Source organism: Quercus suber, unplaced genomic scaffold (assembly GCF_002906115.3).
Source record: "Quercus suber isolate HL8 unplaced genomic scaffold, Cork oak 2.0 scaffold_425, whole genome shotgun sequence".
NCBI classification, from domain to species: domain Eukaryota; kingdom Viridiplantae; phylum Streptophyta; class Magnoliopsida; order Fagales; family Fagaceae; genus Quercus; species Quercus suber.
Window position 1 is genome coordinate 17,739 of NW_027069876.1, and position 64,141 is coordinate 81,879.

A 64,141-nucleotide genomic window follows, 5' to 3' on the forward strand; every position below is an offset into this window, starting at 1 on the left:
TTTAAGTGACCAGAACAAAATGATAGGAATTAGAAACTTGACTTTTATAGAGTGCTGCAAGAAGCTCAAATACCCTATATACATAACATTCCTTCTCCTCGTCATGGTCTTTGGATTCAAATGTACAAATATTGACATATGCCCGAACTAAGTTGTCTAGATTTTCCAAGAAAATGAACTAGTTCAGCTGGGGCGTTGATCGCGACTATGTAATGAACACCAGAATCTTCTATCTCATAACAATTATCAAAATCAACTTCATGGTGAAATATACTTCAACGTTTAAAAGTAGGCACACACATTTTATAAATGGAAATAGTAATATCTTCAAAAAAAAAAAATCTTCGAGAACAAGGCAACCAAATAAAAGTTTAACAAAATGATCAAGTTCATAAAATTTTGGTACAGATAGAAGTTTCTTTAGGACTGGGAGTTGAAATGATGAAGGAGAATTAATCCGAACTCTGTGTAAATTCAGAAAAACTGATGTATTGCAAGAGAAAACTTGATGAGGCAACTTCAAATAACAATTCCATTTGAAATCAATTACTACACAAGTTGAGATTAAATCCTTTGACTTTTCGTGAAGCTAGGTTTTTTAATCAATCCCTTAGCATGTCTACAACAGCAACGACAAAAATCACATGTGAGGTGACAACACTGTTGGTACAATGCTTTGTGTAGAATGTTGATAGAAAACACTTTGAACGTGAAGAAAATCTAAGCAAAGCTTGAGCTTGGAAGTGAAGCAAGTAACCAAATTCACTGAAAGTAACAGAAAAGAAATGAAGAACACAAAGAGAGAGAAAGAACTGAAAGTGAGGGGAAGAGAGAATTCTAGAAGAAAATGCTTGCTTAATCAATAAAAAGTACAAGATGAATCTATATATACAATGAGATTGGATCTAATATCTGTATAATTACAGTTCTTTAAATCATGGAACTAATCCCACAAATCAAGGAATCAGTTGAGCATAACAACTGATTTTCCCGCCTAAAGACAACTAACTCTAAGGCTCCAAGAGTGACAACATGGCATAGGGTCATTAATCAAAACGGCGTCGTATGAAGACCCTCTATTCTGATCTTTGAAATAAGCTAGCCATTAGTGTAGAATTGGGGAGCAGCTTTAGCTTAACAGTGGACTGAGGTTTAGCCTTAGTCTTAACATCCCCCCTCAAACACGAGGCTAAATCAGCCAAGAGTTTGCCACGAAAAAACAAAAAAAAGAGGCCTAGGTAAAGGCTTAGTGAGAATATCAGCATAATTATCCTTTCCAGAAATGAATTTACCCCTAAATCACACCTGACAACCTTCTCTCGAACAAAGTGATAATCAACTTCAATGTGCTTGGTCTTGGAATGAAAAACTAAATTGGAAGCTAAGGCAATGGCAGAGATATTGTCACACCAAAAACTGGAATGGATGAAGGAACAAATGAAGTTCCTTGAACAAGGTACGAAGCTAGGACAATTCAGCAACTGTTGAGGCCAAAGCATGATATTCTGCCTCAGTAGAAGAACAAGAAACTGTGTACTATTTCTTAGAGGACCATGAAATTGGGTTAGAACCAAGGAAGACCAACAACCCAGTTGTAGAATTCCTATTAGAAAGGTCCCCAGCCCAATATGCATCTGAAAAGGCTGAAAGAGTAAGGGACCTAGAGATAGATGGATACCAAAGTGTAAAGTACCTCTAACATAGCGCAGAACACACTTAGCAACCTCCAAATGGGTAGTTGTGGGATGTTGCATAAACTGACATAACTAATGTACACTAAAGGCCAAATCAAGACAAGTGAAAGTCAAGTATTGCAAAGCCCTAACCATACTTCTGTACTCAGATGGATCAGATAAACGGGTGCCATGATATGGGGTAAGTCTGTTGGAAGAGTAGGAAGGAGTCTTAGTACGCTTTGCATTCTCCATGTGAAATTTATGGAGAATATCAGAGGCATACTTAGACTGACATAATGTAGACCAAACTTAGTAGGCACAATCTGGAGCCCAAGAAAATAAGAAAGAGCACCAAGATCCTTCAATTCAAAAGAATGACTAAGAGCTGCAACCAGATGTGAAATCTGAGAAGGATCATTCCTTGTAATAATAATATCATCCACATAGACAAGGAGATAGATGGTGGTGAGAGAATTGTGATAAATGAAGAGGAATGAATCTGCTACAGAGGCAATGAAGCCTAGATGAAGAAGCTGAGAAGTAAAACGCGCAAACCAAGCTCTAAAAGCCTATTTGAGGCCATAGAGAGACTTATGCAACCTGCAAACATGTTGGGGAAATCTAGAATCAACATAACCTTGTGGCTATTGCATATACACTTCCTTTCTAAGAATGCTAAGAAGAAAAGCATTTGAAATATCCAATTGTCTAAGAGGCCTTCTGAAACTCACTGCTATAGCCAAAGTCAATCTGATAATGCTGGTTTAACTACTGGACTAAAAGTCTCAATATAATCAATCCTAGCTTGTTGATGAAACCCTTTGGCAACCAATCTTGCTTTATATCTAGCAATGGTGCCATCACTATTTAACTTCAGCTTGTAGAGCCATTTACATCCAACCAAATTCACACCAGATTTAGCAAGAACCAAAGACCAAGTCTGTTGTCTCCATAATGCAGCAAATTCATCATCCATGGCTTTAATCTATTGAGGGTATTATAAGGCTATTTTGTAGGATGAAGGTTCAATGTATGTGTAGTCAAGCATGGCCTTGTAACATAGCTTAGGTTTGGTAATACATTCTTGGATATTGTTGTCATGGGATGTGTATTGGTGATAGGAGGTATGGTAGTGATAGTAATATCTATGGATATAGGAGTATGGGTGTTGGAATGGTCTATGATAAGGTAGTGGATGGAGGACTTGACCAATTGAGCTAATTAAAACCCACTAGATACTAATCTATTCACAGTAGCAATGCACATGTTTAGAATTTTTATATTTTTAAGTTTAAGGTATACACTATGTGTACTAATTTTTAAGAAATTTATATTTAACAATTTATCTTTATAACCTTTTTTTTTTAATAGAATCTTTACGACCTTTAATTTGTCTTATTTTAAAAGTTAAAACCATTTTTGAATTAAATAATATAATTATTTTTTTAAAGAATTATTTTATTTTATTATTAATTTTTTGGAAGTATAGAAAAATGGACACTAAAAGTTATATACTTATATTTCAATTATACATGATTTATTTATTTATTTATTTTGTTGTTGATTGTTGTTGAGAAAATCAACATATACAGTAAAGTTATCTACGTGTAGGATCTATGTGACAATTAATAAATTTTTTAGGGTAAATTCTACTAAACCCCCCTGAGGTTTGTGCTAATACCAATTAAGTCCAAGACTTTTAAAAAACGACCAACTTGGTATTTAAAAGACAATTTTATCCCTAACTTCGTTTAGCACTATTCACTCTTCTCTTTCTCATCTCAGACCCTTTCTTCTATTCACTGTGATTACACTAACATGACCATGGATTTGAGCACAAATCACATTACACAACTACACCATCTCATAGAACACAAACATATACACATAGCCATACAAATTCCAAAACTTGAAACCCCTAAAAATCATCCCAGATTACCAATCATACACAGATTCATATGCACACACTAACAAAATCACCATATTAGAGCCATTTTGAGACATCTCAGACCCTCTCTTCTATTCACTGTGATTACACTAACATGACCATGGATTTGAGCACAAATCGCATTACACAGCTGCATCATCTCATAGAACACAAACATACACACATAGCCATACAAATTCCAAAACTTGAAACCCCCAAAAATCATCCAAGATTACCAATTATACACAAATTCATATGCACACACTAACAAAATCACCATATTAGAGCCATTTTGAGACAAACCCTAAATAAAAAAAATACTCACAAATCTACAAATGACCATACCCAAACCCCCTTTCAAACCCAAATAAAAAATCACCAAATCCTTATATCACATAAGAAAACCCAATCCATAAATTGACCAAGTCCTAAACCAATAAAGAACCAAACCAAAAGAGGAAAAAAAAAATTAGAACAGAGAAAGAGGATAGAGATCGATGGCCACTAGTGGTGGCGTTGCCGATAGTGGTAGCAGAGCTTGTGGGTCTTTGTCAAACGTTCCCTTGACTTTTAACACACAAACCCAAACCCAAACAAAGACCTAAACCCATAAATAAAGACCCAAACTTAGAAACAAAGACCCAAACATGTTTGGCACTAGATCAAAGTTGTTGGCATGGAACAATAGCAATGGTGGTGATGTGAAGCTCGAAAATCCCTAGCCAAATGTCTCCATGACACTGATTAAAGAAGAGAGTGGAAGATGGTAGTGAAAAAAATGGGTTTTGGCCATGAAAGAGAGAGTTTTCAGCCGCCGTGAGTTTGAGTGAGAGAAAGGGAGCCGCCATTGGTGTAGGTGAGAGAGAGAGGGAGATAGAGGTCTGAGAGAGAAAGGAGAAGGGTTTGGGCTAGTTAAGGACAAATTTGTCTTTTAAGTATAAGTTGGTTATTTTTGAAAAGTTTTGAACCTAGTCAGTATTAACCCAAACTTCAAGAGTTTAGTGGAATTTACCTAATTTTTTTATGAGAGATGCTATGTCTATAACAATTTTACAACAAATCACAAGTGATTAATTGTTATTGGTTCAAATTTGAAACTAACATTAACATTACTTTTTCCCTCCAACAATAACAACCAGTAACAACTTGCCACTTAAGATTTGTTGTAAAAATATTGTAGACATATCATTTCTCATTTTTTATATTAATTTATTTGTAATATTGATATAATGAACTTGATGTTAATTATATTAAAAAAAAAAAAAAAAAACCAACGAAAATGTGTTATTCCAAACTGAAAGAACACCCGTCCTGTTTCCATTTTTCCATTACTGTTCCTTCTGATCCGAAAGAAACTACAAAACAAAGCAACTGCTTTGCTTCCTTTGCTCTCTCTCCTCCAATGGCGAAGAAGCCAGCCTCATCCATCTTGGACACCCTGAAGCGCTACATCAAGAAGCCATGGGAGTTCACTGGCCCACAATCCCACCCAGAATACAGAAACTCTATTCTCCCCGCCACCCAGTACCGTGTGGAGAGCCCTGCCTCCACCAAGGTCCAGCCTTGGGTCCCCACTTCAAACCCGGAGACCGTCTTCGACATCAAGTACTATACTCGCGACCAGCGTCGCAACCGCCCTCCGATTCGCCGGACTGTGCTCAAGAAAGCTGATGTGGAGAAGTTGATGAAAGAGACCACCTTCGATGTCAAAGACCTTCCCAGACCCTATCTCGCCGTTGCGGTGGAGGAGGACTTGGATACTCACGGTGGAGGGTACCAGAAATAGGTCAGAGCTCTTTGCTTGTGATCTTCTTTTTTGTTTGTTTTGTGGGTTTTGGTGATCATGGTTGTTTGTGATTTGGGGTTTTGAGAAATGGGTATTTCATGATTTTGTGTTTTGGCGTTTTTGGATGTGAAATTGGGGATTTGGGATGATGGGTTTTTACTTTTTAGGGGCTTTGTTTTGTTTAGTGCTTAGGAATTGTTTTGAATGATTTGATAAGATGATGGGTTAGGGTGTGGATGGATTTGGTGATTTGGGTGTTTTGTATTTGGGATTTAGAGTAATGGGTAGTAACTGATGTGTGTGAAAACAAATGTAGGCATCACTACTATCAGTATAGGTTTGCATCAAGGATTAGTCTGTATATCTTTGCACTAGTGACGGATGTGCTCGCTAACTTGATCAACCTTAAGGGTCCATTTGGTTGGACGAGTGGAAAAGTGGGAGGATAGAAAATGTGGAGGGGATAGAAAAGTGGGAGGATAGAAGATATTAGTTTTCTCCTATTCGTGTTTGGTTGGAGGATGGAAAAGTGGAGAGATAGAAATTTATTTGTTTGGTTGAGAAGAAAAATGAGAGGATGGAATTACACATGGAATTAATGTCATATTAAAAATATGGCAAGATGCCTTAGACTATGAAGACCTTTGGTTAAGTGGGACTAAAACAGAGTGTATGGGATGTAACTTTTGTGTAATCATAGATAACTTTTTAAGTTAAAAAGGGAAAATTTTATTTTATTTTTTTTGATAGGTAACGTAAAATTTTATTAAATAAAAGAAAATAGCCAACCCGATTACATTAGGAATGTACTATGGGGGCACAAATCAGGAATCAAAATTACAGCGATCAAGTAAAACAGTAAGGGAAGAACAAGAAAGATGACAAAAAACCACACTCCAATCAAGGAGAGTGTGCAAAAAACAAGACTTAATCTCTAGCATAGAACGTTGACATCCCTCAAAACTTCTAGCTTTCCTTTCATGCCAAATACACCATATCAAGCAATGAGGCACAAGTCTCCAAAAATCTATGTTGCGATGTTGTCCAAACTTACCTTGCCAAGATTCAAACAACTCAATAACCTTGTGAGGCATAACCCAGTGGATTCCAAACAAACAGAACACCAACAACCACAACTCACAAGCTATGGGGTAATGAAGCAGAAGATGATCCGATGACTTCCCACAACTCTTACACATATAGCACCAATCAAGAACTAGCACATGTCTTTTGTGAAGGTTATTTGTTGTTAAAATCTTACCTAAGGAATAGACCATGAAAAGAAAGCTACCCTTGGAGGAACCTTCGATTGCTATATCATTCTCCAAGGGAAGCATAAGAGAGTAGGAGGGTAGAAAGAAAGATAGAATCCTATAACCTCAAAACCTCTACTCCTTGCTAGCTTCCAACAAACCTTATCAGGACCCAACCCCCATACAGTTGAAGAGTAGACCATATCCATAAATAGATCAAAAGATTCTTAGGGGAAAATTTTATTAGACTTTATTAGGCCAGTTATACTCTATGGTATTGAATTTTAGGTGATTAAGAAATAGCATATTCATAAATTCAGTTGAAAACGGAATGCTAGAAGTTTTGAGGGATGTGAACACTCTATTCTCAAGATTAAGTCTTTTTTTCTTTCACTCTTTGCTCGAGTGGAGCTTAGTTTAACAAACATATTCCTTTTCTTCTCTTCCTATTTTGATTGATCATTGTAATTTGGGATCTTAATTATTTTACACCCATAGTACATTTCCTGTGTACTTGGGTCTGTTTTGATTGCAATAAAGTGTTTATTACTTATTTAAAAAAAAAGCATATTAATAAATTGAGTATAACTAAAATGAAAATGTTATATTGGATAAATGGAAATATAAGGAAAGATAGGATTTAAAATGAGGAATTTCACTTAAAAATAGTGGTGAACCCTATTGATGAAAAGATGATGGAGAGTCGCCTAAGATTGTTTGATCACGTTCAAAAGAAAGCAATTATGCACTAATGAGAAAGATTGAGTTGATTCAAGTTGAGGGAACAAAAAAAGGTAGAGAAAGACCAAAAGTAATTATTTGGAAGTAGTATTATGGGAGTATCAGAGAGTATGACTTTGGATAGAATAGAATAGAAGAAAAGAATTCATATTGCCAACCTTGGGTAGTTTGTTGAAAATTCATAACTGACCTTAAAATTTGGGAACTAAGGTTTTGTTGTTGTTGTTGTAGAGTAATGGGTTTCGAGATTATATGTGTTTGGGGTTGTGGATTTGGGGGTTGGGAGGGCTTATATTTGATTTGGGGTTTGGGAAGGCTTGTATTTGATTTGTGAGTTATTTTTGTTAGTGGTGATGTCATAATGTATAATTGGTTAGTTGTTGTAGATGGGAAATGTGTATTTTGAGTGTAAGAGTTGTGGATTTATACTGTTTTGGGATTGTCATGGTTGAAGAGTATAATGCTGGTGTTTTGAGATTCAAGTTTATCTTTTAAGAATTCATGTATGTGTGTGTTATATGTTATATGTTGTGGGTAGCTCAAGTTTTTGTGTCCATTGTTCCTCTGAAGTGGGTAAGAGTTTGACAGCAAATAGTTGGCATTGTTTTGGGTAGTTTTGATGCAAGTGATGTAGCGTGTCATACTAAATTTATATAAAAAGAGAAACTATGAGTGTAATCAATAAGTGGTTGTGGACATTTCAGTTTGGAGAGGGAGATCATGCATGTAAAGTCTTAGAACCTGTGACATTCCTATATAAGAATCTATTTCATTTCTATTAAGCTGCCAATGGACTTTAGGCCCAATCACATTTCTACCCACCTTAAGTATGGGGGCTGGTTGAGGATGAGGTAAAATCCCCTTAGGTGCATGAGTATTTAATTAGTAATATCAATGTGCTTTAGACTTTCAATTTAGTCACGTTCTGATTCTGTGTCTCTCATTAATTTGGCTCTTGAGTGGAGAATTGCTTATATAAGCACATTGTAAAAATATATGTATGCATGTATGTAGGTATATATAATTTTAGAAAAATGTTTAAAAAAGTGTCATTGTCTTGTTAAATCTAACAATTGTTTGCCTTTGGAAAAATCCATTATTTCTTATTCGATATATTTTTTTTCTATCTTTTAAATTTTAGATTGTAATTTCTAGGAGATCATTTTGTATTCCCCCCTTGTTTCCCCCTTGCACTTGTTTAAATAAAGGAAGTCTTTAGTTATCAAAGTACAATTCATCAAATCCTTACCATGATTTAGCCACGAACAAAGAATAAGTGCTCTTTAGGGTAGCTTAATTTGTGCAGTAACTATAGATGGTGCCAGTTGAGCTAGAGCTCATTGGCAAATAATCTATGGCTTAAATGAGACTTCCTCCTCTTATAAGAATGGGTGGAAGGTGAGGCTTGGGTCTAAAACCTATTGGATGCTTGTGCAACTTACCATATATATATATATATATATATAAAGCCGTAGCCTGTTTGCTTTTTACCTATGTAAGTTGATAATGTGAACATGCATTGGTGGACCATTTTGACAAAATTGCCCTTATATCATGCCATAATACAGTCAACTAGTATGAAGGAAGTTTTTTGGGTCTTCTATAAGGACCTGGAGAATGTGTAGCATTCAGCAATGAGATTATAATTTAAAAAAGCACCTCTAAAGGCTAAAGATAACAGCATTGTTGGGAAAGGCAAGGGACAGAAGCAAAGCTTGTTGCCCTTCTGACTGCTGTGATGTGGGGCATAACCTCAAGGCTAAGGTGTAAATATCTTCCATCTCAATAAGTTCTTTAAGTTTGTATACTTTAATCTTTATGGTTTACACCATGAATGATATATCTACCAATCTAAGGTCAAAAAACATAGCAATAAAGAGCAAAAACTTGGTGGGAAAACTGAGGAAAGCCGTGTGGTAGCTTGCTTTTATATCTGGATTTCCTCCAATAGTCCAATGGATGATATGAATTATGCCAAAATGATTTTATGAGTAACTGTAATTGTGTTATACAAAGAGTAAAATAATCTGCAGCGTGTATTTTAAATGTCCCTTTGGATGTACAGTTCCAAGTTTTGTTTTTGTTTTTTATTTGGTTGGGTGGGGGTCTTCAGTTTTGACCATATTTAGTAACATCCTAAGTTGACCCTATATTACCAGTTACCGGTTCTGGTGATGGCTTTCAATTTTCTGTAAGGCTGTTTGGCTGTGTTCTGGCTGGATTTATATCTTCAAAGCCTATTAATAACAAAAGGGGGCTGTTCAAATTCCTTGGGAAATACAGATGTGCCATGCTTTTCTGTTATCCTTCATCCTTGTTTGTTTCATAGGTTTTGTATTCTTGTTATACAATCTGAGATACTCAAATTGAATAACAAGAATACAGACTGAGATACCCAGATTTTATAACAAGAATACTATCTGGGTATCTTGTCTGTTTTCTTTTGTCTTATTTAAAATCTTCTTTTTCATTGGAAAGTCGCACGTACATCCAATGGGACTTGAACCTATGACCTTACTCTCACCTTGTTCTTAAGGGCCTCATCTGGGTTTTTCAGAGTATGTATTTATATCTGTTCCCTGTTGCAACGGGAATAGATTATTTCTGTTCTTTTATGTATTCTTTGCTGCAGTCACTTTAAATGACTCTAATTATGTTTTGGCATATCAACAGAGGCTTGGATTGTGGTGAAATGGTTGTGCTCCGGTCTTCCGTCTGTTTCTCCCTGTCTTGCTCCTTGACTGAGGTTATTCCAGAGTAGAGATTTGCATAGACTGTCCATTAAAGAGGATATGTCTTTGAATTAATAAATTTGTTTACCTTGCCTGCAATTGGGTTTTATTTCCTTTTTCTTCTTGCATTCAGATGTTTGTACAAAATCCAAATACAACCGCAGGTTCGGTGCTGGATGACTTAGATGATTATGAAATCTCAAACTTCTAGTTTTGTTTTGTTTTACATGTGATGATCTAGTGAAATTCTTCAGTGTCATTGTCTTTTCACCACTGCAACTAAATAAACATTCCCTGCCAGAATTTGGAAAGGACGGGGGGGTAAGTCTCATGTTTCTTGTTTTCTTTCTGTTTTTGCCTCTCCCTAATCAAGATGATCAACTTTTCTTATGTAGGGCGCTGTTCTGTATTTGTCGGTATAGCAAACTCTGCTTATGTACCCATATCATTTCGTTGATTGAGACATTTTGTGATAGGAAAAGACAATGTTTGAAACAGGTAGTCATGATATTCTGGAGGGAAGTCTCATGAATATATTTGGGAAGAGGTACCAATGTACCATACCATGAAGTACTTAGGGTGTATGATTGGAAAGGAGGTAGATGAGGGAGAGGAGAGGGGAACGGGTGCCCAGAATATTATAGTTCATGTTCAATATATTAAACCCCCTCTTTCCATCTCTTCTCCCCCCATCTCACTCCATCTAAACACAGGGCTCAACTAGAAAAATCTTGACTGATCCGAAATTTTGAATTCTAAGACCTCCCAAGTTAACCAAAACTGAAAGGACTTTTGGAGAGTGTTGTACCTGAGGTGTGATGACAAATGAGATCATTTCATTAAAGGTTCAAATAAATATGTTCCTAGTTTTGAGCAGTTATTTAGAAGGCGGTAGTGGCTTACTAGCTCTAATGCCAATTACAAGAAATGAAATCATATGGTTTTGTTGAAGAGGAACTCCTTAAAGTGAAGCTTCCTTTTCTTCCTAGTGTTCTGCTCATTGCCATGTCTGTTTCCCGCAAGTTCATTGTTTCGAGTTCTGTTTCCATGTGCTTCCAACCCTTAAGAGATCATGCTTGAAGATATGAGATCTAACTAGCTTCGAAATGGCTGTCTGATAAGCGTGTACAAGAGTTTAGACAATGATGATGTAGGAAGTTTTCAAGCCCAGTTCTAGTCTGTGAAAGGTCCCTCTAAAATTGCCCCTTCTAGTCTTTAATTCATGGTTTAGTTTAGAGGTGTCTAGTTAGGGTAATTGTTAATAAACAATTTTTAAAAAGTTTTAACACCGCATTTATGAGAAATATAAAAAGTCATAAAAGAAATTAATTATTTTTTTTCCCATAAAAAGTTTTTAAAAATATATTTTGAACAATACTCTTAGGGCATCTATTAACATTTTCCTTAATTTGATGCTAAAAGTGAAAGCAAGGAAGGGTCCAGAACATCTGAATCTACAAAGCCCAGATCCAAGGATGCTTGTCTGACATTGGGATGGGCCTTAACTTGTTACAAAAATAAGCCCAAAGGGACAGATTTTGGGTAGAATAGTTTAGCTCTTCTTCTAAAAAAGCGTACAGAATGAGAAAAACAATTTGCACAATCTGTAACCTCATCACTATGCTTGTGAGGTATTTGCCATTTAGAGGGTTTTAAGGGTCATCACTCATCACTATGCATGTAGTATACGTTGAAAGATATTAAATTATTAATTAATCTATATAATAATAATAATAATAGGTTAAGGTGAGAGAAACTCAAATTAGAATTTCAAATTAGAGTTTCAATTTTAGACCATGTGTCATAAATTATTTATTCTTAAAGAGTTTTATTTCTTTATTTTTAGAATCAAATGTGGGATCACATTATAAATATTAATCCAAGTGAGTTATTAAGTACAAAAATCAAATAGTCTAGAATAAATGAATTATAAAAAAAAAAAAAAAAATAGTAATCTTCAAAGTGACAGTCTATATTTATGACTTTGAATTACTACAAATATTTTATGAAGGGGTTGCATGTATAATAAAGTTTTGGGATATAATTTATTAATAAGGCCTAGAGTGCAATTATATTTATATAGTGGTATTAAATATAATTAATGGTAACTTTGGACTTGTCAAGAGTTGACAGAAAAGCCCAAGGCCCATTGGAGCTAGTGTCTTATTGGTCCTTTTGGTCCCACTCCAAGCCACACATTAAAGCCCAATTGGAAAGGCCCAATAGGCCGGCCCAATTAGATAATCAGTTATATATATAAAGGGAGAGACATACAGAATTTTTATTAGAAAAAAAGTGAGACACCATTGTAAAGTGGTGTGTATGTGCGAGTGAAACCACTCAATTATTCTCCCTTAGAAATTGATTGAGAGACCACACTTCTTGGGCGTAAAGTGGAATTGGAGTGAAGATTGAAAGTGTTCCCAAGGACTTATAATCTTTTGTTTTGAATTTCACCGCACCAAGGTACGCTAATTCTGAAATTTACATAATGCAAGTTATCAATCATGAATGAAATAGATCTTTGTTTATTGCTTCCGCTATGTGTTTTGTATGAGATACAAAACCAGATTTAACCAACAAAAGAAGCTTGGGAAAGGAGTGTAATGGTGGTTTCTATCAAGTGTTGGTGTTTCCTCTCTACTGGGCCATTTTGTTCAGGAGTGTATGGACATGAAATTTGATGAGTAATCCCATGAGATGCAAGATAAGAAGTGAATTCTTTTGAAGTATATTCACCCCCACCATCAGACCTTAAAGTCTTAATGGTGGTGGAGAATTGATTCTCTACCATAGCCTTAAAAGTGAGAAATTTAGAATAAACCTCAGATTTGTTCTTTAGCAAATATAACCAAGTAAAACGAGTAAAATGATCAACAAAGAGCACATAATATTTGTATCCATTAATAGAATTTTGAGGTGCAGGACCCCACAAATCAGTATGTACAAGCTCAAAAATGTGCAACAAATTTAGAAACAAGAAAGGGAAGCTTATGCGTCATGCCATGAAGGCAATGTGTACAAGTATTCACAAGAGGCATACACTTATTAAAAGACAAAGATTTATTGGGAAAAAGTAAACTAAGAACATGCTGATTTGGATGTCCAAGCCTGATGTACCACAGAAGCCAGCTAGGATTGTTTGTGAAAACTAAATTGCAAATTTTAGGAGAAAGAAGCAACTTAGGCGCTTTGTGAGGGTAAATTGGATACACCCCATCTTCACTTTTGTCCTTGTAGAGCACTTTCCTCGTGGCTAAAGCTTGGATAGACAAGATGTTTTCATCAAAATAACTTCGACAATTGTTATCTTGACATATTTTGTGGACAAATGCAAGATTAGAAGCAATGGAAGGAACTCTTAGAACATTTTTAAGATGAATGATAGAATTTTGTGAAGGAATAAGAGAATTGCCTATGTGTGAGATTGGTAGGTTTTGCCATTTCCCAATGTGAGATGCTTCTGTCCATTATAAGGCTTTGGAAAAGAGATATGATTAAGGCTAGAGGTGACATGATCACTGGCTACACTGTCTGCAAGCCAAGGTTGATCTTGTGCAATCATGGAATTGGATGAAATTGCCATTGCTGCCAATTTTGTTGGTCGATGTTTACCTTAATAGGCATAGTCCATCCTTTGACAGCAATCTATAGCTATGTGACCAACTTTATTGCAAATTTGACAAATAGGTCTCTTTGATCTTATGCCTGGTGCTTGATTTGGTGAAAACTAATTTGAAGTAGGACCCCTGCCTCTACCTCTGTTGAAATTTCATTTGCCTCTACCTCTATTGGAAGATTGATTGTAGGAATTATAGCTAATGTTATTTCCTGGCTTAGGTGCAGTGTTAACTGCCATAGAAAAGGTGGAATCTTTAATTTCCATGCCTCCATTCAATGATTCTTCCTTAGCATTTAGCATAGTAGCTAATTCATCAAAACGCAACTTTGTGCTCCTAGTTCTATTGCTGACCTGAAGGCACTAAATTCTCTAGAAAGACCTTTAATTGCAACATGTAGTAGTTCCTAATCATCAAGTAGGACACCAACAGCCATTAATTTGTCCCTAATGACCTTGATTTTCTGCAAATAGACATCTACAGAATCAGAACCCTTTCTAACATTATGCAATTTTCCCTTAAGATTCATAATATGAGATATTGAGATGGAAGAAAATCTATTTTCCAATACTCTCCACACTTCTAAAGCTAAAGAACAACCAATAGTCAAAGCAAGAATTGAAGGTGTTAAAGTGGAGCTGATGAAGATAAGCAATGCCTTCTTTTTGGATTTCCAAGTGAGGTAATCTGGACTGAGAATGGCTGTGATTGAACCTGAGAAATCCTTAAGAAACTTCCCTAGAGCAAGTTGATCTTCATCAAGAAGTTCAATCATTGAGTAAGTCTCTAACACCATTGAAATCTGGTGTTGCCAAACTATATAGTTGGAATTGTCAAGCTTGACTGTCATCATATTCGACATATTTGACAAAAACAACAGTGGCTGATTAACCAAATTCATTTGAGAGGTTGATGATGATGGAGCCATTGTAAAGAATGAAGTTGTTGAAGCTGTAGCTGCCATTGTTGCATTTGTGCTAGCTGAAGCTGTGCTAGCAGGGAACGTAGGCTGCTCTAATACCATGAAGAAAATCTAAGCAAAGCTTGACCTTGGAAGTGAAGCAAGTAAACTAGATTCACTGAAAGCAACAAGAAAAGAAACGAAGAACAGAGAGAGAAAGAACTAAGAGTGAGGGGAAGAGAGAATTCTAGAAGAAAATACTTGCTTAATCAATACAAAGTACAAGATGAATCTATATATACAACGAGATTGGATCTAATAACTATATAATTACAGTTCCTTAAATCATAGAACTAATCCCCACTAATCACGGAATCAGTTGAGCATAACAACTGATTTTCCCGCCTAAAAATAACTAACTCTAAGGCTCCAAGAGTGACAGCGTGGCATAGGGTCATTAATCAAAACGGTGTCGTATGAAGACCCTCTGTTTTGATCTTTGAAATAAACTAGCTGTTGGTGTAGAATTGGGAAGCAGCTTTAGCTTGATAATGGACTGAGGTTTAGCCTAGTCTTAACAAAACGGAGTCAATCTTTTCATTGTGGATGTCGAGTTTTGGGACGTGAGTCCAAAGATATAGTTGGAATGAAAGAAAGGATGCGGTGAGAAGACATTCTGGTAGATCACTAATCATCTCGTTATTTTCTGAAGAAAGTTTCTAGCATTTTGATTTTTATTTTGCCATCTTGAGAGTACAATGTTTTGTTAAGATTTTGGAGAAAGATGTAACGAGCAAAAATATTGATTTATTCTCACTTTTATATGCAGCCCAAAGGCTACAAGCCACTTTCCCAAGTCCAAACTTATTTTAAGATTCAGATTTTCTAGAGCTCTGAGGGTAGTTTACAAGATAGAATTTCTTTAAATTCCCACTTTTCTTTTAAAAATAAATGGTTACGATCTTGCCACATCATCATTCTAATAATCCATTTTAAATCAATCTTTCAAAAGAAAAGAAAAGAAAAAGAAAAAATATTCCTATCCACGTTAGAGATCAAAACAACTTGTAACTCTAACCACATCTCCAGATTCCGAAACCAAACATGACATTAAAGTTTCTATCATTAAAACAACTAATTGCTCTATATTATATCCCATGCTATCACCATGTATCTCATTAGATGCACACATATTGTTTAATAACCACTGTGTCTTGTTGAAATATGAAATTTTCAACAATATAAAAAAAAAAAAAAAAAAATGGGTTACTTAAAAAATGTCCTAGCAAAATTTATCAAAGAATGTAAATTTTGGGCAAGTTTGTAGGACCAGAAAAATACCATGCAAAATTAACAAAGTTAATTATAAAAACAAATAGTGAAAACAAAAATATAAGGATAATATATATAAAAATAAATTAGAGGAATATTAAACAAACGCCACACTCACATCACACGCAAAAGAGGTGGGGTTGTTTAACTTAACGCCACACTCACGGTATTGCACGACTTTTAGCAGTTTCAGACTGCCCGTTAACTAGTCAGTTGAGAAAAAAAAATGGTTGGAACAGTTTCTTCAACTACTCTATAAATTAAAGAAGCTTCAGCGTAAAAGAAGAGGAGGGAAAAAAAAACACAGTAAGCAAGGGAAAAAAAGGGTAGGACGCACAAAAGGAAAACACATAGTAAAACGCAAAGAAAAAGAAAGAAAGAGAGACACGGACAGAGCCATGGACGGAGCTGTTACTGGTTCCCCCCCCCCCCCAAATTTTTTTTAAAAAAATTATTATATTAATAGGTATTAATTTTAGCAATTTTGTTTAATAAAATTACACTTTGTCCTCCTTATTAATGTCATTAATTCTTTTGAGAGTAATGTTATAGCCACAAACATTTTTACAACATTCATACAAACTATTGAGGTAGTAAATTTTTATTGGTTCGTACACTTGCATCACTTTTTACTTATCAATAACCACTCACCACATTAGCAATTTGTAAAAAATTTGTAGTTTTAGCATTTTTCACCTTTTAAAGTACATAAAAAATTAATAGGTTAAATCTAAAATAAAATATACANCATTGAAGCGTATTATTTTAAACTGTTAGAATCAATAATTCCAAATTGTTTAATTGGTGGAATTACTAAGAATAATATATAATGGTGGAGTCAAAGATTCCATTAACTTGTTTAAATAGTGGAGAGTCAAAGACTCCAATTTTTAAATTTGTAGAGTTAGGGATCCATATAATGGTAGAATCAAGGATTCGTCAGAGACTTTATTTGTTTATTTGATTTGTAGAATCAAGGATTCTAACATTGAATTTGGTAGAACCAAAAACTCTATGAAACCTAACCCTATTTGTTTTACAAAACAAAAAGTTAGTATTGAGGAAGAGGGAGAGAGAGATTTAGAGAAGAAATGGATCCATAAAATCCCATATACAAACCTATTACTGGTACTACATGCTCCTCCTCTTCACTTGCTCTCTCCTTTTTTCTTTCTTTTTCCTTAAAGATGCTTTGTCCAGGGACGGAGCTAGGACTTGGTGTTAGGGGAGGCGACTCTCTGCTAGCTGTCTGCGGCAGCTCTGGCCTTTGAGTCTACTGCTTATTACTAAGGATTTTTGTTTAAAATTTTTTTAAAATGGCCAAGTTGTTTGTTCTGGTAAAATAGATTGATTGGGCTTAATTTTTTTAATTTTATTATTGGTAATTTTTGTCGGCTTGTATATTTTATTTTGATTTAACCTAATTAATTTTTTATGTACTTTAAAAGGTGAAAAATGCTAAAACTACAAATTTTTACAAATTGCTAATGTGTGAGTGGTTATTGATAAGTAAAAAGTGATGCAAGTGTACGAACCAATAAAATTTACTACCTCAATAGTTTGTATGAATGTTGTAAAAATGTTTGTGGCTATAACATTACTCTCAAAAGAATTAATGACATTAATAAGGAGGACAAAGTGTAATTTTATTAACAAAATTGCTAAAATTAATACCTATTAATATAATAATTCTTTTTTTTTTTTTAGATGCAAAATTACTTATTTAATTTTTCTTGTTTAGTAACATTTATTTTTTATTTGGTAATATAGAATGACTAATCCACTTATTTAAAAAGAAAGAAAAAATCACCACCCACAAACAGTACAAAAATTTAGAGAGACTTCTAGAGATGCTCTAAAGGAGCTAAAAATAAAGGCAAAATATGGTAATACCAACTCGCAAAATGTAAAATCATGCAGATCTAATAACACCAAGTCAACCAATAACTCTCTACCCTTGATATAAAGAATACAAGACTTAAGCACAACATCAGTCATTAAAGTATCACCAATAGGTGCAGAAATCGATAACTCAAAATCAGGTAGTTCAGGGCTATCAATAACTTTTCCATCTTTGGCAACCAATTTTCTGCTGCCAATGGGTCAGGCTCCCCATTAAAAGTTTGAGGGTTTTGCTTATGGAAATCTCCAAAAGAACAACCCCCCTACCTACACTCACCACCCTCGACCAATCTAGCAATCCTAGCATAGATCCTGTCTGCCACCTCATCAATCTCACCACCATCAGGAATGACAAATCTCTCATGCTCTTGGCATTGCCTAAGGTCATGCTCTAAAGTTGCAACCTCATCTAAATGCCTTACTTTATGTGCTTTCTTTTAGGAGCTATAGTGCACAAAGGTACTTATAGCTATACCCACGAAACAAAGTGAGTAAATCACAAGGCAACATAGAAGTTAGCATAGACAAGCTAGATAAGAACAAAGGAATAACATGTGGAAACTAAAACAAAGGTACAAAATAAAGAATTCATCAAACCCCTAATGCTCTGACATAGATCAAAATCAATTCCTATTTTCAAACTCTACAGTAATCATAACCAAAGCTCTGATACCATAACTGTCATGCCCCGAACCCAAAAGGGTCCAAAGTATGAGAAAAACATCTCAAAGGTGCCTGTAGATTTTTCATAGGCCAAAAACGTATTGACCCCTTGTGATGAATTAATTGATTAATTAGCCAAGTTTATTAATTAATCAAATTAACATGCAAACACATGGTAGCACAAACAAATCACCAACTAAACTAAGTATACAACGGAAAATAAATTGACACGGTGGTTTCTGTACGAATGGGGAAAACCTACTCGGCAAAAACCCCATCGGGTGATTTTAAGGTCACCACTCCCCAGAATCTACTATTATCACAATAAGCGGTTACAAGTAAAGAAATCCTAGTACCTTATACCAACCCACAGTTGTGATAGGCCACAAACCAATTGACCCCTTATGATTCAAATTAATTGATTAATTAGTCAAGTTATTAATTAATCAAATTAATATGCAAACGCATGGTAACACAAACAAATCACCAATAAACTAATAATGCAGCGAAAAATAAATAACGCGGTGATTTGTTTACGAATGGGGAAAGCCTGACGGTAAAAACCCCAGCGGGTGATTTTTAGGTCACCACTCTTGAAATTCCACTATTATCACAACAAGCGGTTATAAGTAAAGGAATCCAAAGTACCTTACCAACCTATAGTTGAACCCTTATCCCAATACCCAATTGGACTTGTTCTGTAGTGACAATTTTCCCTTTTGATGCATGGCTCCCAAGTATTTGACTAACCAATGCGCGGATCCCAGTACGCGACTTGAATCACCAACTAGAAAGAGTTGTTAGCTATAAAGTTCTTCAGTTCATCCACACGATGAAGATCAAAAAGATGCTTGGTCATAAAACCCATAGGTGCACATACACAGCAACTTCTTCAGAAAAGATGAACTAGGGCAAAACTTTGTCTCCAGTCACAAATTGCTTGAATAGACTTAGCTCAATGCCTGTGCAACTTGTGTATATTTTGACGGCCCTTAAAATAATCCTTTTATATGTCTAGGGTTAGGAGAAAAGAAGGCCCAAACACATAAACACGGATTAGAGTCAGAACAGAACTTAAATTTCGTTTTTCATAAACCTCGACAGATACTCTATCTGTCGAGCTGCTGTCGAACCACGGGGCTGAACAGCTCTATAGGTCTCGATAGATGCTAGCTGTCGAGATTTAATGACAGACACTTTTTAGTTTGAATCTTGGACAGACTTGAAGGTTTCAACACTTGATCTTGAAACATGGTTTCTTGAAGTATTTCAACACATCCTAGATCTACCCAAATATAAGTAAAGTGTGTTTTGTCAAAGGATTAGCCAATTACATAAAAGCATGACATATGTTCTTAACATGTAAAACACATATGTCCTAACAATCTCCCCATTTGGTAATCCGTGACAAAACCACAACAAACAAATGAACATATGAGAGAAGTCATAAATCACTCAACTCATATTCACTTGTTGAATACAATAAAATTTATCCTAACACAAACTCTTAAAAAACTTTGCAAGAAGAGAGTTTATGACAAGTAGACTTTGACAACCTGTATTTCTAAAACATTTTAAACAAAACTCATCAAGGCATCTTAGTGTGAAACAAAAATAATAGATTGCATACAAGTATAAGAAACACATGTATAAAGAGAGAAAAGAAACAACACATGTAAAGATAAGTGAAAGAAACATACATCCACATATAAAGAAGATAAGTACAATGTATGTGTAAAAATGGTCACAAGACCCAATGTACAAGATCAATGTATCTATATCAGAAAGAAAAGAAAGATACATCATATCCTCACTACATCACTCATATCAACAATACTCCCCCTAACAAAAAGGTCCTACACTAACTCTCCCCCTAAGAATGACTACTCTCATATGCCAAAACTACTCCCCCTTTTTGTCACAAGGGACAAAGGGTAAGAGTGTCAAATAAACATCTCATCGGTAGAGCTAGCATCTCCATCATCATCATCCGAAGCATCATCGTCATCGCCATCATCATCATCATCCTCAGCTACAGAATCAGAAGCTACGTGAGGTGGTGGAGGAGAAGCCTCAGAAGCAAAACCACCCATGGTCACCTACCACCTAGCAATACGCCCAACACGAACATTCACCTGATACAACTCAGTAGAGAGTGTATCAAGGCGAGCATCCATGCGCTAAAGCTGCGCCATAATGTCCTCTAGAGTCACTCCACTCTGAGAAGAGGAGGGAGCAGATGTGGATGGAGCAGAAGGAGTGGGAGGAGCAACTGAATCCGACTTTCGAGACCTAAACTGCACTTCACTATGTTTAACGGTAGCGGTGTCTATGGCACACATGACAGAGAAGTGACCAGAAAAGGGAAAAGGAATAGAAAAATGGTGTAGAATTTGAGTGATACCTGAAGGGAAAATGAACTTATCACGGGTAGTCGTATCCCTAAACACATCTATGATGGAAAGAATAAAATGTGAAGGAAAATCTATAGTGAGGTGCTCTAACAAATGAAGTAAAAATCGAGCACGAGGCTTTATGATAGAGTTATAGTGAGAGAGTGGGTGCAAAACAAAAGTCATCACCATGTTCATGAATCTAGGACCTTTAGCAAAAGGTCAACATGGTGTAAACTAAACTCACCCCAAACAGATGGGCGCTCATAGAAAGCAGACATCATCTCGTCTTTGGACACAATCTTCAGACGCTTACAACCGGGGTAGTCAGGATGTTCTACCCTCGAAATTTGAAGCATATCCACAACAAGCTACAGTGTGATAGCAAAACGCGTACCTCGAACGCGAGTATGAAGGAGAGGTACCGAAGAATCAATCCTGTGCATGTTAGAGTAAAACTCCTGAATAAGCACGAGAGGACAAGTAACCGGGGCGTCACACAATGACTCCCATCCTCGACTATGAATGACATCGGGATGGTCAATGTCGTTGAAGTCCGCCAAAATGACTCAGCGTTCCGAATGAACACCTCGTCGAGAAAAGTTCTCCAAGTAGTCCTTTCGGGCATCCTCATCACAGAACCAAATGTGAGAAGGAGTAGGATCAAAAGAAGATGATGCCTTGGAACAAAAAGGGTTCTAGGACGAAGCAGACTTACATTTAAGTGCCATAGACACGACTAACGTAAACAATAAAGAAAAAGGGAGAGAAAGAGACAATTAGAAAAGTCCCAAAACATTTCAAATATATCAAGTATATTGAAAAGAGAGTACGTATGCATGAAAATGCATGAGCATGTGACATGCAAGGTAAAAAGCATCATGGGCTCAGCCCAATCCAATCTTGCCAACACACAAACATATTACACACATCTAAATGCATGAAAATACCATTATAATGCAAATGTGATGCAATGTATGAGATTTTAAACACATTGAAATGAAAACCAATCCCAAAATTTCAACAATAACTCATCAATTTTGAAAAACCCCAAAAATTTTCAAAACCCCCAAAACCTAGGTTTCAAAACATGAAATGCATGAAGAATGAAGAGATAGGAGATCTTACCAAGTGATTTGAAGCAAATAAAGGCCGAAAATCACGTGAATTGAAGGTTTTGAGTGAGAAAAGAGAGTTTGGGAAAGGAACAGCCACAGATAGATCGAGAGAGATCGAGAAAAGTGAAGTCCAAATCGCACAAAATGTATATATAGATCCTCACTAATTCTCGATAGATAGAGGTGTCAAAAGGTGTCGAGATAGGTATCGAGACAGGTGTCGAGAAAACATAACGTCGAAGAATGAGTCTATCAAGAGGTATCAAGGAGGAGTTCATCAAACATGAGTAAGAAATCTCGATCGATCCACTAGCTGTCAAGGAAGCTTTCAAGATTGCGATAAGAAACAGCTTAGAAACTCGACAGATAGTCCAAGTGTCGAGAGGTATCGAAGAGGTGTCGAGATTGCTTAAAAACAGTTTTTCAAGAAGGAAAAAACACAGACATGAATGCAATCCAACATGCAACTCAACCAATGATCCAATCAACATACTAGGCTCTTAAAAACAACTCTCAACAAGAATTTTAAGCACATGAATCCTCAAAAACACACACATACACTAAACAAGTCTAACCAATTTTTATATTTCAAAAACAAGTCAAGACAATTTAGTGAGTATACAATAGCATATGTAAAACCTTGTAATGGCCAAATCACATTGTAACTGTACATGTATCAAGAGTAGCAAAGAATATTGCGTGTTGTGTGTGAAAAACATCGCAAGATTGCATAAGTGTATACATGTTATGACAATTTGAGATATGAGAAAATCACTTTAACTCACACACAATCATAATTGTTTGATGGGGACTATCACCTTTGAAGTACATCCTATAACTCCCACATCTCCTAGAATACACGCTTGCAATCATATTTAAAAGCATTTTTTATCTTTTTGCTTTTTATTTTCTTTGCATATTTTTCTTTTATTTAGCATATCATGCATGGGTATATAAGAGAGAGAAAAGAAATAACCATTGATATTTGACATTCCAATTTTGCTATGCCAAAGCACACAAATGTCATTGACACTGCACTTTTGCTATGTCGAAGCATGCAGTTGTCATATTATAATTGGTGGGCAATAGTTGTGAGATGGTTATTTATGCATTTCTCTTAGGATTTTTTAGTCCTACCCATCAAAAAGATTGATACGAGTGTTAAGTTCAAGAGATAACTTAATCTTATTCATCGCAAACAAGAACCACAAAACTCACTTGCTTAGTTGTGCATAGAGATGCTCATCTAAGCGACAAAAGATACAAAGTTTAGAAAACTTTGTTTCAATGGCCATCCAAGGTACACAAGTACCAATGTACACAAAACACACACTGTTTCTGTATTTTTCAATTTTTCAATTATTTTATTTTATTTTTATGAAAGACAAAAATAAAAAAAACTGAAAATAAATAAACAAAAACATGTTAAATAAGGCAAAGCATAAAACTAAACTGACTTAAATGAAAAGCAAAACACACAAGTAATGCAACACACAAAAACAAGAAGATAGAACAAAATGATATAATCACTTAGAGTCCTTTTTCTTCCACATCTTGGAAGAACATTTTATTTGATTAAACCCTTGAACCAGCAGTGAGGGGGAAGAATTGAAACCGTCCAAGTTCGAAAGGAACATGAGGGCTTTGAGAAGATCTCCAAGAGGAGTAAGAGAGGATTAAAGCTGATTCTAGCTTCCAAATGCTATCATGTCATTGCTCTGTTAAGTGACTAACCACTTGTAGCAATTTAGTCGAGTATGACCGGCAGCTCCACAATGATGACAGAGATGCTGCTTCTTCTGTTTAGACTTTTGAGAGTTAGCCTTTTTAGCCTTAGGGTTTTTAACATCTTTCTTATCCTGCTTAAGGCGTGCTCCTAAGATAGATTTACCCTTGTCTAAGTTCTCACTAGCTAATTCATTTTTAACATCAGTGCTCTCAATTTCAGTATTATTAGCAGGAGGAACAAACACAGTAGTACTAGTAAAAGTAATATTAGAGGAAGAAAGACCATACCCTAAACCTGTTCGATCCGAAGCAGATTTTTGAATACTGAGCATCTCATCAAGCTTTGCACTTAAAGTCCTCTCCAATTGAGCTCTGACTTAAAATAGCTCCGCTTCAAGCTTCTTGGTCTTCTCAGTCAAGAAATTGTTCTCAAACCTCAGTGCTCCAATAATCTGATTAGTTTCATCAAACTTTGTGGAAAACTTTTCACGATTAAGTTCCACGTCACTGAGTTTCTTGGTGACCAGCCTATACAATCTCTCATGCTTCTTAGAAAGCTTGTATAGTTTCTCATAGGCTATATGGATATCATCTTGATCATCCATCTTCTCACACTTAGAATCCACCAATTCTTCTTCTTCTTCCACATCTTCAACAATCCCTTCAGTAGGATTGACTGTGGCAGTGAAGGCATTCAAGATTCCATCATCCTCATCGTCAGAATCATCCTCAAGCTTAGTGTCACTCAAGGTCGCAGCAAGTGCCTTACTCTTCCCAATGCTCTTGAGATATGTGGGGCATTCTTGCTTCATGTGACTGAATCAATGACACCCAAAGCACTTTGGTCCTGCAGGAACAGTGTATTGACCGTCATCCTTAGCATCCTTTTTTCCTTTGTCTTGGCCCTTAGACTGAGAAGAACTTGATTGTCTACGGTCCTCATCGAAGTTCCTCCTATTGGCATTCTTCATAAACTTCTTGAACTACTTTGTAATGTAGGACTTCATCCTCAAGCTTAGTGTCACTCAAGGTTGCAGCAAGTGCCTTACTCTTCCCAATGCTCTTGAGATATGTGGGACATTCTTGCTTCATGTGACCGAATCAATGACACCCAAAGCACTTTGGTCCTACAGGAACAGTGTATTGACCGTCATCCTTAGCATCCTTTTTTCCTTTGTCTTGGCCCTTAGACTGAGAAGAACTTGATTGTCTGCGGTCCTTGTCGAAGTTCCTCCTATTGGCATTCTTCATAAACTTCTTGAACTACTTTGTAATGTAGGACTTCATCTTGGAATCTTCATCATCGGAAGACTCATCTATGTCACTGTTTTTTGCCTTCAAGGCCATGCTCTTGCCTTTACTCGACTTGCTAATCCTCGATAACCCTAGCTCGTAGGTCTGTAAGTTTCCAACCAGCTCAGTCAAAGGAATCTTGTCAATATCCTTTGATTCCTCTATAGTCGTAATCTTTGCATGGAATCTCTCGGGTAGAGATCTGAGCACTTTCCTCACAATCTTGGGTTCAGGAATGGTTTCTCCAAGATTGAAGGCTGAGTTCATTATGTCTTTGAGCTTGGCATAGAACTCATCGAATAACTCATCCTCCTCCATTTTTATCTCTTCAAAACTTCTAGTGAGCCTCTGAAGCTTTGAATCTCTAACAGCCTTTGTACCCTGATAGGTTTTCTGGAAGATGGTCCATGCTACCTTTATAGTTTCAGTAGAGGATATCTTCTTGAACTCCTCATTGGTGACTGCGCTAAATAAGGCATTCAACGCTCTACTGTTGAAGTTTGCCGCCTTGATCTTGGCTTCATCCCAATCGGCCAGAGCTTCTTTTGACTTGGTCCAGCCAATCTCGAAGCTTGCCACACCTTCTCATCTAAAGACTGCAAGAAAGCTCTCATGCGTACTCTACAGTATGCATAGTTAGTACTATCAAATAAAGGAGGTACCATTAACGACTGTCCTCTATCTATGACAAACAGGGGTCAATGGATCAACACAGCAAAGATTTAACCTAATCAGAGTGTGTCTGCTCTGATACCACTTAATAGGCCACAAACCAGTTGACCCCTTGTGATTCAAATTAATTGATAAATTAGCGAAGTTATTAATTAATCAAATTAACATGCAAACGTGTGGTAGCACAAACAAATCACTAATAAACTAATAATGCAGCGAAAAATAAATAACACGGTGATTTGTTTACGAATGGGGAAAACCTGACGGCGAAAATTTCACCAGGTGATTTTCAGGTCACCACTCCTGAAATTAGACTATTATCACAACAAGCAGTTACAAGTAAAGGAATCCTAAATACCTTACCAACCTACAGTTGAAACCTTATCCCAATACCCAATTGAACTTGTTCTGTAGTGACAATTTTCCCTTTTGATGCACAACTCCCAAGTACATGACTAACCAATGTGCGGATCCCAGTACGTGACTTTAATCACCAACTAGAAAGAGTTGTTAGCTGCAAAGTTCTTCAGTTCATCCACACGATGAAGATCAAGAAATGCTTTGTCACAAAACCCAAAGGTGCACCTACATAGCAACTTCTTCAGAAGAGATGAACTAGGAAAGAACTTTGTCTTTGGTCACAAATTGCTTGAACAAACTTAGCTCAATGCTTGTGCAACTTGTGTATATTTTGACGGCCCTTAAAACAATCGTTTTATATGTCTAGGGTTAGGAGAAAAGAAGGTCCAAACACATAAACACGAATTAGAGTCAAAATAGAACTTAAATTCTGTTTTTCATAAACCTTGACAGATACCTTATCTGTCGAGCTACTATTGAGCCTCGAGGCTGAACAGCTCTACAAGTCTCGATAGATGCTAGTTGTCGAGCTAGCTGTCGAGATTTAATGACAGACACATTTCAGCTTGAATCTTGGGCAGACTTGAAGGCTTCAAAACTTATAGAAACATGGTTTCTTGAAGTATTTCAACACATCCTAGATCTACCCAAATACAAGTAAAGTGCGTTTTGTCTAATTACGTAAAAGCATGACATATGTTCTTAACATGTGAACCACATATGTCGTAACAAGTTGAACCCTTACCCTAATACCTAATTGGACTTGTTATGTAGTGACAATCTCTTCTTTGAATGCACAGCTCCCAGTACGTGATTGACCAATTGCGCGGATCTCAATACGTGACTTCAATCACCAACTAGAGAAGGTTGTTGGCTACAAAGTTTTTCAGTTCATCACACGATGAAGTTCGAGAAGATGCTTGGTCACAAAACCCTACGGTGTATAAACACAGCAGCTTCTTCACAAGAAAGATGAACTAGGAAAAATTCTGTCTCCGGTCACAATTTACTTGAAGAAACTTTGCTCAAAATTTGTGCAACTGGCGTCTACTTTGGCAGCCCTTAAAATAATCATTTTATATGTCTAGGGTTGTGAAAAAAGAAAGCTCAAACATACAATCACAAATTGGATGAAAAACAATCCTGGAAAACTGAGTTTCATAAATCTCGACAGATACCTATCTGTTGAGCTGCTGTCGAGCCACAGGATTTAGACAGCTCTAAGTCTCGATAGATGGCTAGCTGTCGAGCTTTAATAAATAGCACTTTCTGCACTTAAATCTTGGACAAACTTGCATGGCTTTAACACTTGAACTTAAAACAAGGTTTCTTGAAGCATCAAACACATCCTAGTTCTACCCAAATACAAGTAAAGTTACGTTTTGTCAAAGGATTAGCCAATTACATAACATAGTAACATATGTTTCTAACATGTGAAACACATATGTCCTAACAATTTTTTTCTTTTTTGACAATTCAATCCAATTAAAACATATCAAGTACCAACATCTAGCTAGAATTATCATAATAATTCCATTAAAGATACTCCCAAAGTAAATCAGAACTCTAAGCAATAATTACATGGACCATTAGCCACAAAAGAATAGAGGTCTAAATAAATACGATTACATATCATTTAACTTGTCCCATCAATGAAAATAAAGTCATAATCACTATTAGATACAAAATAATGAGTCAAGCGTACTCTAGGATATACATCATCTAAATATCTCCACCACAAAAGTCTAGCCTCCATCAGTAGTTAATTTAACAACTGCTAGCCACAAAAACATGTCTGAAAACGATCATTGCCTACTCTAAAAAATTTTGTAATATAATAGGATGAGACAGAGCCCAATAAGTAGCATAATTAATGAAGGTGAGGAAACTATATACTATAAGTTGTGAGCGATAAAAATATAATTCCAAAGACATAAAGTCTAACATAAGGTAATTTATTACAATTATACCACACTACCACATAGACCGGTCAGGGGATCCACCCATTCACAACTAGCATAGTATTGTCCTCTCTGGTATGCAGTCTCTTGGCCCCATTGTTAGCAGTCTCACCCATACCCTCAAGATTTTGTCTCTGCCCCCATGGATAGCAGGGAGAACGTATCAAATAGTACCTCTTTTGCATGTGGTCTTTTAGCCCCATGGGCAGCAGTCTCACCCACACACAATCAAGGAACCTCTTCCCCCCATGGGCAGCAAGGAAGAACGCGTCATCCAAAGTGAAAAGGCACTAACCTAGATCTGACACCGTTGTCACAAAGACTACGAAAATCAAATCGGATGATCACTAGGAAATCACACATGGTATAGGGTTAAAACCACATAAAGTTCACAGGTTATATGTACTTTGAAACACATAGTTTATATTCAGGTAGTTTCAAAAAAAACCTTAAATAATCAAAACTTCCATTAAGTTTATAAGGTTTTCAACTTCATTCATTGTCAACAAGATTTTCTATCAATTTCCCAAATAATACAGGACAAGATAAGCATCTTTAAATTTTCTAGTAAATCATAAAATCCATGAATTCGTTATCAAAGATTAAATCAAAGACGCTCATATTTTCCATGTCAACAATTCATGCATTTCCCCAAATGCAATACTAAATATGATGCACTTTCATATATAATCATGTAGTAGGGTCACAATACAACACTTTTTAAGAAAACATAGTTCTATAAATAATTTTCCAAAATATGATTGACCCAAAAAGAAAAACATCATTTTTGCAACATGGTTATTTTTCAAAAATCTCATTAAAAAACTACCTACCTTGGAACCCACAAAAAGCATAATTCTCCAAGCTTCAAAGGAGATTAGCTAGAACCTAAAAAATATCAAGCAAACTTATCACAATAAACATAAAGCTTGAAATTGTATCTTGCTACAAATTAGGAATTGCCAAATAAGCAACTGATTAGGCAAGTTTAGTATTTAACCTCATCAATTATGTATTCCACTTCCAAAGTTTCTCAACAAATTAGTTCACAATGCATAGGCTCCAATTTATAAAATTAACTCATTCAAGGTATTATCTCTAACATCAAATCCTTAACACCCTCTAAGTACTTCCCACAAGATTTACACCACATCAACAAGAGACCCATGATACCAAAAATCATAATATCCTCCAAGACAAATGTAAGGTTGAATTTATTCAACCATGTGTTGGTTTTATTCTGTGCCAAATTTGCTTGTATTTTAGTAATTAGATACCCTGTATTTAGGTGGAAATCATGTAAGGGTTGTATGTGAGAAAGTGTGAAAAATTCAAGTGTGCGCATTCAAAGAGGTTCTCGCGACTGGATCTCGCGAGTGACTTGCGATTGGCAACTCGCAAAAATGCCACACGTGTGAAGCATGCAAGAAGCTAAAGGGTCACAACAGCTGGAGCACTACAGGACAAAAAAGGACAGTCTAGCTAGTCAGTTATTTCGTGACTCAAACTCGCGACTCATCCCAGTCGCGAGTAACTTGCTAGAACATCCTGTTTTGTAGAAAAATGACTTTTCACATTCCTCACATACCCTACTATAAATACCCTTATACCCACGAAATGTAGAGAGCTTCCAGAGAGAATTTTGAGAGAGAAACCATAGAGAAAACCAAGATTGACTCATTCACAATCTTAGACATTTGATTCTCCAAATTCCTCTACTCTCACCCTCTCCATTGACATAACCTTGAGAGGTTAATTAGCCAAATCCTTATCTCACCATACCCATATCTGTGAGGAGGTTATTTGGTGCTTGGGAAGAAGTTTAAAGATGACCAATTCATTTGGTTGATGCAATGGGCTTATTGCAGGACCCGGAAAGCTAAAAAAGGCACGGTTAAGTTTAATCCTGTTGGAGCAAGAAGCTTGGAGGGCTTAGGTGCATTGGATAGATTAAGCTTAGAGGGCGGCGGAGAGTTTTTTCACCGAATTCTTCAGTTTCCTCTTCGATAACACATGCCGGTGTTATCTTTGTGTTTGCATCTCTCTAACCCTTACTCTTGCCTTTTAATTGCTTTTGTGTTGTGATTAATTATGGTTTAGAGTTGTTTATTTATTTGGGTATTGCTTGTACTTATCATTCCGCACATCTATTGTTTGAGTATAAGCTTGCTTTGGTGTTTTTATAATTGGGGGTCTAAACAGTCACTAGTGTTTTACACACTAAGTGAACTTTCAACAAACAATTTGAATACTTAACTAGCTCCAAATAATTAATAAAAATTATATTCACCATTTATTTCACATTAAAAAGCCAAAACCCCCAAATCTTCACCACTTAGATAATCACCATTGAAAAAACTGTAAACCCACTCACCAAATAATTCCACCAATACAAACCCATACATATTAACACATGAATATCACTTCCAAAGCTCATAAATCACATGGGTATTATTATCAAAGCTTAGATAAAAAGAACATCAAGCAAAAGTATAAAACCCCACCAAAAAGATTAGAAACTTTTATCTCAAATAAAAAATGTGAAGGTGCTTAGAGGTTCTTAAGGATTTTCCGGTGATCCTGCCAGAAAAATGATGGTGGAGATGGTGGTTTGGAGTGGAACCAAATGGGAGAGTGAGGGAGTTTGAGAGAGAAGTGTGTGTGTGTTGTGTTTGAGAGAAAATGAAAAATGAAGAGAACATAGAAGTGATGGCCGGTCAAGAGAGTAGAGATATTTGTGAGATGAGTGGTAGCGATTAAATAGGGTAGGTGGGAGCACGTGGGATCCATTAAAAAATCTGAATCTTTTTTTTTTTTTTTTTTTTTAAAGTGGGATGTTACATGATACATCCACGATATTTCACAAAAAATTCTAGGTGTGAAGTTGTTACTATTTCTAATTTGAACCCACCATTTAAATTACTTTTCTGCCCACAAATTACAAGTAACAACTTGTCACTTAGGATTTATTATAAAAATATTGTAGATATAGCATTAATCTCTTCTTCTTTTTCTTGATTTGAATTGATTAAAAATTATTATTTTATTTATTGGCAAATACAGTATTTGGGTTTAACTTTTTTCTCGAAAAACAAACTATTAATCACATACATACTTAATTACACTCTCTCACCAAGCTCAAATACATTACTTAACCTAAAGTACCACTACAAAAGGGCAGTATTTGGGTTTACCTTTTTCTTTTTTCTTTTTTCTTTTTTCTTTTTTTTTTTTTTTTTTTTTGAGAAAGAAAACATCCATCTTATTATGAAAGATCGGCTAAATCAACCAAAACAAAAGGTAAGATGTGGGTGAAACATCCTCTATCCACACAGTACACTCCGACATTGTTATAGCTAGTATAACTAAACTATGAACAACACTATTGTCATCTCTCCTAGTATGAGAGTAAGACAATTCTTAAAAAAAACATGAATAAAGCAGCATCATTGATCAAAGAGAGATGCTACATCTACAACATTTTCATAACAAATCATAGATGGTTAGTTGTTATTGGTTCTAATTTGAACCTACCACTGAAATTACTTTTCTGTCCCACCAATAACAACTTGTAACAACTTGCCACATAAGATTTGTTGTGAAAAAGTTGTGAAAATTTTGTTGAACATATCATTTCTCTTGATCAAAAGGCCATAGGAAGATAGCCCTTTATCCAAATTCATGAAAGCCTTCACCACTGTGTTTGAATCCCCCTCCACTATCGCTTTATCAATACCAATCTCGCTACCAAACTCCAAAGCTCTACATGCCGCCATAGCTTCAACCTCAACTGCTTGGTAAGCTTGACTTAGCTACTAAACTAAAGCTGCAATTACTTTTCTAGAGCTATTTCAGATCACCACACCTATACCAAATTTGTTGGGCTTCAAAAAAAACCGCTCCATCATAATTAATTTTGTAGACATCCAATGGTGAAGCCCATATAGTTCTCTGTTGTGGTCTACATGGACTTGGCACTAGATTAACTGCCTTATTCTCCTCTCAATGATCTTTGGCTAGCTGATTCAAACTATCCATGGGACAACAAACTTGGTTAAGGAAAATTTGGTTCCTCTGGTTCCATTTCGACCAAGCTTGGATAGTAAAAAGTTCAAGGCTCTTACAATTTTCAAGATCCACATGACAAGACCATTAAAATCTGAAAAATTTCTCTCGAGCAAAATCTCCATAATTCCACCTCTCCCCATACTTCATCCAACCCACTACAACTCCAAAGAGCATGGAGAGAATCATCCATATTGGTTGTACAATAATCAAAATTGGGTTATGATGATGTTCTTCGAACTAAATTCCTTTTTAAGTTTAACTAATACTAAAAAAAATATATATATATATATATATATATTGATTAAAATTTGAGACTTTTTCTATTTTGAAGGCTTAGGTAATTGCCTCATTTGGTTATGAAAGTTCAAAATGGGTATGAAACACCCTTGAACGTTTAGACCCCAAATTATAAATTATCAATTCAAGCTTATAATCAAACAATTAATGTGCAGAACATGAACATAAGCCAATCACAGAATTGATAACTAATCTAAGCCAAGTATAAACACATCCACAGCAGTAAATATAAGGCAAAGATAAAGGGAAAAAAGATGCAAACACACAGATAACACACGATGTGTTATCGAAGAAGAAACCGAAGCCCTCGGCGTAAAACCTCTTCACCGCCCTCCAAGCGGTCAATAATCCACTAGAAAATGTAGTTGGGATACATGAACAGCAATAGACCCTCCAATCCTAATCTACCCAGGTACCTAAGCCCTCCAATCTTCCTGCTCTAGCGAGGTTACGCCGAATCTTTTTCTTTTCTAGCTTACCGGATTCCGCTACTAGACCATAGCATCAACCAATGTACATTGGTTCCTTCCAAACTACTTCCCATAGCACTAAATGAACCTTCTCACAAACGTGGGTGTGGTGAGTAAAGGATTTGGTCAATGACCTCTCAAGGATGTAACAATGGAGAGGAAGAAAGTAGAGGAATTTATAGAGACTCTAAAATAAAGATTGTGGATAAATCAATCTTGTTTTTCTCTAGGGTTTCTCTCAAAAATTCTCTCTGGAAGCTCTCTCAATTTAGTGGGTATAAGGGTCTATATATAGTGGTGTGTGTTTGGAATATGAAGAGATAGTTTTTGCCAAATAAGGCTGGTTAGCAGCTTGGCCTCGCGGCTTGTCCAAGTCGCGAGTTCAAGTCGCGAAGTAACAGCTTGGCTAGCCTAGGACTTTTGTCCTGTAGTGCAACAGCTAGCGCGACCCTTCAGCTCCCCTGTGTGCTTCTCATGTGCCTGCAGTTGGCGGCTTGCCAGTCGCGAGTCTTAGCCGCGAAACTCTGCTTCTTTGCATAAACTTGAGCTTTTCTTCACACTCTCTTCACACACTACCCTTACATGAATCCCACCTAAATATAGGGTTACTAAGTGCTAAATTACAAGCAAATTGGCACGGAATAAAGCCAACAAGATGGTTGATAAATTTCAACCATACAGGCTATACTATAAAGCCGACTCTTTCCTTACCTCTAAGTGAGCAGAAAAATAAAATGATAGGAACTTGACTTTATAGAGTTCTGCAAGAAGCTCGAATACCCTATATATGTAACATTCCTCCTCCTCCTCCTCATTGTCTTTGGCTTCAAATTTACAAATATTAACATATGCCCAAACTAAGTTGTCTAGATTTTCAAGGAAAACAAAGTCGCTAAATGACCATCAAACTCAAAGTACTCAAGAGTTAGGGCGTTGATCTCAACTATGTAATGAACGTCAGAATCTTCTAGCTCATAACTGTTATCAAAATCAACTTCATGGTGAAATATACTTCAATGTTTAAGCGTAGGCACACAGATTTTATAAATGGAAATAGTAATTAATGATGCGAAAATCGTCAATTGATGTGTTCGTCTAGGCGGAATATGACCTTGGTACGTCAAAGATCCTTCCTAAGACCAGAAATAGGGATTTGCTCAAGTTGTCACCAGTGTGGTGCCGACCACTAAACCTCCGATGACAAAGTCAGATGGTGATAATATAAAAGTGAACAAAATAATAGTGGTATGCAGTTTAAAGTATATCTGCGTGTACCTTTGCTTGAGGCCTGGCATTGTTTATATAGGGTTTTATCCTTTTAGCCGTTGGAAGCATTCAATGGTGGCTTGAATGTCATTGCGTAACATTTCCTAGCAACTTAATGAGGCAGCATGAAAGTTCTTCCCAACAATCGTACCTTCTGCATTCATTTGTGTGTAACGGTTTCGTATTAAATGTCCGTTTTATGATGCTTTTGGTCGTCCAGCTATCTGGACTAAGAGAATTATCTAGTTCATTAGTAATATCTTCAAAAAATAAAAATAAACACAAATCTTCAAGAATAAGGCAACCAAAGAAAAGTGTAACAAAAGGATCAAGTTCATAAAAATTTTGGTACAGATAGAAGTTTCTTTAGAATTAGGAGTTGAAACGATGAAGGAGGATTAATCCAAACTCCACGTAAATTCTGAAAAGCTGATGTATTGCAAGAGAAAACTGAAAGAAAGGTGAAAAGCTTGAAAGAAAGAAGTGGAAGTTCAGAGAAAAACTGTAATGGAGAATTCTAGAAACTGTATTCAAGATGCTCAAATAAAAAATTACATGGAACTATATTTATAGAGCTCCTACAATTGAACACCTGTTATTTAACTATAACAAACTATCCTAATCTCATAACAAACTATCCTAATCATGGAATAAATATCTAGTTTGTTACAGAGAATATCTAGAAGAAACTAGAAGAAACAAAGATCACAATGAGATCACAATGACTTCAATTGTAGAACACTAAAGTAGAGCTACAGAAGAAGATCAAGCCTGAAGCATTAAATCAAAATGTCGCTGTGTTAGTAAATGAGAAATGATGTTGTCTTGAGTCATAAAGAGCACAATCTTCCCTTAACCAAACGATGTCATTTATTTATAAAGGAAATGACATCGTTTGGTAAGGTACTGTTATCTAGCTATTGCAATAGAATTTGGTAAATCTGGCAATTGATGTCTTCCTCTTTCACCCCCCTTCAAAATCAAGGGGGCGAGAGGCATCATGATTTTAGAGTGCAAGAACTAAAATCAAGCAATAGGAAGACTGTTAGTAAACACATCTACAAGCTGATCAGTCGTGACGATGAATTTGACCTGAAGATCCTTGCAAAGCACACAATCATGAATGAAGTGATAATAAACTTCAATATGCTTTGTTTTGGCGTGAAAGACAGGATTAGAAACTATGGCAAGGGCAGAGACATTATCACACCAGAGCTTGGGAGGAGAAGAAAGGAAAATGCCCAAATCCTGCAACAATTGACGAAGCCAACAAAGTTCAGCATCGGTGAAAGCCAGAGCACGATACTTAGATTCAGTTGAAGAATGAGACACAGTAAGCTGCTTCTTGGCACTCCAAGTGATAGGGTTGTACCCCAAATAGACCAAGTAACCTGTGGTTGAACGCTATCATAGGGATCACTAGCCTAATTTGAGTTAGATTAGGCTGAAAGGGACAAAGGACCAAGTTAGAGGAAGATGCCATAGTCCATAGTGCCATTAAGATACTTGAGAATACACTTAGTAGCAATGAGGTGCACATCAATGGGTTTGTCATAAACTAGCAAACTTGATGCACAGCAAAGCTGAGATCAAGGCGAGTAAATGTTAAGTAATGCAAAGAACCCACCAAGCTACGATAAGAATGGGGATCTGCTAGCAAAGAACCTTCATTAGGCACAAGTCTTATGTGAGGAGCACAAGGAGTACTGGCAGGCTTAGAAGTAAGCATATTGTGCCTTTCAAGAAGATCATGAGCATACTTGGCTTGATTCAAAAACAATCCTTTAGCAGTTCTTGCAATCTGAAAACCCAAAAAATAGTGAAGGTCACCAAGGTCCTTGAGCTCAAAAGCTTGGCTAAGTTGCTTAATAAGAGCATTAAGAGAGGAAGGGATGTTGCCAGTAAGAACAATATCATCCACATAGACAAAAAGATATACTATAATTTTGCCTTGTCTAAAAATGAAAAGAGAGGAATCAGCAAGTGAGGCATGAAATCCTAGATGAAGTAACTGTGTGGAGAATCTGTCAAACTAGGCACGAGGCCCTACTTGAGGCCATAGAGTGATTTATGGAGCTTGCAAACATAGTTAGGGTGGATGGGATCAATATACCCTAGAGGTTGAACCATGTGAACCTCCTCCTTATGCAGACTATAAAGCAATGCATTCCTGACATCAAGCTACCTCAGAGGCCAATTGAAGTGGACAGCCAAAGAGAGAATAATCCTTACTATAGGAGGCTTGATGACAGGACTAAATGTTTCCTCAAAATCCACACCATATTGCTGATGAAACCCCTTAGCAACCAGCCGAGCCTTATACCTACTAATAGAACAATCATTGTTGTGTTTGAGCTTAAACACCCATTTCCAGCCAACAACATTTTGAGAGGGTGATGGAGGAACCAAACTCCAAGTACTTTGCCTCTGTAAGGCCTCAAACTCCTCATCCATGGCAGAACACCATTGAGGAAATTGAGCTGCAATCTTGTATGTAGGGGGCTCAGTAAGGGTATAGTCAATGGAGGTAGGTTTAGTAGCATAGGCTTTTGGTTTGGAAATACCAGCCTTAGATCTAGTAACCATGGGATATGTGTTAGAGGTAGGAATGAAAACTGGTGGAACAATATTTGGTGACTATGATGCAATAGACAAAGACTCAGTAATGATGGAAGCAATGGAAGGAGAAATGGTATGTGGCATTTCTGCAGGAGGTGTAGAGCTAGTGGGTGATATCTGTGCAATAGGTGAGGATAACTGTGATACAAGAGCAGGAGTAATGGATTGTGTCAGCAGTGGATCGGAGGGTTGTGGTAACTATGGTGCAAGAACATGAGCAGTGTGTTGTGGAATCAAAGGTGTACAATGTAAGTTCTGAGCATTGGGATAGGATGTGTGAGTAGGTGGTGGAGAGGTGTGTAAGAGATAGGACAGCTAAGCAGGAAAAGTGGAAAACTAAGAATTAGCAGCTGAATTTGAGAGACCAGTGGATAAAGAAGAGACTTCAAGACCCAAGAATTCATTCTCATTAAACAATACATGCCTAGAAAGATATATTTTATGAGAATAAGGTTCATAACATATGTAAACTTTAGAATAGGTAGGGTAGCCAAGAAAGACACAATGCTTAGTATAGGGTTGTAACTTGTGAGCATTATATGGCTTAAGGAAAGGGAAGCATGTACAACCAAAGACCCGAAGGTGTGTTAGATCTAGAACATAATTGAACAAAAGCTCCCAAGGAGACCTATTATGCAAATTGGGTGTAGGAAGCCTATTGATGATATGAGTTGTAGTGGCAACTACATAAGACCAGTATGAGAAAGGTAGTTTTGAAAGAGATAGCATAGTGACTGAGCACTCAATAAGATGTCTATGTTTTCTCTCAACAACACCATTTTGCTATGGAGTATGAGGACAAGAAAACTGATGAATAATGCCTTGAGAGGAACAAAACTCAGCAAAGGCTTTAGAGGAAAATTCTCCACCACCATCTAACCTAAAGGTCTTAACTTTCAAATTAAGTTGAGATTCAACAGTGGTTTTGAAATGCTTAAAGATATTAAAAACATCTGATTTGAGTTTAAGCAAATAAACCCATGTGAATTTAGTATAGTCATCAACAGGAATAAGGTAATATCTAAATTCATTCACAGAAACAATAGGGGAAGGACCCCATACATCACCATGAATAAGAGCAAAAGGTGTTGTAGATTGAATATTAGACTTAACAAAAGGAAATTGATGCATTTTGCCACTAAGGGAATGCTTATAATGTGTTACAACATCAGAAGTGAGCTTGAAAACATCAAAATGTTCAAGAACAGAAATAGCAGAATGTAGAACATTATCACTAGGATGACCTAGTCTATGGTGCCATAGCAACAATTTATTAGACTTACTGATATTAAAAGCTGAAGGTGGAGTTGTAGGAGTTGAATTGAATGAAGGATGTGTGAATGAAGAAGGCTTGACTTGAAGCTTTAAGTAGATAGGATAGACACCATTCTCACTCAAGCCCCTATAAAGGAGTCTCCCCGTAGGAATATCCTGGATTTTGAGCTCATTAGCATCAAAATGACAAGAGCAATTATTGTGTAAACAAAACTTGTGCATAGATAAAAGATTCATAGCTACTCTAAGGACATGTAAAACATTTCTAGGTATAAACTTGTGATATTTGGCATGAATAGAAGAATTACCTATATTGTTGATTGGAAGGGCTTGACCATTACCTATAGTAACTTGTTCAGCACCCTTATACTGAGAAGGATTAGTAAGATTGTTCAAGTTAGCTGTAAGGTGATTAGAAGTACCAAAATCAGCCAACCATGGATCTTGATTGCCAATGATAGCAACATTGGAGACACTAGCCATAGCCACAAGTTTGGTTGGAGGATTTTTACCTTAATAAGAAAAATTCATACTGTGATAGCAATCCAATGCTAAATGTCCTGTTTTTCCACAAATCTGACATGCAAGACAACCAGAATTAGCTCTATAGGACTGAATTCCAAATTGAGAGTTAGGTTGGTTCTGATGTGGAGAAAAATTCTAATGAGAAGAACCACCAAGAGAAAAATTTTGGTGAGAAGAACCACCATTTTTGTTGTTATATTTGCCACCACCTCTTCCTCTATTGGAGCCATTGCGGCCTCTACCTCTACCACACCCTTGATTTTGAGTGTTGCTTCCAATAGGTCTAGAATTAGAAGCAAACTTAGCCAAAGATGGAGGAATAGACTCAAGATTCTCTACCATGTCCTATTCTTCACTCTGCAACATAATGGAGAGTTGCTCATATGTGATTGGATCACTCCTAGTGCGAATGGCTAAGTAGAAGTGAGCAAAATCTTTTGGCAAGCCTCGAAGAACAATACAAAGCATCTCTTCATTATCAACCACAACACCTACAATAAGAAGCTTGTCTCTTGCAATCTTGATCTTCTGCAAGAACACATTCACAGTATCACTTCCTTTCTTGAGGCTTTGTAGCTCAAGCTTCAAATTCAGAATGTTAGCTCTTGAAATAGAGATGAATCCTTGTTCCAAAGTATTCCAAACCTCTCAAGAGCTTGTAAAACCAACCACAAGAGAGAACACTTGTGGAGCCAGTGTGGAATTGATCAAAGAAAATAAGGCCTTATCTTTGATTTTCCAAGCTAAATAGTCAAGATTCACATTCACAGTGGAAGAACCTTGAGTATCAAAAAGAAATTGACATGGTTGTGGCACAGTGCCATCAAAATGATCAAACAGTGAATAAGCTTCAAGAATGGTGACAAGTTGATGCCTCCAGGGTATATAATTTGTGTAGTCTAACTTGATTTATATCAAGTTTGACATATTAGAGAGTAGTAGTGGAGATAGCAATGGTGGAGTGTGAGTTGTGGAAGGTGAGCTAGTCCTAGATGTGGAAGCAGTAGTGGAAGCTGTGGAAAGTGGCTTTAATACCATAAAAGAAAGGTGAAGAGCTTGAAAGAAAGAAATGAAAGTTGAGAGAAAAACTGAAATGGAGAATTCTAGAAACTGTATTCAAGATGTTCAAATGAAAAATTACATGGAACTCTATTTATAGAGCTGCTATAATTGAACACGTGATATTTAACTATAACAAACTATCCTAATATGACAGAATAAATATCTGGTTTGTTATAGAAAATATCTAGAAGAAACTAGAAGAAACAAAGATCACGATGAGATCACGATGACTTCAACTACAGAACACTGAAGCAGAGCTACGGAAGAAGTTCAAGCCTAAAGCATTAAATCAAAACGTCGTCGTGTCAGTAAATGAGAAACGGTGTCGTCTTGAGTCATAAAGGGCACGATCTTCACTTAACCAAACGATGCCGTTTATTTATGAAGGAAACGACACCGTTTGGTAAGGCACCGTTATCTAGCCGTTGCAATGGAGTTTGGTAAATCTGGCAATTGATAGTCTTCCTCTTTCAAAAACTCAGTGAGGCAACTTCAAATAACGTTTCCATTTGAAATCATTGCTACAAAAGTTGAGATTGAGTCCTTTTGACTTTCCGCGAAGCTAGGCTTTTAATCAATCTCTTAGCAAGTCTATAACAGCAACGAAAAAAATCACATGTGACGTGACAACACTTGTGGTACGGTGCTTTGTGTAGAATGTTGATCGAAAACACTTTGAACGGAGTCAATCTTTTCATTAATGTGGATGTAGACGTTAGTCCAAAGATACAGTTGGAAGGAAAGAAAGGATGTGGATGAAGAGACATTCTGGTAGATCACTGATCCTGTCGTCATTTTCCGAAGAAAGTTTCTGGCGTTTTGATTTTGATTTTGCCATCTAGAGAGTACGTGGTTTTGTTAGAATACAAAACAACTTGTAACTCTAACCACATTTCCGGATTCCCAAACCGAACGTGACGTTAAAGTTTCTATCATTAAAACAACCTATTGCTCTACATTATACCCCATGCAATCACCATGTATCTCATTAGATGCACTACACATTGTCTAATAATCACTGTGTCTTGTTGAAATAAGAAATTTTCAACAACAAAAAAAAAAAAAATTAGATGCACTACACATTGTCTAATAATCACTGTGTCTTGTTGAAATAAGAAATTTTCAACAACAAAAAAAAAAAAATGGTTACTTAAAAAATGTCCAAGCAAAATTTATCAAAGAATATAAATTTTGGGTGCTTGGAGATAGGTGGATCCCAAATCATCCTACAAATAAGGTATTACATCCTAACCATGATTTAGTGGGCGAGATGGCTGTTTCAGATTTAATTAACCAGGAGATACATGAGTGGAGGATTGAATTGATTTATTCAATTTTCCATCGGGATGATGCTGAAGCAATATGTAGAGTTCAGCTTAGCAGAAGACAAGTGGCTGATTCTATCATCTGGAGCTATAATAAAAATGGGAATTTTTCTGTTAAGTCAGCCTACAAGGTAGCAAGGAGGATACAAGGGGAGGATGGGCAGAATCATCAGATAGTAGTGCAGAAACGAAGATACGGCATACTTTGTGGAATCTCAAAATTCCTAATAAAATTAAAGTCTTCGGTTGGAGGGCTTGTACTGACATATTGCCCACAAGAGCTAATTTGGTGCGGAGAAGAGTATGAACTGATGATAAATGTCCAATCTGCCTAAGGGAGTCCAAGAATACAATCCATGCAATCTGAGAGTGTGTTGCCGTGCAAGATATTTGGGCTGGAAGTTGTCAAAAATTGCAGAAAAGATGTTCAGGTGTAGCTGACGTGATGCAGCTCATGGAGTACCTCGGTGACGGGTTGACAAGAGAGGAGTTGGAGCTGTTTTGGGTTCAGGCTTGGCTTGCATGGAACCAGCGGAACCGTGTGGTGTTTGGTGGTAATTTAATAGACCCGAGGAACTTGAATAACAGAGCAGAGGAGTATTTGACAGATTACAGACAAGCCTAGGTGCAGTTGACTGTGACACGGACGGAGCAACAGTGCAGCAAAACTTGGCAGCCTCCACCATCATCAGCTTACAAATTAAACTTTGATGTTTGCGGACCTGGACAGAACTGGAGTGGCAGCGATTATTCGGAATGAGCAAGGTCAGGTTATGGCGGCAATGACAGCATCTGGTTCGAAGGTGAGTTCTAGTGAGGAAGTAGAGCTGCTAACATGTAGAAGATCATTGGAATTTGCTATGGATGCTGGATTCACCAAGCTGATCATAGAGGGAGATAATGTAAATGTTATGCAAGCCATTTCATCGTTGCGGATTAATTGTTCTCTACTAGGCTATGTGGTGGATGACATTCGTCACTTGGTTCATTGTTTAGAGTGGGCTAGAATTAGCATTACTAGAAGGGGTGGGAATAAGGTTGCACATGCTCATGCTCAACATGCTAGGAATTCTTTAGATAATGATGTGTATTGGATGGAGGACTCTCCTCCTCCGGCTGTGGAGGCCTTGATTCAGGATATTTTGTTATTATGATTATATAGATGAATGATTCCTTTTCAAAAAAAGAAAGAAGAAAAAGGAGAGAGCAAGTGAACAGGATGAGCATGCAATATCAGTAATAGGTTTGTATATGGGATTTTATCGGTCCATTTCTTCTCTAAATCTCTCTCTCTCCCTCTTCCTCAATACTAACTTTTTGTTTGATAAAACAAATAGGGTTAAGTTTCATGAGGAGTTCCTAACTCCTTTTGTCCAATGTTTTCTTAATTGGAGTCCTTGACTCTACCAAATGAAATATATCGATAAAGTTCTTGACTCCACCTTGTGAAATACATCAATGGAGTCATTGACTCCACCTTATGAATTGATTCAATGGAGTCCTTGATTCAACCAATTGAAATTTTAGAGTCTTTGACTCTACAAAATTTTAATGTTAGATTCATTGATTACATAAATCATAGTCTTTGATTGTACCAAATTTTGATGTTAGAATCCTTGATTCTACAAATCAAATAAACAAATAAAGTCTATGGTGAATCCTTGATTCTACCATTATATGGAGTCCCTAACTCTACTAATTTAAAATTTGGAATCTTTAACTCTCCACCATTTAAACAAGTTAATGGAATCTTTGACTCCACCATTATATATTATTCTTAGTAATTCCACCAATTAAACACTTTTGAATTATTGATTCTACCAATTTAAAATAATACACTTCAATGGAGTCCTTGACTCCCAAAATTATTTTAAATACAGTGGGGGTTTTAATTCCTTCAAATCCCAATATGACTAATTCTTTGGGATTTCTAATTCCTTAATCAAAATTGGAGTTTCCAATTCCTAAAATAAAATGACCATAAATTGATGTGAGGAAATTTTCCAGTTCCCGATTTCTAAAACATGTTCATAAAAATAAAATTGCTTCAAAAGAGTTTTCTTTCCCTTAATTAAATTTGGGAACTTCAATCAAAATATCTTTGCCTGTTAAAATTCCTACAAAGAAGCAGATGACAAAAGGGGAAATTTGCATGAACTTTCAATTTCTCAAAAAGAAAATCCTTGGTTCAAAATCCATAAAAACATGGATCCTTGACTTATCTTTGAGATTAAAATAAATTATCCCACCCAAAAAAAAATTAAGTGAATACTTAATTAAATACCAAGTATTTGACTTAAATGTCCATTATTTAAATTGGACAAAATTATATTTAAAGATTTTAAATCTAAAACCTCAATTTAAGAACTACAAATTGGCTTATCCCCACTAAGGGTCCCTAGGCAACTTAAATAAGTTATTAGGTGCAGCCACAAATAAATAAAACCACATATCCCTACAAATATAAATAAACTTATGTACAAAGGCAACGTGGTTGGAATCAAATGGTCTTTCCTTGAAACAAGGGATTGTAATTAAGAGATATGTTATCTTGAATGGGTACTACTCACATCAATAAAACTCATATCCCCAAAGGCTTATGGGTGAAATTATGTTTGATGAATTTCACTGCATAACAATTTTTGTTACACATAAGGTAACAATTTTCATCAACATGTCTTAAAAAAATCTAGTTTTAATTCTAGTATTAATAAATATATTTTAACATCTTATTATAATTTTTAGTATTAATAAATATCTAGCATTAATTTTTGTATTAATAAATATCTTATTACCATGTTTTGATTAATTTTTCTATGTTTATACAAGTCCATGTAGGGTTCGACCTCGTTTTTGCAAAACTATACTTGGTACGGTTCGTGCACTTGCGAATACTTCAAAATTTCACAACACTTAGAAAATCAAACATTAAAAATTATTGTTTTAATCTTGGGGTGCGAAATAGCTATTATGCCCTTAGATAAGGTTAAATGTGGATTGCAAAATAGGGCGTCTGCGTTATGCAATTATGTGGAGAGTAAAAAAACATATAATTATGTAAAATAAATGTTCCAACATAAACACTATTACAAACACAAGAAAAATATTAATATAAAAATAACAATAAATATAAACATTAACATTAACATAAACAAATATAATAATAAAATACTTAATAAGAAAACTAGGATGTACCGCTATGATTTTATAAATTATTTTAATGTCAAATAAAATACTAGAAAATAATTATATAAATAACTTAATAAATTATATTATAAAAATGAAAAAAAAAATAAGAACATTTGCTATTAAATTTATATATATATATATATATATTGTGGGGGGAAAAAAGCCCAAAGCTACCTAACGGGCCTAGAACCGCCTGTTAAGGACTATTGCATTTTCGAGGATTAATAGGTGGTTGGGACGACCCATCTAAAGCAGGAAGCCCATAAGCAGAAGGGGAGTGTTGTCCGAAGAGGTCACCATTTGTCCGAGGATGTCTTTCTCCTCGGCTATGATGAGCCTTGATCAAACGAACGTGTGGAGGATCCGACTAATCTTCAATTGGGAAAAGGAGTCACACCTAGACGAAAACAGCAAACATATATCGCAGAACACACAAAATCAATATCGCCAAATACATTTAGCAAGGGAGAGTGAACAGAGGGCTGGGGATTTCGGTTTTGGTCAGGGGATTTCGGGGAGATAGCAGAGGGATGAGATTAGAGATAATAGAGATCTGACGCGACTGAAGGAGGTAGAGAGGGAGATAAGCGGTTGAAGCAGAGAGTGGACCTTGGAGTTGCAATATCCAGTTAAGACTTTCAAATCTATTTTTTTTATAACACTATTTTTTTTTAACATAAAATTCGGCAGCGAGTTTGAATGGAACTCGATTTTAAGAGTCGAAATTTTGATATGGGAAAAGCCATGTCAGATTGTCCACCATGGCAAAAATTTTGCATAACTTGACATCCATGAAATCGAGTTATTTTTGGAACTCAATTTTTTAAAAATCGAGTTCTAAAATAGAGACACACACCTAAATAGTTTCAAAACAGGGACATATTGCTGGATTTTTAGCAAACTAAGGGCAAAAGCCCAATTTCCCCTAGTATTGTGACCATTTCTTTCTCTATTTTATTTGCCTAGTTGAATGTTTAGTGTTTTATTTTTATATTTTATTTCAATTACTATGAGTAGCTAAATTTATAATTAAGGTTGGGATGAAACCTTGTTAAGGATTATTATTATTATTATTTATGTGATTTAATTTTTCCCACAATACTTGTTTTTTTTTGGCTTCATATCATACGAGTAGCCAATTATGTTTTTCTCATGATTTAGGATTTATCTTAATTAATTGAATGCTTGGTTTATTATTTCTTGATTTTAAAATTGGATATCTCTTATAATTTGTTTGTCAATGAATACAATTGATGATTTGATTTTATACCAAGAAAGCAAAGAAGAGCATTGTAAGGACTAGATTTGAATCACTAGCCCAAAAGATGGATGGACTTAGGCCCAAAAAGCCTAAAACAATGAATTTGTAGAGAGTGGGGTGGAAAAACTGAGCCTTAATGAATCAGACAGTTACTAAAGTGGATTCAGATCATTAGAGGATGAAAATAGACAAGTTGGTACTAAAGAAAATCGTCTTCGACTCAGTCCGAGGAGGTCAGTTCTTATATATTTCCCTCAAGTTAGGTTACAAATGCAGTTTGTGATTGCTACAATCTTTTTCTCTTCATTTCTCCCTCTCCTCTCCTCAAGGGTTTCTTACATTATATATCTTCATTTTAATGATCTTGACCCTCCATTTTTTGATCATTCAGGCCACTCCATGTGTGCTTGTCCCATTGGACACCCATTTTGGCCCTTTGTGAGTTGGGATAGCCAAGGCAGCACTGTTCAAGAGTTTTTTCCACATAAATGTGATCAGAAGGTTAGTTGCAGAGTATTCAATGTGGCGATAGCAGCTTTTCCTTAGATATTTCATAGCTCTCATTCTTCCAGTACGTTCATAATGCACGTCCCTATCAGTGGAACTTCCTGGAAGGTCACTTAGAGCAATAGGATATATATTTGATCCGTGCTTCGTTTATCCGAGGAGTTGCTACTCCTCGAACCACCTCCCCCAACCTTTCCATTCTCAACATACTCATGAGACTCTAAGCTTAATACTCTCACTACTGTTTATTTGTCCTCGGACCAACTAACGTCATTGGCCAAGGCCTAAGGCCTAATATATAATTTTGGGCCCTTATCCCTATAAGCATGCTTTAGATTTTTAAATATAAGTTTTAATGATAATATTTTCCATGATAGCAAGATTTATTTTTAGATTATCATATAATGGTTGAGAAAAATTAATGATCATAAATATATGTTGATATGAATTAATAATGCAGATTCCAAAACTTTAATTCATTTTTTTAGATTGTTTAATCGCTTTACAGCTTTTATTTTATATCTTTGCTTATATCAATTTCTTATTTAGTTTATTTAATTTCAAAACAACCAATTTTTATTGAACTAGATTAAGATTAATTTGGCTAAGGTTTAATTAATTTTCCTACATTCATACAAGTCCTTGTGGGTTTGACCTCGTTCTTGTCAAACTATACTTTGGTATGATTTGAGCATTTTCGAGTACTTTAAAATTTCACAAAGTTCATTCGGACCATTTGGACTAATTAGGTTTTCAATTGATTCTTTTTGTAAGTTGCCTTTTGTTGAGGACCAAAATTTCACAAGAAAACCCATTCCATGAAAAGTAAGGAAAGACCATGGGCTTTAATAAAAGAATACCTAATTCATGAAGCTAAGAAGGACCATGAAGGCCTAAAATCCCAAAAAGAAGAAAAAAAATGAAAGAAATAATAATAACTGTGGGGGGAAAAAGCCCAAAGCTACCTAACGGGCCCGGAACCGCCTGTTAAGGACTATTGCATTTCCGAGGATTAATAGGTGGTTGAGGCGGCCCATCTAAAGCAGAAAGCCCAGAAGTAGAAGGGGAGTGTTGTCCGAAGAGCTCACCATTTATCCGAGGATGTCTTGCTCCTCGGCTATGATGAGCCTTGATCAAACGAACGTGTGGAGGGTCCGACTAATCTTCCCAACGGTCCCAACGGCCATGACAGATCCTGGGTGGATCCAGAAATGATCAGAACTAAAAAATATCTGAAGGAAAAGCTGGTACCACCGCATTTAATGCGCTGCAACAGCTTTTCTGGCCGCATTTATGTGGAGAAGACCCCTGAACAGTGCAACCTCAGCTACCGCCACTCACAAAGAACTAAAGTAGACACACGACGTGACATGCACTCGAGTGGATGCGTGGATGAAGAACAAGTGGACGATGGAGATGATAGGAAGGGATGCTATATAAAGAAAAAGGGTCCATGATAATAGGGGATCGGAAAAAAGAGAGAGAAAAGCTTCACTGTAGCTCTGAATATTGTAATCACAGTTCATTCAATAAGACGCCTCTTCGGACATTCATTCACAGAGTTATCTAAGCTTCAGTTCATGTTATCATCACCGCATGTAACCTAGCCAACTGTTCTGTGCTTCATATCCAGCCCAGCTCTTTCAATCCATTCTCTACAAATTCATTGTTCTGGGTTCGTTGGGCCTTTAACCCATATCCTTTGGGCTTGGGCAATAAAAACAGACCCTACAATAACAATAAAGAAAAAAGAAAAGGATCTCGGTTAGGTCAAAGGACATGCAGCAAGGATCCTGGTTAGAGGACATGCGGCAAGGATCTCAATCAGGCCGGTCAGACCAGAGGATATGCAACAAGGATCTCGGTCAGGCTAGAGGATATGAAACAAGAAGAATCAACATCAAGGCCCTATGTATGTTCAGACCCACACAAAGACCATTAAAAATCTAGCAAAAATCAGGTATTATCTTTGTAACTCATGGTCCAAGCCTGTGGGATCCTGAGTGGATAGTAAAGGAGGAATGTTTTGGTCAGTAGGGGAGTGATTTCTGGTGAAAGGAGGATCTCGAAGGGTTTCCCTTGGCTCATATATTTGCTTGGAATGCATGAACTAATGGAAAACTTAGTTCCCCAATGTGCATGACACCTCCCCACAATTTCCTCTCAATTGTCATTTTCAACAAAGTTGTCACAGTACATTGAGCAGCCCACCCACTGTTTTGACTTTCCAAGAAGGAATCTTTCATTTATAGCTAATGCCAAATGCCCCTTTAAGTTATAATTGTCTAAATAAGCTAAACCTTTGCCTAATGCACATTTTTAGGTTCCAGAGGACATGGTTTTACCCAGCAGACCTGGGGCGTCCTCGCTCAGGGTACTAGACCATGTCTGCTATAAAAAGAACATTAAGGCATAGCAGAAAAGAGGATTGGGAGGGGAGAAAAATGGGAATTCAGGGGAAGAGTTCAGAGGTTCAAAACATATATTCTTAGAGCTTTAAAAGCTCAGCAAGGAAGAGAAAGAAAGAAACAAAATAAGAGAGCCAAGGTGGAAGAATTTGTCCCATATCCTTGAGATCATTCAAAATATCACTTAGCCTCTAAAGAAACATATGCCAAAATATGCACACATCAGATATCTCTCTCTCCCATAAAAATCCTCCTCACCTAACTATCTTGGAAGGCAATGACCAAGCAAAGCCACTTGGACTTGAGTTCCAAATCTCACAAGTCTTGTGCAAAAGCACTAAGTCTGTGAGAATTGGGGCCAAGATCCTCGTGGTTGAATCATTCTCATGAAATTCATTTACATATATGTATATATATTAAAATGTATATCATAATCTAAGAAACTAACAATTATTTGAAGATAATGTGTATTGTGTAGTGTGTTCTTATGTAGGACCTATAGATGTAAAGGGAAATGACATAACTCCATTGCATAATAAGTATGGAAAAGATCGTATAGTTCAGAGAATCAGCATTCTGGGTTCTTACAAGCCTAGTACCCCTGGGAACCACGACAGTACATCCGGTGTACCACGACAATACGCCCAAAGTATCAAGTGAAGGAACTCTTTTAAATATTTATACAATAAAAGATAAGCTTTAAATATTCTATTTCAATCTCTTTCTCATTGTGAATATTATGAATAATTATTTTACTTGTTTTGTAAGAGTAAAGAGCCATTTTATGATACTAAAACACTTATAATGGTATTTTATTGCTTAGGAGGAATCGCATTTTTGCCTTGAGGAGATTTATGTGACTTGCGCACAACTTTGTTCGTAATCAGCCCCCATTTAGCTGCGGTGAATCAAGCCCAATTCACCAAACAACAAGTAAAGAGCCCAGGGTCCTTGTTTCTACTTGGGCTTGTGTGTTGAGAAAAAAGCACCCTCACACCTTTTTAACTTTGGGGTTAAAATTCCCCCCCCCCCCCCCCCCCCCCCCCCCCAAATATATATATATATATATATAAAAGGAAGAGAAAGGCCTATTCATGTGCAAAAGAATTAATTCAATCTCAATAATCACAACCGATTAAAATTTTTAATTTTCACTCAATAATCACAACGGTAACAACAGAACTATTCTTGATCTTTTCTCTCAAACATCTCTAAACTCGGTTTCAATCAAAATACAAACTCAAATCACAATTTTAAAACTAATCAAATTAAAAAAAATAAATAAATAAAAAAAAAAGAAGCAATGCTAACCCATCTAAGCCTCGGTAGGGAAGAGGATATGCGGTGGTGGGAGAAAGACAAGTGAACAATCTTCATGTGTGAGAGAGAGCTCCAGCCGAAGTGCTGCTAGAAAAGAAAAGAAAAAAAGAGCTCTAGAGAAAGTGCTAGAGAAGATAGAGATAAGGGAAAGGTGTGGAGGAGAAAAAAAGAAGAAAAAAGAAAAGAAAAGAAACGTGTGGAGGAGAAAAAGAGATAAGGGAAAAATAAAATAAAGTATAAGAAATTAAAATTGAGAAATGTTACAACAATATTTTCATAATATTTTCACAATAAAACTTAAGTGGTGGGTTATTACTAACACTGATGAAAAAAAAAATTAAGTGATGTATTCAAATTAAAATTAGTAATAACTTACCATATATAATTTATTGTGAAAATATAGTAAAATGTTAATAATGTAGCATTTTTCATTAAAATTAGATGAATGAAAGAAGATTGAAAAAGAAATATTAAAGAAATAATGAAGAAATAATATTTAAATGGAATAGAGAAAATGATAGAGAGCCTGTTGAAAAGTACATTTAAAAAAGTAAGTAGGCAAAAGATAAAATAACTATTCGCTCTCCAAACAGTACAAAAATTTGGAGAGCTTGCTAGAGATGCTCTTAGGCAGGAGCTCGCCATCTGTGAAAGGGGCCTATGGCCCCACTCCTACGTCTTTAAATTTGTTTAAAATATTATATACCGATACATGAGATACTCCCAAAAAAAATGAAAATTGTTCTAAAGAACACAAAAGATAAACTGGTCACCCTTCCCATTTCTATGGCCGTTACTCTCCCAAGACACAAATCCTTCTTACATGCCTTAAGTACTACTAGTATAATTTTTTTTTTTTTAATATTATTATTGTTATTTAATGCGTGTTTCGATTTCTACTGATTATGTGTTTCATACTTTGACTATTTGCCGTTTTCTATTTGGGACATAAATTTAAATGTTGAGACTTTGAGATTTGGGTGCTTCCACGTTAATGTTTGGCTTTACCTGAACTGTTTTTTTTTTTTTTGGTGTGTGTGTGTGTGTTTTTTTACTGTTTTTAACTTTTTTGTTGCTGTTGAGAATGTGTGGTTTCACTTGGTAACATTAGAAGAAAATTAGATATATCATATAACATAATGTTGAGAGACTAAAGCTATGAAGTTATGAATTTTAGATTGTTTGTTAGTTTTTCTTTTTTAATTTTTAATTTTTTACTTGACAAAAATAATTACTATTTTTTAGTTTAAGGAATTTTGGACATATAATATTTATTTAATTTATAGATTATGAGAAAGTTAACTATAATAGTTGACTGTTCTAATTATGAATATTATAAATTAAGCTTTGCAACAAATTGAAAGATAATTTTCAAACAAACTCTGTAATTTTGTATATCAAAATATATATATATATATATTGTGTAATTTAATGAGAATTAATCTTGAATGATTCCTATTTTTAAAAATAAAATAAAAATCATTTGTGATTGATGTGTACATATAAATTCTTTTTTTTTTTTAGTAAATAATAATACTTATTAGAACACACACGAAAATAGTAATTGTGGGGGGAAAAGCCCAAAGCTACTTAATGGGCCCGGAACCCCCTGTTAAGGGCCATGGTGTTTCCGAGGACCAATAAGTGGTTGGGGCGGCCCATCTAAAGCAGGAAGCCCAGAAGCAGAAGGGGAGTGTCGTCCGAAGAGGCCACCATTTTTCCGAGGATGTCTTTCTCCTCGGCTATGATGAGCCTTGATCAAACGAACGTGTGGAAGGTCCGACTAATCTCCCCAACGATCCCAACGGTGATGATAGGTCCTGGGTGGATTCGGAAATGATCAGAACTAAAAAATATCTGAAGAAAAAGCTGGTACCACCGCATTTAATGCGATGCAACAGCTTTTCTGGCCTCATTTATGTGGAGAAGACCCCTGAACAATGCAACCTCAGCTACCGCCACTCACCAAGAACTAAAGTAGACACACGACATGACATGCACTCGAGTGGATGCGTGGATGAAGAACAAGTGGACGATGGAGATGATAGGAAGGGATGCTATATAAAGAAGAAGGGTCCCTGATAATAGGGGATCGGAAAAAAAGAAAGAGAAAGAGAGAGAAAAGCTTTACGGTAGCTCTGAATGTTGTAATCGCTATTCATTCAATAAAACACCTCTTCGGACATTCATTCATGGAGTTATCTGAGCTTTAGTTCATGTTATCATTATTGCACGTGACCTAGCCAACTGTTCTATGCTTCATAACCAGCCCAGCTCTTTCGCCCACTCTCTACAAATTCATTGTTCTGGGTTCGTTGGGCCTCCAACCCATATCCTTTGGGCTTGGGTGACAAAAACTAACCCTACAATTGGCGCCGTCTGTGGGGAGAGCTTGCGTAGGGGTGGAGACAACAGTAGGTGATGGCTGAACACGGTGAACAAGAAGCGGAGTCTAGGGTGCCTCAGCACGAGGACCCTTTCCTTAACCTAGAGCGAAGGCATGACCACGAGGGTAGCGTGCACACCGTACCCCTTGGTCAGAGCCAGTCACATGGCGGAAGCCACATGTCCCATACAGAGAAGAACCGAGATTTGCAGCGAGAGGTTGAAAAGATAAAAAGGGAATTACGCCATGCAAAGAGGAAACGGGCTCCCTCGTATGCTGATGAGGACCCTGATGATGAGCCGGACGTCACTTATCAACCCAAATCCAGGACACCGGCCAGCGAGACCTATACCTACGAGCAGGAGTCTCCCCACAAGGGGCAACGCAGAAGTCCACCACGTGGAGACGTCGGAAGCGACGCCATGAGTAAGGCTCTAAACCAGATTTCCAGGTTGCCCTTCACGTGCAGGATCGAAGAGGCCAGACTTCCTCGGCGTTTTAACCAACCAGCGTTCACCATCTACAACGGCAAAACAGACCCCGTGGAACACGTGAGTCATTTTAACCAAAGGATGGCTGTCTACTCCAGGGACGTAGCGCTAATGTGCAAAGTCTTCCCTTCCAGTCTTGGGCCAGTTGCCATGAGGTGGTTCGATGGGCTGAGCCCAAATTCCATCAGCTCATTCAAAGAGCTCACCCAAGCATTTGGTTCACGATTTGTTACATGCCGAAGAGTGGCCCGACCCCTGTCCTCTCTGCTGTCTTTGACCATGAAGGAAGGAGAATCCCTGAAGGTGTACTCGGATAGATATTGGGAAATGTTTAACGACATGGAAGGCAATTTTGACGCAATGGCCCTGGAAACGTTTAAGCTCGGCCTCCTTACCGATCATGGTTTAAGGACATCCCTGTCTGGTAAACCTATTACTAGCATTCGCCAGCTAATGGACCGCATTGAGAAGTACAAAAGAGTTGAAGAAGACCAACAACAAGGGAAAGGCAAGGAGAAGGTTATCCCTCTAGAAAGGAGGAATTTCAGGTCGGATTGATACGCCAGCAACAAGCCGAGTAGAGATTTTACTGCGCAGTCAGGAGCAGCCAATCCCCAGACCGTCAACACCGTATTCAGAGACCCAGTCCACCAAGTTTTGGCAAAGGTCAAGAACGAGCCGTTCTTCAAATGGCCGAACAAGATGGCAGGGAATCCTGGCAGACATAATCACAATCTCTACTGCCAATACCACCAGGATCATGGGCACACGACTGAGGACTGTAGGGACTTGTGGATTCACCTGGAACAACTAGTCAGCAAGGGGAAATTGCGACACCTCCTACATCACACCAGTAGCCGAGGATGTCCGATGAGCGCGGACTCCCGGAGGGATGACACTCTGAAACCCTCTCTAGGAACTATCAACGTTATCTTTGTGGCCCCAGGAAGAACAGGATCCTGGCCGTCCAAGGTCTTGTCTGTGGATCAGCTACCCGCGGGGGAATCTGGCCAAGGTCCGAAAAGATGCAAACTTGATGATCAGCTGGTTTTAGGCTTCTCGGACGCCGACAAGGTGGATACTGTCCAGCCTCATGATGATGTGTTGGTCGTCACCCTTAGAATTGGGGGGTACGATGTGAAACGGGTGATGGTTGACCAAGGAAGCGCTGCGAAAATAATGTCCCCTGATCTTTACAGGGGACTGAACCTCAAACCTAGTGACCTAATGCCATATCATTCTTCACTGATCAGTTTTGAGGGAAGAGTTGTTACCCCGAAGGGCCAAATACGACTGCCTGTGCAGACTGGCTCAGAGGTGGTGGAAGTGGATTTCATAGTCGTAGACGTTTTTTCACCCTACACGGCGATTGTAGCCAGGCCTTGGCTTCATGCGCTGGGGGCGGTTTCTTCCACCTTGCATCAAAAAATCAAGTATCCTTCCGAAGGCCGAGTTTGCGAAATCCGGGGGGATCAATCCGTAGCAAGACAATGCTTAGTGGCGGCCATTCAACACGAGCCAAGAGCTGAGTCATCGACCAGGGGTTTATAGCAACCAAAGCACCGGTCATCGCCCATTGAAGATCCGGGCCAGGGCGCGGGGTGCGAAGATTTGACGAAAGTCATCATTGGGGATAACCCCGGGAAATTCTTTCAACTCGGATCCCAATTGCCGTTACAGGAAAAAGAAGAGTTAATGTAGCTTCTTAAGGAAAACCTCGACGTATTCGCCTGGGATGCTTATGAAGCCCCGGGGGTGGATCCGGAATTTATATGCCACCATTTGAGAGTAAACCCCATGATCACCCCTAAGAAGCAGCCTCCTCGGCGTCCGTCTAAGGAACACGCTGAGGCAGTCAGAGAAGAAGTGGTAAAGCTCAAACAGGCTGGGGCTATTAAAGAGGTCTTCTACTCAGAGTGGTTGGCGAATACTGTGGTGGTGAAGAAAAAGAGCGGAAAATGGCGAGTATGTGTAGATTTCACCGACTTAAACAAGGCATGCCCTAAAGATCCATTCCCCATGCCTAAAATCGATCGGCTAGTAGATGCCACCGTCGGACACCCCCGAATGAGCTTCTTGGATGCATTCCAAGGCTATCATCAGATACCCTTAGCCCTGGAAGACTAGGAAAAGACTGCTTTTGTGACCCCCACGGGTAACTACCACTACAAGGTGATGCCATTCGGCTTAAAAAATGCGGGGTCTACTTACCAAAGGATGATGACGAAAATGTTTGAACCACAGCTAGGAAGAAATATCGAGATTTACATAGACGACATGGTGGTAAAGAGCAAAGTGGTGTCCAAGCACATAAAGGACCTGGAAAGCACCTTTGAAGTTCTCAGGAAGTACAGGCTACACTTGAACGCTGCCAAGTGCTCGTTTGGCGTGGGGTCAGGCAAGTTTCTAGGGTATATGGTGACTCACAGGGGAATTGAGGTCAACCCTGACCAGATAAGGGCCATTAATGAGTTACAACCTCCTCGGAACCCCAAGGAGGTTCAGAAGCTGACAGGGATGACGGCAGCCCTAAATTGATTTATCTCTCGATCGGCGGATAGGTGCCGGCCTTTCTTTTCCTTGATTAACAAGTGGAAAGGGTTCGAGTGGACAGAGGAGTGTGCTATGGCCTTCCAACAGTTGAAAGACTATCTAGCTCGACCACCAATCATGTCCAGCCCTGAGCCCGACGAGGTCTTGTTTGCGTATATTGCGGTAGCCACCCATGCTGTAAGCTTGGTCCTAATCCGAGCAGATGGTGGTGTGCAAAAACCCATTTATTGTGTGAGCAAGTCACTTCATGAAGCCGAGGTCCGTTATTTACCGTTGGAAAAGGCTATTTTAACAGTGGTGCATGGCACGCGAAAGCTCCCACATTATTTCCAAGCCCATACCGTCATTGTCCTCACCCAGCTTCCGCTCGGGGCTATACTCCGAAGTGCAGACTACACTGGGAGAATTGCAAAATGGGGGACGATCCTAGGTGCTTTTGACATCAAGTATATGCCACGTACCTCGGTCAAGGGCCAGGTGCTTGCTGATTTGGTAGTCGAGTTCACGGAGCCCCGACTAGAAGAAGTGAAGCTGACATCGGACATGGATGAAAAATCGGTTGGCATGATTTCTCAGTAAGAGCCCTCCCTTTGGGAGGCGTACGTGGATGGTGCTGCAAACCAGAGAGGCTCCGGAGTGGGGCTAGTGCTGATATCCCCCGAAGGAATTGTTATCGAAAAAGCATTAAGGTTGGGCTTCTCGGCGACGAATAACGAGGCGGAATACGAAGCCCTACTGATGGGGATGAGTATGGTCCAAAGGATGGGAGGAAAGGCAGTAAAAGTATTCTCGGACTCAAGGCTGGTTGTGGGTCAAGTCCAGGGAGAGTTTGAGGCAAAGGACGAAAGAATGCAGGGGTACCTGAGCCGGGCTAAGCGTCTGCAGTTAGAGTTCGAGTCTTTCAGCCTACTGCATATTCCTAGGAGTGGCAACTCGCACGCCAACTCCCTGGCCACTCTAGCCACCTCTTCGGCGCAAGATTTGTCGAGAGTTATCCTCGTTGAGGACCTACATGAGCCTATCGAAGCGGGAAAAGGAATAATCCAAGTACATCAGGTCAAGGCTGGACCCAGTTGGATGGACCCGCTAGTTAAGTTTCTGAAGGAAGATATCCTACCTGAAGAAAAGGGAGAAGCTGATAAAATTCGGAGGAAGGCAGCCAGGTTCTGGTTGTCCGAGGATCAGAAACTATATAAACGTTCCTACTCAGGGCCGTACTTGTTGTGCGTGCATCCTGAAAAGGCTGAGCTATTATTAGAAGAACTGCACGAAGGAATCTGTGGAAGCCACACTGGAGGAAGATCCTTGGCTCACCGAGCCATCACTCAGGGTTATTGGTGGCCGAACATGCAAAAGGAAGCCCTGGATTATGCCAAGAAATACGATCAGTGTCAGCGATTTGCTCCGCATATACATCAGCTAGGGGGGACTCTCAACCCACTATCCGGCCCATGACCTTTCGCCCAATTGGGCTTGGATTTTGTGGGACCATTCCCTAAGGCTGCAAGAAATAAGAAATATCTGCTAGTCGGCACTGATTACTTCACCAAATGGGTCGAAGCAGAGCCTCTTGCAAATATCCGAGACGTAGACGCGCAAACGTTTGTGTGGAAGAATATAGTTACTCGATTCGGAGTCCCATATGCTCTTATCTCGGACAATGGCCTGCAGTTTAATAGCAATGCATTTAGGAGCTATTGTAGCGAGCTGGGGATCATAAATAGGTACTCCACCCCTGCTTATTCCCAGGGCAATGGTCAGGTCGAAGCTGTCAATAAGGTCATTGTGAATGGCTTAAAAAAGAGATTAAAGGACGCGAAGGGTAAATGGGTAGAAGAATTACCACATGTGCTTTGGGCTTACAGGACCACTCCACACAGGTCTACTTGAGAGACCCCCTTCTCAATGACATACGGGGCTGAAGCTGTCATACCTTTGGAAACTGGATTCCCGACATTGAGAACTAGCTCGTTTAGTCCGGCGAGTAACGACGAGCTGCTAGGGAAGAGCTTGGATCTCATTGATGAAAGGAGGGAAAATGCAATGGTCCGATTAGCACATTACCAACAAAAGCTTAGATAGGGCTACGATGCCAACGTAAGGCTCAGGCCTCTGGAACTTGGCGATCTCGTACTAAGAAAGGTGGTTGGCACTGCAAAGAACCCAGCTGGGGAAAGCTAGGGCCTAATTGGGAAGGACCATATCGTATTACTTCAGGAGATGGGATTGGGGCATACTTCTTTGAAGACCTAGATAATCACGTGATACCACGCCCGTGGAATGTAAATAACCTCAAAAGGTATTATTATTAATCAAACTCTTCTTTTAATCAGCATATCGAAATGTCACGATTCTTTTAAGTGTTTGAACTTAAATCTATTCATGCCTGTAGTTCTCGGACCAGATGATTTGGGTTAGTTAACACTATGTTACGATTCCTTTAAGTGTTTAAACTTAAATCCATTCATGCATGTAGTCCTCGGACCAGATGATTTGGGTTAGTTAACACTATGTTACGATTCCTTTAAGTGTTTAAACTTAAATCCATTCATGCCTGTAGTCCTCGGACCAGATGATTTGGGTTAGTTAACACTATGTTACGATTCCTTTAAGTGTTTAAACTTAAATCCATTCATACCTGTAGTCCTCGGACAAGATGATTTGGGTTAGTTAACACCATGTTACGATTCTTTTAAGTATTTAAACTTAAATCCATTCATGCCTGTAGTCCTCGGACCAGATGATTTGGGTTAGTTAACACTATGTTACGATTCCTTTAAGTGTTTAAACTTAAATCCATTCATGCTTGTAGTCCTCGGACCAGATGATTTGGGTTAGTTAACACTATGTTACGATTCTTTTAAGTGTTTAAACTTAAATCCATTCATGCCTGTAGTCCTCGGACCAGATGATTTGGGTTAGTTAACACTATGTTACGATTCTTTTAAGTGTTTAAACTTAAATCCATTCATGTCTGTAGTCCTCGGACCAGATGATTTGGGTTAATTAACACTATGTTACGATTCCTTTAAGTGTTTAAACTTAGATCCATTCATGCCTGTAGTCCTCGGACCAGATGATTTGGGTTAGTTAACACTATGTTACGATTCTTTTAAGTGTTTAAATTTAAATCCATTCATGCCTGTAGTCTTCGGACCAGATGATTTGGGTTAGTTAACACTATGTTACGATTCCTTTAAGTGTTTAAACTTAAATCCATTCATGCCTGTAGTCCTCAGACCAGATGATTTGGGTTAGTTAACACTATGTTACGATTCTTTTAAGTGTTTAAACTTAAATCTATTCATGCCTGTAGTCCTCGGACCAGATGATTTGAGTTAGTTAACACTATGTTACGATTCTTTTAAGTGTTTAAACTTAAATCCATTCGTGCCTGTAGTCCTCGGACCAGATGATTTGGGTTAGTTAACACTATGTTACGATTCCTTTAAGTGTTTAAACTTAAATCCATTCATGCCTGTAGTCCTTGGACCAGATGATTTGGGTTAGTTAACACTATGTTACGATTCTTTTAAGTGTTTAAACTTAAATTCATTCATGCCTGTAGTCCTCGGACCAGATGATTTGGGTTAGTTAACACTATGTTACGATTCCTTTAAGTGTTTAAACTTAAATCCATTCATAACTGTAGTCCTCGGACCAGATGATTTGGGTTAGTTAACACTATGTTACGATTTTTTTAAGTGTTTAAACTTAAATCCATTCATGCCTGTAGTCCTCGGACCATATGATTTGGGTTAGTTAACACTATGTTACGATTCCTTTAAGTGTTTAAATTTAAATCCATTCATGCCTGTAGTTCTCAGACCAGATGATTTGGGTTAGTTAACACTATGTTACGATTCGTTTAAATGTTTAAACTTAAATCCATTCATGCCTGTAGTCCTCGGACCAGATGATTTGGATTAGTTAACACTATGTTACGATTCTTTTAAGTGTTTAAACTTAAATCCATTTATGCCTGTAGTCCTCGGACTAGATGATTTGGGTTAGTTAACACTATGTTACGATTCTTTTAAGTGTTTAAACTTAAATCCATTCATGCCTGTAGTCCTCAGACCAGATGATTTGGGTTAGTTAACACTATGTTACGATTCCTTCAAGTGTTTAAACTTAAATCCATTCATGCTTGTAGTCCTCAGACCAGATGATTTGGGTTAGTTAACACTATGTTACGATTCCTTTAAGTGTTCAAACTTAAATCCATTCATGCATGCAGTCCTCGGACCAGATGATATAGGACTAGTTAAGCGCTGTTACAATTGCATTGAATTCTTAAAGTCTTTTAATTAAACATGCTATCACAGCTCTCGTACGTTCTGCCCCTTTTTCTAACACCAATCTTAGTCATGCGAGTCGTTAACATGATATCAGGATCACAATAAGGTTGAGGCACAGAGCCTTAATAGTAATAGTGAGTCACATTACTCAGCAAAACAAATAAATACAAAGGGAAAACTGCTTCATTAATCAGGAAAATAGCCTACAAATCTCTTACAAAAAGAAAAAACACAAAGAAGAAGAAGGCCCTATGTGTCTACTCTTGAGCTGAAGGAACCACAGGGTCGGCAACCTGGCCTGTCTGAACAGCAGCTCCTGGGGCTTGGCTCTGGGACTCAGCAGGAGTCTCCTCTTCGTCCAACCCTCGACCTTTGTCCTCGGCCGGTTCAACTGGCAGACCAGCCTCTCGGGGTGCATCAAGGGCGGATGGGGAAGCTACACTGACTAAGCTCTATTCCGTGGCCTCCAAAAGCTAGGGAGCAGGAGGAGAGTCAGTCTCTGGGAGCTCTCGGATTTCTGGATGGTAGTATATGGTCCCAGGTAGCCTCAAGGGAGAGTCCGAAGGGACCCCAGCAACGTCTAGCGCCTTTTGCCAGGTTACGTCACAGTAATTGCGAGCAACCAGAGCGAATTGCTCCATAAGCTGCTTACCAATCTCGTCCACCCCTAGCTGATATGCCACTTTCCTTTCAGCTTCAACTGACTCCTTGGCAAGTTGAACTGCCTGCTCAGCTGCTCGAGCGCCCTCCCGGGCTTTTTGGAGTTCAGCCTTGAGACCCTTCACCAGTTCCCTTTCAGTCGCCAAGTCGGTTTCTAACGCGCACAATTGTTTGCGCTGCTCCTCGGCCTGGGTCTCGGCACTTCGAAGGCCAGCCTTATGGTTGTCCCTTTCCCGGGTCACGGACTTAAGCTGCTCGGATGCGCGAGCATAATCTTCCTTCAGCAGACCAAGGGCCTTCTCCGCCTCGAATTGGGACTGGGCTGCTACTTGGGCCTCGAGGGAGGACTTTCTGTTCCATTCCTCAGCCACGTAGATCTGCTGAGTAATCTGCATGACCACATTTGCAGCACAAGACGAAGAAGGGAAGCAATGCAAGTTAAAAATAGAATCTAAATTAAGGGAGCAAGTTCTTTTACCATGGCCATGTCCCTCTTAAGGGATAAGAAGAGCTCCTGCTGGCTGAAGCGCCTGAAGGACTCCATATCATGAGGTAGGAGGAGTGGCTGCTGCAGGGCTTCAGCAACGTATCCCGCCCTTCCCCCATCATAATTCCTAAGGGACGTATCCCAAAGAATGGGGGCGACATCCAGCTCAAGCCTTGGAGACCATGTGCGAGGCCCTGCCCCTCGACGGACCTCGGCCGCAACGTTTTCATCGCGGTTCTCAGTGGAAGAGGCCCTCTTGCCTCGGTCCCTCACCGTCCTCTGTTGCTTGTTCACCTTAGGTGGCACTCCTACCTCCCTCTCTTCGGGCTCATAGGGCCTCTTCTTCTGAAGGTTCGGCACGGTTTTCAGGCCGACTCCAGGAGCCGCGGGAGGTGCTGGAGGCAGGATTTCTACTGGTTGGGAGGTCGCAGCACCTTTCTGCTCGGCCTTCTTGCCTCTATTCTTCATCAAGAGTTTCAGATCCGCCATATCTTCGTCCGAAGAGTCGTCGGGAAGGGCAGTTACCAGAAACGGGTGGACACTGGAATGCCTGTCACCTCCTTCCTCGGCGTCCGAGGCCTCTACTACTTGGTTCGCCCCTAAAGCCTCCCCTCTGAAGTGAAACTTGTCTATCTGTTCTTCTAGCGAGGAGGTGGAGGAGTCAACCTTTTCGCCCTCAACCTCTAGTCCGAGGGGAACTTGCTGTGGTGGCCGGACGAGAGGGGGTATAGGCCGGGGGTTCGGATGTGGTACTGGTGGAAGGTCGTGCGGTGCCAAAAAGCCCCTGAACGAAACGTCAATACGTATAAGACGTTCGTCCCCCTGGACTATCGCGTTACCGACCGGTTAGAGGTCCTTTCGCCTCGTTTTGTACCCCAGGATAAGGGGAGCCGATCGGAGTTGCCCGTCCTCGCTTACTAAGATCTCGGACCGCAGCAAATAGTTAAGCGCGGCAAAGTTAGTGAGGCTGAGCCGAGGAGATATATTTCTTTTATCTGTGACAAGTCGCAGCAGAGCTTTGTTAGGAATCAAAAAAAAAAAAAAAAAAACTATTAAAAAACGAAGCTCCTGAGCCTACGGTTAGTGTGCCTAAATCTAACGGATCCCACCTAGCTCTCCTGCTCTGGTCAGACAGTGAGGACCGTCATACCACGCACTTGAGATGATCACGTAGTCATCCTTCATCCCTTTATTGGATTTGGGGAGGCAGGAAATGAGCCTAACAATGTCGGACCGGGACTTCAAATAATATCCCACCCCTTACTGGCTGCGGAACTCATACATGTGCACCATGTCGTGCCAAGTGAGCCCCAATCCTATGAGGCGGTTGAGATCTTCAATGGCCCCCAAAATCCTAAACATATTAGGCGCGCACTGCCAATGGGTAATCCTATGGTTTATAAGATAGCTAGTGGTGATAAGGCCCATGGGAATCGTCATTCCCCCTTCTAGGAAGGTGATGAGAGGGATCACCACCTCCCCCGTTTTCCGATCAGTTAGTATTTTCTCCGGAGGGCAATACTTCACCCCCACGTTTGGGGGTATGCGGTATGTGGCCCTGAACTTCTCCAGCTGGGCGGGGCTCTCTACCAGATACTCTAGTTTACCCATCACTCAACGGAAAAACAGAAGCACAACGTAGCAGTGGGGAAAAGTTCGCCCAAACTGAAAGACAGACGGCCGAAGAGAAAACTGAAGGATTGAGATGGTGAAAACTTACAGGAACGGGGCTAGAGACTGATCTCTGAACTCGCAGAAGGATTCCTGGGAACTCTGGGAAGAAGCAAAATCGGCGATTGGAAAGAGCTCTAAGCGTTTGTGTGCTTGTTCTGGCAAGATGATTTGAAAGTTGCAAAGTGAGGAGAAATGTCCACCTCTGAGATTTTATACCAGGTCAAACGAAAGGGCAGAAGTTATTTTTGCCAAAATCCCGAGGAAGAACCCCGTCCGTTGGATCAGTAGCCCACCGTTGGATGCAACGGACAGGGCGCCCCCTGGCGTAATTAATGCAGCACTTCGGGAATCAGGAAAACAATGGCATTAATGATGGAACGCGGGCATCTTTGCCTACACACGTGCCAGGCCGAACTTTTGTCCGTTTCCAAACTCTTACCCCGTAACAAGTCAAAATCCCATTTTTTCCCTTCGGATGCGAATGAAAAATTAAGATTTTGAGGGGCTATTGTGGGGGGAAAAGCCCAAAGCTACTTAATGGGCCTGGAACCCCCTGTTAAGGGCCATGGTGTTTCCGAGGACCAATAAGTGGTTGGATCTAAAATAGGAAGCCCAGAAGTAGAAGGGGAGTGTCGTCCGAAGAGGCCACCATTTGTCCAAGGATGTCTTTCTCCTCGGCTATGATGAGCCTTGATCAAACGAACGTGTGGAAGGTCCGACTAATCTTCCCAACGATCCCAACGGTGATGATAGGTCCTGGGTGGATCCGGAAATGATCAGAACTAAAAAATATCTGAAGAAAAAGCTGGTACCACCGCATTTAATGCGCTGCAACAGATTTTCTGGCCGCATTTATGTGGAGAAGACCCCTGAACAGTGCAACCTCAGCTACCGCCACTCACCAAGAACTAAAGTAGACACACGACATGACATGCACTCAAGTGGATGCGTGGATGAAGAACAAATGGACGATGGAGATGATAGGAAGGGATGCTATATAAAGAAGAAGGGTCCCTGATAATAGGGGATCGGAAAAAAAAGAAAGAGAAAGAGAGAGAAAAGCTTTACTGCAGCTCTGAACGTTGTAATCGTTGTTCATTCAATAAAACACCTCTTCGGACATTCATTCATGGAGTTATCTGAGCTTTAGTTCATGTTATCATTATTGCACGTGACCTAGCCAACTGTTCTGTGCTTCATAACCAGCCCAGCTCTTTCATCCACTCTCTACAAATTCATTGTTCTGGGTTCGTTGGGCCTCCAACCCATATCCTTTGGGTTTGGGCGACAAAAACTGACCCTACAGTAATATTAGTGTTTTAAACCGGGTTTATAATACATTATTTAACCAAAGTACAACTACAATAGGGCTTAACCTATATAGTTGTAGACTGAGATTATAAACAACGAAAACTGGATACACATAACCAATGTGTGATAAATATCCTTTGTTCTTTTTACTAAACTATAATACTTATTAAAACATACACGAAGATAGTAATATTAATGTTTTAAACCGGGTTTATAATGCATTATTTAACCAGAGTACAACTATGAAAGGGCTTAACCTATATAGTTATATACTGAGATTATAAACAACGGAAATTAGACACATATAACCAATGTGTGATAAACATCATTTTTTTTTACTAAACAGTAATACTTATTAGAATATACATGAAAATAGTAATATTAGTATTTTAAACTGGGCTTATAATACATTATTTAACCAAAGTATAACTACAAAAACGTCTAACATTTGTAGTTGTAGACTAAAATTATAAACAACTAACAGTATATACACACAATCAATATGTACATGTAATTTAAATGTGAAAATTTAGAAATATTAATCCAATAAAACAATAATAGATTAAACAAGGCCAAGGGACCACGATCGTCAGCATTAAGAAAAATCTTAAGTCTATGGGGCTATAGA

General features: G+C 38.1%; 2 protein-coding genes and 1 long non-coding RNA gene across 3 annotated transcripts; all 3 read left to right on the top strand.

Moving 5' to 3' along the window:
* The first annotated feature begins 3,255 nt into the window (after window positions 1–3,255).
* Window positions 3,256–10,341, top strand: LOC136062536 (uncharacterized). Its single transcript, XR_010624270.1, has 2 exons — window positions 3,256–5,389; window positions 10,057–10,341. It is a non-coding gene; the product is annotated as an uncharacterized LOC136062536 (long non-coding RNA).
* A 30,569-nt stretch (window positions 10,342–40,910) lies between these two features.
* LOC112035419 (uncharacterized) lies at window positions 40,911–41,590 on the top strand. The gene is made up of 2 exons (XM_024068247.1): window positions 40,911–41,096; window positions 41,384–41,590. Exons 1-2 carry the CDS (start codon window positions 40,911–40,913, stop codon window positions 41,588–41,590), a joined length of 393 nt encoding a protein of 130 aa, XP_023924015.1.
* Window positions 41,591–53,229: 11,639 nt separating this feature from the next.
* On the top strand, window positions 53,230–54,078 carry LOC136062541 (uncharacterized). The gene has a single exon (XM_065761700.1). It carries the CDS (start codon window positions 53,230–53,232, stop codon window positions 54,076–54,078), a length of 849 nt encoding a protein of 282 aa, XP_065617772.1.
* The last annotated feature ends 10,063 nt before the right edge of the window (window positions 54,079–64,141 follow it).

Excerpts from the sequence above, each read along its gene's own strand:
- LOC136062541 (XM_065761700.1), top strand. The coding sequence starts at position 53,230 with ATGGCAGGGAATCCTGGCAGACATAATCACAATCTCTACTGCCAATAC.
- LOC112035419 (XM_024068247.1), top strand. The coding sequence starts at position 40,911 with ATGGCTGTTTCAGATTTAATTAACCAGGAGATACATGAGTGGAGGATT. Across the intron at positions 41,097-41,383 it reads CTGTTAAGTCAGCCTACAAG|AAAAGATGTTCAGGTGTAGC; the intron begins GTAGCAAGGAGG and ends CAAAAATTGCAG.